The sequence below is a fragment of the Antechinus flavipes genome, chromosome 3, assembly GCF_016432865.1.
Source record: "Antechinus flavipes isolate AdamAnt ecotype Samford, QLD, Australia chromosome 3, AdamAnt_v2, whole genome shotgun sequence".
Lineage (NCBI taxonomy): Eukaryota > Metazoa > Chordata > Mammalia > Dasyuromorphia > Dasyuridae > Antechinus > Antechinus flavipes.
The window spans coordinates 268395549-268467637 of record NC_067400.1 but is presented as its reverse complement, the minus strand read 5'-3'; the positions used below and the strand labels follow the sequence as shown (position 1 = coordinate 268467637).

At 32.3% G+C, this 72089-nt stretch overlaps 1 protein-coding gene across 1 annotated transcript; it reads right to left on the bottom strand.

The window, feature by feature from the left end:
* Window positions 1–14164: 14164 nt before the first annotated feature.
* TMEM47 (transmembrane protein 47) lies at window positions 14165–66302 on the bottom strand. Its single transcript, XM_051991018.1, has 3 exons — window positions 57391–66302; window positions 30265–30405; window positions 14165–17733 (listed from the first exon to the last, which is right to left on the bottom strand). The coding sequence occupies exons 1-3, from the start codon at window positions 57614–57616 to the stop codon at window positions 17555–17557; spliced, it is 546 nt and encodes a 181-aa protein (XP_051846978.1). The 5' UTR covers window positions 57617–66302; the 3' UTR covers window positions 14165–17554.
* Window positions 66303–72089: the final 5787 nt, after the last annotated feature.

Here is a 72089-nt window from a genome sequence, read left to right as displayed (position 1 = left end):
CTCTAAGAATTTGAATGCTACCACTTGGAGTATTTATGTTTATATTAATGGTTACTTGACTATCTATGGTACCTTTTGACAAGACTTAGTTTCCTTCTTTATCTTTTTTAATTAGGATTATTTTGATATATTAGATATCAAATTATTAGGGCTATTTTAATTAGGACTACTGAGATCACTGTTGATACTGCTGTCTTTTTTTAACTTCAGCTTGTTGTGCCACAGTTCTCTTTTATTGTCCTGACTCAGTTTCCCTGAATTGTTCTGCCTCACTTCCTAATTATTCTGCAATACCACTCCTCCCTCCTAATCATGATGATCCAGATAAGGAGAAAGACTTTGTATCTTAGACATCATCAGAATGTTTGGTGCTTCTCCCCATTCCAATTTATCAGAGTGTTGGTGCTTCTCCCCATTCTGTAATCCCAATTTATCAGATGTCTCCCATGTCTCCTCCTGTCCTGTCAGAACTGGATTGTTAGTCCCGTGTTCCTGCTCTCAGTGCTCGAACTCTGCCCCTGCTTTGGTCTACCCCTGTATCCGAGCCACATGTGTGTGTGTGTGTGATTGAGAACTCACATTGTTTGCTGGATTCTTAGAGATGATAGTTTCCTTCAGCCCTAGGACCAAAAACATGGATCCATTTGGTCCTAGTAAATCTCTCCCTTTCAAATAAAAAATTAAATATTCTCTAATCACTATCTTGCCTCAGTTTCTCCAGCAATACAAGTTCAAAAATAAAAAGGTTGTTTTCCAGTCCCTTACCTTTCCTATGGGTGTGACTCTCTCTGCTTCATGTATTTTCCTTGTACTTGATATATTGTAGCTTTCTAATTATTCTTCCACTCTATTAACCACTTCTGTTTTGTGGGAGAATTCATCCTATTCACATTCAGTTATGATTAACCACTGTATATTTCTTTCCATTCTATTTTTCCCATTTATACTTTTTTCCTCTCTTTTCAGTAATCCCTTTTCACCAGTATTTTACTTCTCACAACCACTTATGTTCCCTTCTATCAGCCCACTCTCTTTTCTTTTCCCTTTCCCCCTCTTTCTGCTCTTCATTCTAATTCCCGTACTCCTTTCCCCTCCCTTCACTCCCTACTTCTCTAAAAATTAAGATAAAGCTTTATATGTTTCTGAGTTACTCCTTTTAAGCCAAATTTGATGAGATTAAGGTTCTAACAATATGCATTCCTCTCCCTTTTTTCCCTTTACTATAATAGGTATTTTGTGCCTCTTTAAAGAATGTAGGAATGTAAACAGTTTTACAGAGGAATAACATGTTTTTTGGGTTTTTTTTTTTTCTGTTTGTTTTTTATGCTTCTCTTGAGTCTCATATTTGAAGACTGAATTTTCTCTGTTTTGTTTTCATCAGAAATGATTGAAAGCCCCCAATTTCAATGACTGCTCATCTTTTTCAGTGAAAGATTATCTTCAGTTTTTCTGGATAGTTGATTGTTGGTTGTAATCCAAGTTCCTTTACCCTCTGGAATATCATATTCAATTCTTTAATATAGAAGTAGTTAAATCTTGGGTAATCCTGATTGTGGCTCTTTGATAATTTAATTGCTTCTTTCTGGCTGTTTTACCTGATAATTTTGGAATTTGGAATTTGGCTACAATATTCATTTTGGTGTTTCTTTTAATAGGTGATCAATGGATTTTTTCAATGAGTTTTCTTTTTTCCTTTTTTGTTCTGTGGTTCTAGAATATCAGGGTAGTTTTCCTTGTTGATTTCTTGAAAGATGTTATCCTGGTTCTCTCTCTATGTCCTTCCTGCCTTTCCTCCCCCTCTCCCCATCCCAGCTCTCTCTCTCTGTGTCTCTCTCTGTGTCTCTGTGTCTCTGTGGTTCTCTGTCTCTGTCTCTCTCTGTGTGTGTCTCTCTGTCTCTCTTTTATTATAGCTGTATAGCTATAGGTATTTTGTACCTACTTGAGGAGTTAAAAATTTGTCATAAAGATATGTATTTGTAAACAATTCCACATTTAATGGGGTATAGTTTTTTAAAGATAGAATAATCATAATAACTATAAAAGTAATAATTTACTCTTTAGGGGAAAATGCAGCATAGCTGTTTTAAGATATCCTTATTTCTGAAGTCCCACGAGACTTTGTATACAAGCAAGGTCATAAGATGCTATCAGCTCTATTATCATATATTATAATATTTTAAAGGACTTAAGTTTGAGAATCTAGAATTGAGAAAAGAGAATCTCACCTACCATTCCTTGTCAAAGGGGAAGGGAAATATGGTAAGTTTAGTATAATAAAGAGTGAGTTTTCATTTCAAAAATTTTGGCTGTCACTTATAAAAATTATGAAATGGATAAGGTGGCTTAAATATGTAATTTCAATACAATAAAATGAGGCAACCTTCATGTATTCACTATAGTTATATTTGTAGATTTACAGAATGTGGTCAGTTTTAATTAATAAGATAAATGACATGTAACTTTTAGGAAAACATGAAAAATTAATAATGCACAAAACTTATGCTGTAATTAGTGATTTTTTTTATTTAAAGTAAAAACTTCTGGGACTACAATTTTATATTGTTTTCAGTTTTGCTTATGGGAAGAGTTGCCTTAATGCCATGAAGCCATTCTAAGAAAATGGCATGTGCTTCAGTCAGAGAAATGCTTCAGGAGGATATTTGTTCCTGAGATAGTTTGGGGAGAAAACATTGGTGTGGCTTAAAGTAAGACCACTTGACTCGGTTTTCCCTTGTGTGTGTGTGTGTGTGTGTGTGTGTGTGTGTGTGTATGTTTTTTTCCTTTTTGAACAGGAAATTTTCCCAGTTGGCTTTACCTAAGTCAGACTTTTTAACCTGTGAGTAATGTGAAGCTTTAGTATGTGATTGGCTGTCAGATTTATGCCTGAATCAAATAGAGCTAAGGGAGTTTTTCTTATTATAGTTTATGTCCTGACAATATATCATTGAGGGAATGGTCTTGATATTTTTATAACTATGCCCCTCCTTTTCCTGTCATAGCAAAATTTTTATAACCAGGATAAGTGAACATTAAACATTTTGTAAGTGCAAAATTAAGTCTATTAGTTAATAAATTGGTACTAGAGGAACTCTGAGTTATTATATTAGAATACAAGTCTGAAAAAACATGTTTTCAATTGGTTCTTGTAAGCAAATTATATCATGAGGAGGATAGCCTCCAAAGGGGTGATTAGAAAAAAAAAATTATTGAAGACATAATATAAAATAATGTAGAAGTTTTCCAATTAAATGGAATAGTTAATTATGAAAACAAGATTAGATTATTTTCTAAGAACTACACACACACACACACACACACACACACACACACACACACATATATATATATATATATATATATGATTGACTTCCTAAGGTCTCTAATGTAGACATTCAGGCTTTGAGCATGTTTTAAATGATAAATTCTCAAAAATTGGATTAATGATTTTACATATAAAGTTGCCCTGATCATTGTAAATAAAGTAAAATTATTTTCCCATTTTGAAGTTTCTATCTGATAGTTTTAAAAAACATAAGGGTTGTACAAGTTATATCCTCATAATTTTTTTTAGCTTTTTATATCATATACAACATTTTAGAACAAGATAAAACAGTAATCAAGTTGAAATTCTCTAAAGTACCTAATTTACATGAGTAAATTATATATATATATTTTTAATAGCTTTGTTGTTAATGGAATTATCTCAATAAGGCTTGAATAAGTATTCACTACATGAACTATAGTTATTTGAAAACTAAATATAGTAGTTTATAATAAATTGTTGTCTTGTTTCTGGAAGATTTTATCATAATTGTCTAGGAATCTCTACAAATGACTGTGAGGCAAAGAGACAGAATCTTCATTAGAACTATCCTGAGAATAAGACATGAAAAAGGATATCTGATACTTAAGATAATATGTAATCACTAAATGAATGTTGGTAGTGGGTTATTAGGATACAAGGAGATTTGTTATTATTTAATATTGATTATTATTGTATTACTTTAATCTTATTTTCATCAGTAGTGTGACTTAGATTGACTATAAAATCTACTTAACAAGGTTTATCATCATGATTATTCTTAGACCCTGTGGCTATTGTTTTAAACTATGTCAGAAAGTGTTTCTCAATGGTCTTTTCTTGGTATATAATATTGATGACAACCACATTAAATTTTTGATTTGTAGATAAGAGAGAGAGGGCTGGCCTTCAAGAATCAGAATTGGGATGCGAGATATTAGAATTGTGAAAATTGAGTAAACTAAATTGATTCCATCTTGTCATTCAGTTCAGAATCTAGTTCAGTTCTCTTTCTATTCCCTTATACATCTAGTCCAGTTTCTGTCTTGTGAGAAAATTTTATTTAATTGTGGGAACTGTGAGAAATTTTTATTATATTATCTGAACCTAGCCCTTTATGACTCAGAAGCTAGGCCATCTTTATCAGAAACCCATTAAGATTAATGCAAGTAATTTTATCATAATTATACATCTCAAGTCACCCATAGGTCTCATGAAAATTCATTCCATATTGGTCAATCAGTTGCTGTTTCCTTGTACCTTTTAGTGAATACAGCTATTTAGTGGATGTAGATGTGGGTGTGGAGGTAGGAAAAGCAACTTTTTCTAGCTTCTGAGCATTTCCCCTGTTTGCTCTCCCTATCCTAACTCAGAAAATTTCCTCCAATTAGAAATCAGATTACCTAATCTTGTAACCTGAGTTCTATCCTGTTAATTGCTTTAATGTGTAAAAATCTGTCACCTCTTGCATTTGGAGTCTAGGTCCAAGTCCTGGTCCTGATTTATTATACAATTGGTCTCCATTGTTTAACAAATAGATATACTAAGAAGCTGAAACCTTTATTTTTATCAGTTATTTTAAATTTCACTTATTATATGAGCTGAATGCATTTGAAACATCTTCTGTGGATGATGAAAGTAGTCTTTCTGTGGCCAATTATTCTAACAGGTACTTATAGACATTTCTTACCAGTCAGAATTGCCTTGAGAAACATCAGAACTCTGATAAATTATGTTCTTGTACCTGATTTCACTATATTATTGAGTCACTTCAATGAAAGTCTTTGAAAGGAAACTGGAAAGCAGACAATGCTATTAACATTTTATTTGTGAGAGGCAGAATAAACTGTCCTGAATTTGGAACCAAAAAACTTTAATTCCTGATTCTGCTATAGACTATCTTTATGAACTCGAGCAAGCCACATAAGATCTATTGGTGTGGTAAGGTCAGCAACAGTAAATTCTGAAATTCATTTTGTAGTGTCTGGTTTGTGGCCATAATGAGCATTCCCTTACTGCTTATGTTTCATACGTTTGCTATTTAGTTGTTTTTTAACTGTGCATACCATACTTCCTTTGGAAAAAAAAATATTTTTCAGTAGAAAATGTGAATATTTCTTAATAAAAAAGCCAAGCTCTCAGTTATTATGATAACGAGCCCAAAGTCAACCATTGGGTAATTATAATTCCAACTCCCTCCAACATTTTTTGCTTTTATTTAATCTGTAGACCATTTATCATGGTTAAAGATCTAAATGAATTGCTTTGGGAGCAGAAGTGTTTTTTCACCAATCACTACTTTAGAACACCTGGAAACTAGTCAATAAATAAGAATTTTGTAAACACTCAGTGCCAAAAACTATAGTAATAAGAGGCATAAAAATGAAAGAGCTAATAAGTGCTTGAAGCTTGATTTGCTCTCCCTCTTTCTCACTTCAGACCCAGAAATTATAATAACAGACAAAATAAACAGAGATTAAAGCTACTAACTCCTACCTAAGTAAAAATATTAGGAGGAGGTCAGTGAGGGGATCAGATATCTCTTCATTTGAGCTATAGTATTTTGTTATTGATTAGTTGATTCAGTTGTGAAATTTTTTCTTAGCAAAGACACTGAATGGTTTTCCATTTCCTTCTCCAGCTCATTTTATAGAGAAAACTGAGGCAGATAGAGGAAATGACTTGTACAGGGTCACATACATAGTAAATGCCTGAATTTGTATTAATTAGAATGTGATCTTCCTGACTTCAGGGCCAAAGCCCTACCTAACTGCTTGGATAGCATTTATACTGTATCTTAAAAGAAACAGAGGCTTTCATGAATCAGAGGTGAGGAGAGTGTGCTCTTTAGAAATGATAAATAGTCCTTGCAAAAGCATAAAGGTAAAAGATGGTGTGAATTGTTTAATGGTATAGAGAGAAGTCCAGTTTGATTTGTTCATAGACTATAGAAAAGGAATGAATAAAAACAACATGTTGGATTCATGCTGTGAAAGGATTGCAAAGCTAAATAGATGAACCAGGAAGATGTCACTTTTAGGCATTATAAAAACACAATTAAACTCATTTAAGAAGAATTTCCTATCTTTGGACTTTTAAGTTGTATTCTTCATTCTTACTCTGATTCAAATAATATATTTCAGTGCATTTTTTTTTTTGTTGGCTCCATAATAAATTCAAAATATTATTGACCTTAAATCGGATTAGAAATTTGTATTAACTGATATGTAAATTATCTCAATTGTTTTAATGTAAGCAACTAATCCAACTTATTATAAGTGGTGAATCCAATGTTATATGTCTTTCTTAATGAACAAGAACAAAACTCCAAACCCTTTAAAGAAATAAAATAATTCTGTCAACTAAAGCTAGTGCCATAAGTCTCACCTACTTTCTCCTGTTTTGTACATTTATAGAACATTTATGACTCAGAAATGACATGATATATTTTCTAAAGTCTGGATTGTCATTTTTTGGACCACAATTAAATTTCTCCCAGCTCAAATGTCAGGCTAATGTCCTAATGTTTATTGATTTTCAAAGACAGATGGGCAAAAAAAAGACTAATTTTATCCCCAGTTATAGCTCTAAAGGATAGTAATCCAAGGTATTTCATGACTTAAAAGTTGGCTAAAAACATTGGTAAGGATTTCCTTTTTAGAATTTGCCTGTGGGGACAAAAAGTATTGAACTTTCTATTTTAATAAATTTCATTCCAAACTTTTAAAAATGTGTTTAGTTAAATAGAATTTCAAAGAAGTCATTAAGATCTTCTTGTAATAAATCTAATGATTGCGTGTGAAACCTAAAACCTCCCACTACAATGTTCCCAAATTCAGAATTTGAATTACAAAACTTATAGCCAGGCATGAATCTCTTTTTCAAAGCAGCCATACAATTTTTTTATATAGGTCACCTTTAAATATGTATCTTTCAGAACACAATAGGGCCAAAAAGAAAAAAAAAAAAAAGGCAGGAACTAAAAATCATGCTCTTAATGTTAGAAATTTCCAAAGATGATCACTCTGTGATAATGAATTCAAAGGATTCTAGTACTTTTTTCTTCTTAAAAAAAAAAAAAATATGATGCCACAGAGTCAAAGGATTCTAGTACTTTTTTCTTCTTAAAAAAAAAAAAAAATGATGCCACAGAATTTGAAAGAAACTGACCCTTGAATTGGTGATAGTATTATCTATTTATTTATGAGATATAAAGTATCAATGGCCACTGCAGTATCAACTCATTTCCAGTTAGTTGGTAAGTTACCTCATCTGGCAGCGAGTTGGAAGGTATGGCATTTGATTAGCCAATTAATGCTTTCCAACAGTCAGTTAATTAACATCTATTGAGCATCTACTAAGTGCTAAGTACTGGGGCTTCAAAGAAAGATGAAAATCTCTACTCCTTCGACTTCTCTTTTAGAAATTCTATTTCTGAATTTTAAAAAATGAATGGAAAGTCAGAATGGAAAGAGTTCATAAACATAATATTGGACTTTGGTTCAAAAAGATTTAAGGTCAAATCCTAGCTAAAATATTTATTTGCTTTATGACTATAGAAAACTCGTTTAATTAATCTATATCAGTCTTAATTTCACATTTTAAAATGGGTATAATGATATCACAACTCACATGGTGAGGACTGTTAGATTCTACAAATACACACACATATGGATATGTGTATCTATATGTGTATATTTATGTTTATATGTGTATGTGTATATATGAATATGTGTATCATATATGCATGTGTATATATATGTGTGTGTGTATATATATGTATATATGTGTATATATATATATATATATATCCATTTGCAAACCTTAAAGTGCCATATAAATGCTAAATATTATGGTGATGATGATATGCACCAAAAGGTAGACTTCCATACTTTTTGTCCTAAGTCTATGGTTCTCATTATGAATTGGAATGAACCAAGAATATAATTTACCTTGATGAAGGAAATGTGAGAACATTTTAATATTTCTGTTTATTATATTAATTTCTCAAGACATTTTAGTGCCAAGATAATCATCTGAACCTATAATAGTTCAATGACATTTTATTTCCAAATGTTTTTCTAAGAACCATTTGAAATCACAATTAAAAAATAAAGTCAATTCATTTAACTTGGAAGTACTTGACTGCCAGAAATATAATCTGCTGGGTGGCCATGATGGAACAAAGTGTTCATAAAATTCTGATAAACTTGATCCAAAAAAATAACATATTAGTCTTCTCAGTTAACTAGGTTATGCTATGAAAACTGTTGAGCTATTTTTGCATGTATCAAAAAGTTTTTACTTTCCAAAAAAGTTGGTATGGGAGCTCATATTTTTATACTTCCACTTTCTTCTGTAATTAGGGAAATATAATTTTCCCAGGCCATATCTTGCTGCTTTCAATAGGCAGTATTGGAGTGTAATATTCCTTTTTGTTCCCAACTCTATGCAAACACCTTTTATTTATGTTAGGAAGCAGTTTTCATATGGATTCAGAATTCAAAAAATCTTAGACTTGATTGTCAAAAAGAGTTATTTCCTATTCCAAGGGCAAAGCATGCTTCAGCAAGCCAAAAGAATATTTAGAATCCAAAAATGTAGGAAGATAAATTAATTATTGTATATAGAAATATAAAGTTCTGAAATTAATGGAAAGATTATGCCCATCTAAATAAATTTCTGCTAGATATTGTGGTGAGAGTGAGGAGAAAAAACAAACATTAAAAAAAAAAAAGTCCTGTCTCTGTAACCAAGGACTCTCCCAGATTTAGCTATTTAAAGATTATGACACTTTTTTCTTTTACATATATAATAACATCATTCACTTATCCTTCCCGCTATTATTCATCTACCATTCATTATCACTGTATATAACTTTTTTTTTTTTTTTTTGGCAGGGGAAGAGGAGGCAGGAAACAATTGTTTACATGTTATCTCCTTTAAACTCTGAACTCCTTGAAGGCAGGCACTCTCCTCCTTTTTTTTCTTTTTTTAATAGCATCTGCTTTTACAGTACTGTGCCTGAAACTGTAAATACTGAATAAGTGTTTAGTGTCTGACTTGTGTCTTAGAGAAGTCTTTGTAAAGGAATCATTGTGTGGAATAAAAATATTGCAGTTAGTTTATAGCTTGTAATGATATTAAAACTGATTATCTCTAACAAAATTGGGGGGGGAGGATAAAATTCTGATAAACTTGATCCAAAAAAATAGCATATTAGTCTTCTTGTTATGATTTCTCAGGTTTTCTATAAATAATAAAAAGAAATTAAAGATCAGGATTTTAAAACCAGAAGTTTGGTGTTCAAATTCTACTTCTAGTACTAAACAGTTATGTGATCACAGATAAGTCCCTTAAATTATGAGTTTTAGTTCTTCATCCAAAAAAAAACAGAGACAAATACACCCCCAATACTTCACAGAATTGTTTCAAGGCAAAATTAGATAATGAATAAAATTTGTTTAAAGGCTAAAAATATTGTCCTAAAACTCTTAGTACATTTGTAGCACTAAAATGTTTAGAATAAGTTGTATAAACATGAATGACATGAATGAATGAAAAGAGCTTTATATGTAGAGTCAGGAGACCTGGTTTCAAATCTCACCATATATATGTATATACATATGTGTGTGTGTGTGTGTGTGTGTGTGTAGTTGGATGATCTCTAAAGTCTCCACAACCTCTAAAATTAAAATCCTGTATTAGCTATTATTTTTATATTCATTATGACAAGTCAGCCTTAGAATTAATGACAATATTTCATGAGTGAGTGATGCTGACTTTTGTCATCTTATTGTCAACAAAACTTTGGTGCTCTTTCTATATATTTTTTATTAGATTAAACCTCAATGCAAGTGTTTCTATTGGGCTTATATCCCAAAGAAATACTAAAGAAGGGAAAGGGACTTGTATGTGCCAAAATGTTTGTGGCAGCCCTGTTTGTAGTGGCTAGAAACTGGAAATTGAATGGATGCCCATCAATTGGAGAATGGCTGGGTAAATTGTGGTATATGAATGTTATGGAATATTATTGTTCTGTAAGAAATGACCTGCAGGATGAATACAGAGAGGCTTGGAGAGACTTACATGAACTGATGCTAACTGAAATGAACAGAACCAGAAGATCACTTTACACTTCAACAACGATATTGTATGAGGATGTATTCTGATGGAAGTGGATTTCTTTGACAAAGACTCAATTTCAGTTGATAAATGATGGACAGAAGCAGCTACACCCAAAGAAAAAAACACTGGGAAACGAATGTGAACTATTTGCATTTTTGTTTTTCTTCCCGGGTTATTTTTACCTTCTGAATCCAATTATCCCTGTGCAACAAGAGAACTGCTCAGTTCTGCAAACATATATTGTATCCAGGATATACTGCAACATATCTAACATATATAGGACTGCTTGCCATCTAGGGGAGAGGGTGGAGGGAGGGAGGGGAAAAATCGGAACAGAAGCGAGTGCAAGGGATAATGTTGTAAAAAAAAAAAAAAAATTACCCTGGCATGGATTCTGTCAATATAAAGTTATTATAAAATAAAATATTAATTAAAAAAAGCAAAAAAAAAAAAAACCTCAATGCAAGATCTGTATATTCATACACAGAACATATAAAAAGATGAAAAAATTGAACTAAAACAATGCTTTCTAAAGAGATATTTCAAAACACAATAAAGTGAACTCCAGACATGATCTCATCTCTTTACCCTTCCATCTCAGTTTACATTTTTCAGGTCCCATTTCAACAGAGCTAATAATAGGAAGTCATGAACTTTGGACAAAGGATCAAAGTGAAAAATCTAATCATCCTTTTTTTTTTTTTTTTTTTTTTCCTATATGCTGACAACACATGAAACTAAATACTATCTCAAATTGGGAAGGAATATGTTAAAATACTACTTCTGATATTTAATAACAAATTTATAATAGCCAAATTACTTAATAACTATGAATCTCAAGCAACATCTTATGACTTCTCCATGAAGTCATAGAGTTATTATATCCTTTTTGGAAAAAAATTTCTTAAGCTGATTTTTCCATATTATTATACGGCTATTGGCTTAATTAATTTTCTGGGCTCTGTTGATTCTTTTGAAATGAATTTACCAAATGTTCACATAAAATGTTGTCATGTCTGATGTGAATATATATAATATAAACTGATAACTAGCCCACTATTCCTCTTACACAAAGCATAGCAATAGATTTTCTTAAAGTAATCACATTTTCCATTGCCAACTTATAGAATGATAATTTATTTCTACTGACTTTAGAGAAGAGATATCAAAAACAATTGCCATTGGAAAGGGAGCATTTTTAACATTGAAAATATATTTTGCTTCCATGAAAGAGCATTTCACTCATTAAATTTAAATTATCACTTTTCCCCTGTTTTCCTTTTATTTTCTTCCTTGGGTGCTTTTGAATGCTGTGTGGGTGGATCAATGCAAAGAGCTGTATATTTAGATACAGAAAATATTAGCTCCAATATCACCTCACCATTCACAAGTCATCTGTACTTGGCCAGATTATTTCAACCTAAAGCTCCTCAATTTCCTTCAAAAAGGGGATAAAAATGCCAGTACTACAAACCTCCAAAGATTGTGCTAAGAAAAATAACCCATAAATCTTTAAAAAATATATAGGAATATGATTTCTAAAGAACAAAGTTAAATACCGAGAGTAAGAAAATTTTAGGTCAGATTTCACATTCATCCCTAGTTAGTTAAGTACCTTCATTTAGTATATTTCTCATTAGTGAAATGAAAAGTATAGACTGAAATAAGCCACATCCTGATTGCAGAATCCAATTAACATTATCTCATGAATTTGAATTCATGTTTCTGGATGTTAAAATCATATGAATATGGCAATTGGCTTCAGCCTAATGCAGTGACAATTCAAATAATGTAAGTATTCATGAAATGCATTATTTAAACTAATCAGAATCTAGTTGTATCAGAATACTTCTAATTCTGAGTCCCATTTAACTTAAAAGTAAAACAATAAATAGGTTTTCTTCCCATTTCATAAGGCCTCTGTGAATTTAAATGAAATCACCATATGCCAATTTTCTTTTGTTGAATCCATTTCAGTATAAAAATGTAATATTTCATTTTTGTTAAATCAGAATAGCCAGAAGGGACCTTATAGACAAGTTAGTAGAAAATTTTACTTTTCCAGATGAGGAAAATTAGATCCAAAGATGAGAAATGATCCATTCAAGGTCACACTAGATATTTCAGTAAAAACTTGATTCTAATATAACCCATATTTCAGAATCTTTTACTCAATTACATTTCATCAAAGGGTCAAAATTCCCATTATGATTTAAGTAATTGGAAAATGCAAGATGAAGAAAATATTGAAGTGAAGACATATGTCCTTCAAATTCAGAAATCCAAGGATATGAAATATGACAAAAATAATTTAATGTTTAGAAAGTCATATTTCTATATTTTAGTCAACTTCATTCAACTGTAAAATGATGAGGTCATTCTAGATGATCTAAAAGTACTTTCAGGGATGGTTTCAGTTGCAACCTAGAAAGACTTGTATTTTTAATGTAACAGTAAATATAACAGTAAAATAACAGTATTACAAATAAAAAAAAATGAAAATACATAAGAACTCATCAAAATAAGTAAACATGTTTCCAGATGACTGAGTTCAAAATATTCTACCTATCTTTTAAGAGAGGTGTCATGGAGTCAGAATGCAGAATGAGACTTAATTTTTTGAATAGGAAATGAGGTAATTTGTTTTGCTGACTATGCATTTTTGTTACAAGGTTTTATTTTATTTTCTTTCACCACCACCCTCATGCTGTGTGGAGGATGGTTGAGAAAGAAAACAGATTTTTTTTCATTAAAAGATCCAATTAAACTCAAAACATAAAAGTCCTTACTGGATTTAAATTTTAATTATTAAATAAATTAGTGAAATCAATTTTAATGCATAGATTTCTACTTCATAATAAATACTTATTTTTTAAAAAATTTAATAGAAAGCCTAACTTTTGTTCAAATGAATGTTTATTATAAAAATAATTTTGATTTGATTCCAAGTATGCTCAAAATTTATGGATATTGATTTTTTCTATAGAAATTCTTATTTTAAGTCATTAAAAAAAAACAATTATAAGGCAAAAGTATTTAAATGGTTTCTCATTGCTATAATCCTCCCAAATAAGAATAAGATATAATAAATATCTGCTATTCCTCCTTTTGTTTTGTTATTCCTATATATTTATAATACATACACATATGTACAAACACATGTGTACAAATGATCTATGATTTCAAAGAGAAAAAGGGCAATTGACCTCTCCCTGTCCACCCAATGCAATTCCTGTCCATTTTGTGGAAGCCTAGCAAGAACTATAAGGTAGGACAATGTATACATGTACATATGTGAATATGTATATATGTATATGCATAAACATCTTTATATATTCTGCATGTAAGTTTTGTTTTATGCATGTTGAATTACATACATACATACATAAAAATAAAGAGACATGTACCTATACATATTCATTAATACATGTATACACTTATATGTATATACAAACACCATAAATTATTTTAATGTGAAAGTTCTTTGTCTCCCTGATAAAGTTAAAATTATTTTTAAGACTTTAAATTATTTTTCTATTTTCATTCAAAGACAATAAAGAAAAAATGGAAAATAATTGAAATCAAAGCCAAAAAAAGAATAATTTTGAAGAGAAAAATTAGGACACATTTTTAAAATGTATTTAAGCAAAAATATTAATATAAATAATATATTTTTGTAGTAGCAAATGCACCATGGACATAAAAAACCAGAAATCTGGACAGTGCAGAACACAGTAGGATATCTATGTGATCAATTTTATTTTTATTTTTTCCCATATGGATAAATTCATGTCAGCTACAAAAGTTGTGAAAAGCTTAGTTAGATGTGTATTTTCAAACTAAAACCATAGTATTGATAAACAATTTTCTCATTGATGATTTTTTTAAAAAATGAGTGACCATGAATTCACATTTAAGTAATAAACACACCATATTTTTAAACAAAATAAATATAGAACAATAGAGAAACTAATACTGTTAACAGCATGAAATAGATTTAATTTTTTTTTTAAAGACAGATGAAATCTCTAGGCACAGTTTTAGGCTTTAAAGAGGACACAGAGGCAATAGGTTAGTGTGCACAGTTCTGTACAAAAATACGGTCTGAATAAATTACATCGCTAGTCATAAGATTAGACTTCACTTACCAGTCATTTCATTGCATGTTTAATAATATATAGTTACATGCTAATCCATATATATCATTTATATTTCAAATACATAAGTCTCTCTATATTTATGTCTTTAAAATTTACATGTTGAACTTACAAAAGCTAAAACATAGTTGTGCAAGAAATCCAAGAGAGGTGCCTTGTACAGGTCAGCACCGGACGGAATAGGTTAAGCTTCAGAAATACAAATAACTAGCCCTGCTTAATGTATGAATGTGTGTGTGTGTGTGTGTGTGTGTGTGTGTGTGTGTGTGTACATGTAGCTAGAAGATACAATGGATTTGTGTAAGGAAAATAACTTTACTTGTAAGAGAAAACAAAATAAGAATATAGAAGAGCAGACATGATAAGAATGATGTAGATAAGTATTTTTGTCATATTTATTCTGAAACTAATCATATCATATTGAGTGTATTGAAATCTTTAGGTATACTATTATGCACTGAACTTGTGGGTCAGTATAAAACATTTCCAAATATCAGCATTGGTTGAAATAGAACATGGGGCTCTTCACTGAAAAGATAAAAGAAATCATATTAGAAAAGTACCAGTAATCTGCAACTATGCGTGCTTTAGCCCATAACACATGTTCTCTGTCACTTCTTGCTTGAAATAATGACAGAGAATGAAATCTTGGTAAGATATGTAGATGTGATAGTGGTCTAAGAGCACACTGTATCCTCTTGAATGACTAATTGCCTTACTGATTGATGCCAGCACCACAGATCTGTTCTTTCATTATTTGAGAATAAAAAAGGCATCCTCTCACAATAGAGGGGGGGTTATTGTTTTGAGTAGCTTAAATAGCACTACAAAGTTTGTGTTTTTCATGCTGCTCAATGAGGATATCTAATTAGCTGTAAAATCGTCTATGCCAGAAATAGTAGTATTTCTGAGAAAACAGGTTCAAAAGATTTTTGAGTGCCTTTCATGGAAATCAAACTAAATTTTCTTCCATCTCCTAAAATTTTCCAAAGAATGTCATCCTGAGGCACTTTTAACCAGTTTGGTTGATTTTGCTGAAACAGACTAAGTCTTCTCATTTCTTATTTCATTTGTGTTTCTGCAAGATGCATACTGGAAAATTCAACAAACAGAAGTTCTTTATTTAAACAGGAAAGTAGAGAGTTGTGGTGGGTTGGGCTTTTGTTGTTTGGCAACAGCACTTAAACAATGACAAGCTGGAAGCAGGGGCCCTGTTTTGTGAGCTGTGACCAATGCATTTAATACTAAGATGTAGTCATGCTGTTAATGGATTCTACAGTCCCTCTGTGGAACCAGGAACACAACAGCACACTGGAGCATTTTAAAAGATTTTCCTTGTCTCTTCCGGCAAAAGGGCCAACTAGTACATATCATTTCCATGTCTTTGTTAACAAAAATAAGTATTTTAACTTTTATATTAGAACTGTATATATGATATAAAAATATGTTTATAATTAATTTAAGTACCCAAATTAGAAAGCATTAAACAGAAATAAATATAGTAATTTGCAACATGAACTTTGTTGCAAATCTACTTCTTCTGTTGGCACTTCCCTTAACTTAAACAGTCTATGAAGGATTAAAATTGGGGCACTTTAAATATGTATTAGAATAGTTGAAGGCATGAAATTGTCAGCCAATTGGTTACATTCAGAGGACAATATAATTATCAGATGAACTCCAGTCCTCTAATTTTAGCCTATATATAATTCTCTCTGCTTTTTAAGAAAAAAAAAAAAAAAAGCACCTAGATATTTGAGGTTCCTGAAATGAAAAGAGCAGCTTCTATTTTAAAGGCGTTAAAGAAAAAACTGTAATCCTAATATCTACTCTACTTTGAACTACTTTAGGACTTCATTTTATAATTCACCCCATTTAGGTTTAACATTCTGTTCCTACAACTCAAAGAAAATTCTCCTGATAATGACATCTTGAAGGGAGCATACAGCAAATAACTTAAGCAGATGGATTTTGGCAAATCAGCTAAAAGGGGGGTACCAGTCCAAGATGCTTAACAAGGTGCACTAGGTTAGTGCTCAAACTTCTTTGTTATAGGAAATATTGGGTTTTATGTCATAGAAGTCTTTGTGCAAGGGAGTTGGGATATATATCATTGCAATTTGTACTAAATGATCACCTTCTATAAAAATAATTAGACTTGTTAGATGTGCACATTTCCTTACTGCGATATTTGTAAAATGACTGAGAGCTTATTTAGGACAAATGCAATCCATGCATTTTTTTTTTTCTCCTTTCTGCTTGCCTGTGGGAAAAGGAGAGGCCCTCCATTTTCCCCTTATGCTAGCTATGGCAGAGGCACAACTCTTAACCACATAATTAAAAGCAAATGTCTCCAAGTCTTGACTTCTCTGCTCTGCCACAACTAGCAGAGAGATGGTGATTGCCAATGCATAAACTCCCATCACTAAGAAGATTCTTCAGTGTGGAACTTGAGTCATTAACTGGTCACATTCATTACCCTCGGTAGATACTAAAAGGAAGCTCATTCTTCAAGAAATTATTAAGCTAGTGACTAAAGACTAATGAAGTGATTGGGTAGGATAAGCTTGCAAAAGAAGACTATTAACAGCTAAATGCTTGCTTGTCCTTGTTAGGAAATTCTGAAATGGAGCTTCTGCCAGCTGCTCCCCCACAGGCAAGAGGAGATACTGGCATTTTTCCCCCACTAGTTTTCCTGCAATGGCCTTTCACATAGATCCTTCATTTGTCAAGTAAAATGATGTTAACATATAGGAAGCTTGCAGCATTTGCTTAAGTTTAATCAGTTCTCTTAATTTCTGCAGGTCCCCAAAACATATGTAAAAGCTGTTTATAATGTCAGCAGCCAAAGGGCAGAGGATTGTAAGTCAACAGATCAAACTGCTTTGATGCTTCGCAAATGTTCTAGAAAACCATATTAGAAAAGATGTAATAATCCTTTGTTTATATTTTCTTTGGAGACTTGTTTCTAGTAGTAGTCTTCATAGTTCTTTGGATTCAGGCAATAAAGGATGGCACCCCCAAATGAAAATATAGTTGCACCCCAAGCCAGACCATAACCCCAGTTGAACTCATGGTAAATTTTCAGGCTCACGGTTTCAATGAATTTGATTGGGTAGAGGACAAGGCTGCACACCTGTAGAACAACTGAAAGAAAATCAGTCTTAATTAGGAAAAGGTATTGTAAGTTTCTAAGAAACAAATTCAAAAAACAAATAGAAAAAAAGTTGAAATAATCTACTTTTTTATCCAATAAAACATTTGAATTTATTACATAAATTTATCTGATATTAATGAATAGTAAAATATTTGAGTAAATAAAACTAGTAAGTTATGTGATATTAATCATTTTGTTATGTCATACTTGACAAGAAATTGTTTGAATTCAATAAATATTTGTTGTTATTGTTCAGTTGAGTCAGCTTTTTTGTCACTCCATTTGGAATTCTCTTGGCAGAACAACAGGAATGGTTTGCCATTTCTTTCTCCAACTCATTTTAAAATTGAGAAAATTGAGGAAAAAAAGAGTTAAGTGACTTGCCCAATGCCACACAGCTAATAAGTGACAATGGCCAGATTTGAACTCTGATTTTCTGACTCCTCCAGTATTCTATTCACTGCACATCTAGCTACCTGAAGAAATATTTAATCTTCATCATCATCATCATCATCATGGTAAGCATTAATATAACATTTTGGAGATTGCAAAAATGCTTTTAAAATATTCACTCATTTTCTTCTTAACCCTAGAAATCAGTGTTACTACATTCTCCATTTCATAGATGAAGAAACTGGGATGAAGGTTATAACTTGCCCATGGAAATACAGCTAAAAACCTTCTAAATGAAACTTCCAGGGGGGCAGCTAAATAGTGCAGAAGATAGAGCAATAGCCCTGAAGTCAGAAGGAGCTGTAGTTCATATGTGGTCCCTTTTAATTCTAGTGCCTTCCCCTCATTAATTATTTCATCTTTACTCTTTACATAGATTGTATGTATAAATATTCGTTTACTTACTATCTCTCCCATTAGATTGTAAATTCCTTAAGGGAAAGGGCTATCTTTTGTCTCTTTTTTGTATCCTCAGTGCTCAGTACAGTGCCAAGCACTTCTGATTAATAAATGTTTATTAATTGATAGCATTGACACCACATTTGAACCAGGTTTTTCTGACTGCAGGAAGCCTGTTACTCTATTCACTGTGTTCCCTAGCTGAGACTTCTAACTTACATCTAGGGGAAATTGACAAGAATGATAAGTAAATTATCTTTAATTTATTCAGTTATATATTACTATATATAATCTATTCATATATATGTATGTATGTACACATAAATGTACATGCACATATAGTTAGTTAATTATAGTCATCTATAATTTACAGAGTTAGTGACTTCGAGCTTCAACCCTTATTCATACTATAGCTCTAGCCCACAATTCACTAGGACACAATGGATCCATCTCAAAGAAAGAAAGAAAGATGTAATCAGAGTCACAATTGTCACTTTTGGTTTTGTCTCTTCTCAATGTCTCCAATGTTTCATGGTATATGAAATTTTAAAAACAAAATTAATTTTAAATAGCTTCACATTTTTTAATAAGTGTAAGTTATTCCTAGGAGAAGGAAGTAAATATCTCCATTTTATTTTTTTGTCTTGTCTTATTTTGTTTTGCATTCCACTTCTTCTCAACTATTACATTAGCTCAGTTGGTCTTCAAGCCCCCTTCCCTGGATAAGGGAAACAGCTTCCTTATTGGTTTCCTTATCTTAAATTTCTCACCACTGGAGTACATTTTGGATATTCTACCAGGAGCCTCGTTTTTTGTTTTTCTTGTAACACAGATTTAACTATGTGTCTCTTCTACTGAATAAATGTTTTCCATTTTCTTCTAGGATCAAAGTAGAAGCTCCTCTGTTTACCTTTCAAAGTACTTCAAAATTTACTCTTAACTACTTCTCCAGTCTCAATGGGTATGATACTTTTTCATATATGAAACAATCTTGACAAATGACCTTCCCTCTTCTCCTTATCTTCTCCAGATATTTTTTCACTGTCCATTTTCCAAGCTTGGAATGCATTTCTTTTGTATGTCTACATTTTATCTATATTATAAAATGCCTCTCTTAGTTTATGATATAGCTTATTCACTATCTTTTACACTGAGTCATTCCTCATCTTCTCAAACGCTAGGGCTCTGTATGTGTATGTGTCTGTCAATCTCTCTCTTTCTATCTCATTGTCTCTCTATATAGATGCACATACACATATGTATACATGCATACCCATACATATATTTATTATCTTTTTCATTAGTATATATACTCCTTACTAATAGAGATTCTTTCACTCACTGAATTAATATTCACAGAATCTAAGTGCCATAAATGAAGGAAAGCTTAAGAAATACTGACCTGATTGCTAAGGGATAAAATCTAGCAATAATTCCTGTCATTTTATGCTATTCAGAAATTAAGGAACTCAAATTCACTCTCAGAGAACAAAACCAAACTGCTTAGTCTGTCACATACCTTTCAATTATTATTCATTTAGACCTCTTTTCATATGCTCTTTTGAAGCTATATCTCTGTATTTCAAACCAAGATAATGCATTTAACTAATTTAACTAACATGCATGACTTGCAAAATTCCTGCCTTAATGTCTTTCTCCATGCCCCACCCCATCTTTGAAATGCCTTTTCCTTTTTGAATTACAATTTTTGCCATTTACTTACTTCAAGACCAGGCTCCAAACTCACCTTTTGAGGAAATCTCCTTCATGTCATCCACATTCTTTCTTAGGCTACATATTACTTTGTTCTTGTTGACTTTATTAATTATACTTAAATTTAAAGAACAGATTTCTGCATGGAAAATGAGACCCTCTCCCCAAAGAATTTACTTAAAATAAAAATCAAATATAGTTTGTGCTAATGAAATTCTCTGACACAAATTTTAGATTTCCTATATGTTTACCTATCATTATTTTTAAAATTATTCTAGTAAGAATGTATTAAAATAAAGAACCCAAAAATTAATTCATGGGTTTTGTGCTATCTACTAAAGCTCAAGTTCTTCATAGGCAATATGCTTATATTTTATTTCTTCATTATTCAATTCTATTCAATGCATACTTAAATATGCACATGTTACTATAACCTAGTTTGTGCAAAAAAACAAAAACAAAAACAACAACAACAAAAAAAAAAAAAAAAAATGAAGGAACAGAACTAATACAGTCTCTGTTTCCAAAGAATTATGTTGTTTAAAAAAAAAAAATTCTAGATAATGGCAATGAGTCCCCTGATAGGGAATATCAGGGATAATACTCTGATAGGTATGACCAGAGGCTCAAATATTGTATCATCAACGGTTCCATTCCAATACAAGACCTGCTTCATAAGAGAGTAAGAAGGTTGGAGCAAGAGGAAATGAGAGAACCTTTTTGTTTTTTGTTGGTTTGCCTATGAATGAGGTGAATAAGGACTCTTTTTTGAAGAAACCCTTCTGAAAAACGTTTAAAGATCTGCGATTATCTCACTGTGAAATTTACATCAAATACTACTCTCCATCTAGCCTCATTTTTCACACCAAATAGGTCATCTCTCACAAAAATCATTTCTGTTCTTGAATGCTGACTACATTCTTTTTAACTTCTATGGTATGTAGTCTCTCTAAATCTACAAATAGTTGAAATCTGTCCCTTCGGCTAGGAAGTCATTGTGCACTGATATCACAGCTTCCATCTGTAATATCTGGTATACTTTTGTTATAAAGGGATCCTTGCTCTACATAGGTGGAAGCCAACTTGTTTATGATTCTTAAAGAAACACAAACTTTCTAAAATAAATATACAATGTAAATATTTGGGAAGCCTTGTTAACTGTTTGCTATGAGAGCACATAAATCTCAGGTGAGTAAAAAACAAGAATCCCTTTCAAAGAGAGAAGATCAGAAAAGCAAACTGCAATCTAGCAATGGACACATTTCATTAACCTTCACAAAAGGGACAAGAGTATGAAAATAAACCTGTTTAATCATATAAGAGTACTGAATCTTCTTTTCAATCGAATTGTCTGCAAAAGGTCATTATTCTACTTGTGATTCGTGTTCTTAGAAAGTCTATAATAAGATTTCAGAGTGGATTGTCACCAAAGTGGCAACACTTTTTGTAATCAGCTAGCCATGTTTTTGTGCTGAAAAAAAAAAAAATTCATTTTTTCCCTTGATCACATGGATAGAATATATGAAGTTCTTGAAGAAGGAATACTTAAAATGCATTACTTTCTGACTGATATGAAAAAAAAAAATTCTCTCTAAAAAGGTATATAGAACTTAAAAAAAAAAAAAAAAGATAAACAACTCATGATGCTTCTGAAGAGTTCAACCTAGCCACTCCCATGATATCAAGCTAAAGGAAAATGGGGGAATTTCTTCCTACAACTCAAGATTCTCTCTCCATTCCAAGTAATTATTCAAAGTACAAATGAAGACTTGCAGGGGTGGAGTAAAAATGGCAGAGTGAAACCAGGAAGATGCTCAAGGTCTCTTCCCTGGAAAACCACTGAAAGCCTCTAAAAAGAAGATATGGAAAGAAACCACTTTCTAGTTTAAGATAGATTGGAAAAAAACTTCAAGAAAGGTCAGTCTCACCGGGGTGGAAAAAGTGTCCAGTCCAGTTCAGATAGACTCTGGGAAAGCTCATGAAAGAGTCTTAGTCACAGAAAAACAGCAACAGAGACCTTCAGTCCTGGTTCAGTAGAGGATAAGATCAGTGGGATAACCTCCAGTCTCAGCTCAGAAGGCAAACTCTGGGAAATCAGAATGTCCCTCAAAGAAAGGAGGCAAAACTAACCTCTGTAACACAAGAGGCCCCTGTGTTCAAAGTCTAGGCTAAGAGTTGCACAGGAAATTTGAGATGGCACACCCTTTATCCTAGGAGCACAAATCAAGCACAAAAGTTAAAAAAAAAAAAAAAAAAAAAAAAAGGAAATTCCAAAAGAAAAGGAAAGAAAAAAGAGCAAGAAACAGAAAAGAATCTTGGAATCTTGACCATAGAAGACTACTACGGTGAGAAAGAAAACCAAAACACCAACTCAGTTGAGCACCGAATGTTCAAAAAGAAATCTCAAAGAGCTATATGAATTGGTCTCAAGCCCAAAGAGGCTTCTTTTATGTGCCCATAAGAGACTTTAAAAGGCAAAGCAGAGAGACAGAAGAAAGAAATGATAGATTTGCCAAAGAGAGACAATGGTTTGGGAAAGAAAGCCAATTTCTTAAAAAAATATATGAGGCCACATGTAAAAAGAGATTTTAACACTTTCAAAAGTAAAAATAACCAAATGAAAGAAAAGAGAGAGAGAGAGAGAGAGAGAGAGAGAGAGAGAGATGCAAAACTCATTGAAGAAAATCACAAATTAAAAATGAGAATGGAGCAAATGGAAGCTCCATGAGATATGAAGATTAGTCAAGCAAACCTAAACGAATGAAAACCTAGAAAGAAATAGGAAATACCTCATTAAAAAACAAACAAACAAAAAAACAGATGACCTAGAAAATAGATGAAATTTCTATTTTTAGAGACAATTTAAAAATTATAGACTACCTGAAAGTCATGACCAAAAAAGAGCCTGGATAGAATTCTTCAAGACATTATCAAAGAAAAGTGCCCCAATATTCTAGAAAAATAAGGGGAAATATTCATTGAAAGAATCTTCAGAACAATATCCCACAATGAAAACTCTAAGCACATTATTGCAAAACTCTAGAAAACAATCTCAAGGAAAACATACTAAAAGCTGCCAGGCAAACACAATTCAAATATAAGGGTGCAACAGTCATGATTACCCTGGATCTGGCAGCTTCTACAGTAAAGGTTCAGAGGACCTGGAATACCACATTCTGGAAAGCAAAGGACTTAGGGTTAAAACAAAAATTCAACTGACCAGCGAAACTGAGCATCATCATTCAGGGAAGGCTTTGAATCTTCAATGAAGTAAGAGACTTTCAATCATTTCTATTGAAAAAATCAGTACTAAACAGAAAAATTAATCTACAAACACAGGACTGGAGAAGCATGAAAAGGTAAACAGGAGAAAATATATCTTACTCAAAGATTAAATTATTTATATACCTAAAAGGGAATGATAACTGTAACTCTTGAGAACTATATCTGTTACTGGGGCAGACATAATGCCCCATCACATGCCTGGAAGGTGTGGTTGTGAATGGACTCTGATGTGACTATATCAAAGAAAAGACTTTATAAGGTAGAAAAAGGTCTGTACTAGAAGAAGAGGAAAGGAGAGGGAAAATAGGACAAATTCGATCACACAAAAGACCTATTAAAATTGAGAGAAAAAAGGTAGAGGATAAACATTGTCTGAAGCTTTATCTCATCAGTTTTGTCTCTAAGAGAGAATTACTTAATCATCCAGTTGGCTATAGAAATTTATCTAATCCTATAAAGAAGTAGAAGGAGAAAAAGGAAATAAAAAGGAGGAGCTGGGTAGAAGGGAAACACAAAACAGTAGGGGAAAAAAAAGGTAAGAGTAGGGGAGGAGTGACAGGAGATAAGGTAGTGGATGAGGTGGGTCAAAAAAAAAAAAAAACAACTACTAATGACAGAGTGGAAAGGGAGAACAAAAGTATATATAAGTGAAAAAAAATGGGTTGAAGGGAAATACAGAGCTGGTGATTATAACTGTGAATGTGAATGGGATTAACTTTCCCATAAAACATAAGTGAATAACAGATTGAATTAAAAAACAGAATCCTACAATATGTTGTTTACAAGAAACACATTTGACACAAAGAAACACACACAGAATAAAGGAACAGGATTTATTATGCTTTAGCTGAAGTTAAAAAAAAAAAAAAAAAAACAGAAGCAGCAATTGTGATCTCAGATAAAACAAAAGTAAAAACAGATTTAATTAAGGAGATAAGGAAGGAAAGTATATCTTGATAATGGGTACTGTAAACAATGAAGTGATAAGGATACTAAATGTATATGCTCCAAATGGCAGAGCAGCCAAATTTGTAGAAGATTTTAAACCAGTTACATGAAGAAACATACAATAAAACTATACTAATGGCAGAGCCCAACCTTCGCCACTCAGAATAAGACAAATCTAATCATAAAATAAAAAGAAAAATCCTAGAGAGGTAAATAGGATCCTAGAAAACATATATATGAGAGACCTGTGGAGAAAATTGAATGGGAACAGAAAGGAATACTCCTTTTTCTCAGCAGTACTTGGCACCTGCACAAAAATTGACCATATATTAGGGCATACAAACCTCACAACCAAATGCAGAGGGGCAAAAATTGTAAATGCTTCCTTTTCAGATCACACTGCAATAAAAATTAAATTTAATAAAAGGAAAGGGAAAGACAGACTAAAAACTAAACTAAATGGAAATTAAATAATCTAATTCAAAAAATGAGTAGTTCAAACAACAAATCATAGAGACTATTCATGATTTCATTAAAGAGAACGGCGATAATGAAACAACATACCAAAACCTAGGGGATGCAATCAAAGCATTTTTTTAGAGGAAATTTTATATCTCTAAATAGCTACATGAATAAAATAGAAAAAAGAGTAAATCAATGAATTTAGCATGCAATTACTAAAGTTGGAAAAAGAACAAATTAAAAACCTCCAATTAAATACCGAATTAGAAATTCTCAAACTCAAAGGAGAAGTTAATAAAATTGAAAATAGCAAAACTACTGAAGCAATTATTACACCTAAAAATTGCTTTTATGAAAAAACTAATAAAATATATAAACTTTTGGTTATTTTGATTAGAAAAAAAGATAAAAAAACAAACAAACAAACAAATACCTAGCATCAAAAATGAAAAGGGTGAAATTATAACCAAAGGAAAAAAAAATAAAGCAATAATTAGTGGATATTTTAGTCAACTGTTTGGAAGCAAATCTGATAATCTTGACAAAATGAATGAATATTTACACAAATATAAATTGCCCAGATTAACAGAGGAGAAAATATATTACTTAAGTAGTCCCATTTTAGGAAAATAAATTGCAAAAGCTAGGGTGCCATAATCAACTATGAACAACTTGGTTATTCTCAGTGGTTCAGTGATCCAAAGAAATTTCAATAGACTTTGGACAGAAAATGCCTTTGGCATCCAGAAAAAGAACTATAGAATTTGAATGTAAACCAATACATACTATATTCACTTCTTTTTTCAGTTTTTTTCTTCCTTTCCCATTGTTTTTCCCTTTTGATTTTTCTCTCCCAACATGATTCAGAAAGCAATGTATATTAAAATAAATTTAAAAATACAAATTAAATCTTATTTGTGTTTCTGAAATTCTAACACAAATTTTAGATTTCATAGATGCTGATATGATGACCATTATTTAAACAATCATAGCATAAAAGATATTTTTAAAAAGCAATCTTTATCTTTAAGTTTTCTAATTAGATTTATACCTCAATATGAAAGAAGACACATGTATAGCTCATTGGTCTTAAATTAAAATTGAGTAAATTTTGACTAAATTATAATTATAATTAGAAACATAGTAGTGGGGTGGGGCGGGGAATGCTGGTATTTTACAGGAAGATTTGGACTTGGTGATTTTGACACATATAGATAATCCTAAACAGATTACATGATCTAGTAGTACTACCACAGAAATCTCTTAGATTCATATTTAAATTGTTCATCTAAATCAACGAAGAGATTTTCTCATACCTAGAAAATTCCTCTACCGCATTGAAATCACATAATGCTTAGCATTATTGCAAAACTTAACTTTCTGAAAGAGAAATAGATTCAACTACCTGAAGCTTATACAAAATAGAATTCATATTAGATCGTATGCCTCCTGATTTCCAGCCCAACTCACTTCATCTGACATTTTTAGTCATTTCTTGACACCTGTTGTTAGTGGTCATGAACCAGAGAAGAATTCAGCAAAGCAAAGGATCAGTCTGATACAGGAGAAAAAAATTCCAAAGAAATGTATATCACAGAGAAGAGACTGATAGAGACTAAAGAGAAGTCAAGAAGAGTAAGGATTGAGAAAAAGACCAAGGGAGTATTTGATAGTGAAGAGAACATCAGGTGTTTAGAAGACAACTATTATGGTTAAGTCAAAAACTGGAATGTATGGAGATTAAGAAGAGAATAAAAAAAAGAAAAAGAAAGAAAATAGAGGCACCATTATTCATACTCCTTTCAAAGGGTTTAGCCAAAAGTTGTGAGATCTTCTCTATGATACCTTCCTTCAGTAGCACATGTACGGGAACAAATGTAGTCAATATTGAAAATGATCCAAGCCTGAGGCTTGGTAGAATGCAAATGGTTATATAATAAGGAGACAAGTGACTTTTAAGAGAACAGGTACAGTTGAAGTCATTTACTGAAGAGGCAAGATAGAGAAAAGAGAAGTGAGTGGATCATGAAGAGAAGATGGTTTAGGAGAAAATTAAGGGGTCAAGTGATTAAAGATTACATTCTGTATAATTATGGTTTAATAAGGGAAGAAAGAAAGAGAGGTAGAAAGCCAAGAGATTATGGTCATAGGAGCACTTTTTGGCATTCTTGAGTATGGTCATAGTACATTTTTGGAAGATAGAAATATCAAGGGTATGATCATCTATGTGTATGGCTGAAGTGGTATGGAGGTGAGTAGATTGAAGAATAGAAGGATCATGTTGTTGGAGAGAGAGTTGTCAATATGTTGAAGTCTCCTAGTATGAAGCACAGGGGAAGCAAATGAAAATGCAGGAAGTCAAGAGATGAAAGATAGTTGGAGGATGGAAAACTAACTCAATCATTTCATTATACCATTGAGAAATCAGACTGAGAAAACTAAGTGATATACCCAGTTACACAGCTAGAAGAGTCAGACATGATATTAATGAAGTACTGCAAACTTAATACTTTCCACATTTCATCCAGGTAGGTTACTTTAGTTCCTTTAGGGTAGTACTCTTTTTTTCAAACTTGTCTCATTTTTAGCAAGCAAATTTTCCATTTCTCTCCTTTATTTTGCCCAGAGGAACATGATGGATCTATTTTAATGACTATATTTTCCAGAAATCAACTACAAGTACTTTTAATGATATTCTCCAAACAGAAAGGAAAAGACTGACCTGCTGTGTTACAAATAACCATGAAGATCTACCCTATTAAAATGTATAATGAGCTTGAAGTTAATGATTCTTTCAAGCACTCATATAGTCACAGCATGTCAAAAGAGATTAAGTTAAATGAAGTGACAGCATTATTAAGATACTATATTGATATGGAGTTTTAGTAGTTTAAAAAATCCTAGTATTTTTAAAATGCCAGGATGTAACAATTAAGATTTGTTGCAGCTAGTTATAGTTCTTATTTCCACAAAAGGGATTAAACTATTTTTCAAGAGATTTATTTTCTTATTAGTAGATAAATATCTAGATATTTAGACTGTGACAACACTTCTTCAGGAGAACTTTGTTGAATGAGGAAAATGAAAGTACAAAGAAGGAAAATAATTTATCCATAGTTACAATCTACTAAATATTACAAGGTAGAATTTGAACCCAGGTGTTAAGCCCACAATTAGTACTTTCCATTAGCCATGTGATATGCTGCAGTAATAGCTTTGTTGTAGTTGTTCATTTCAGTCATATCTGATTCTGACCCCATTTGAGATTTTCTTGGCAGAGATACCAGAGTGGCTTGCTATTTTTATTTTCTTTTATACCTCTTTTTATACATGAAAAAAAATGAGGAAAACAAGCATAAGTGACTTACCCAGTATCACATAATTATTAAGTGTCTAAGGGCAGATCTGAACTCATGAAGATGAGCATGATTCTAGACCTTGTCATCATGCATACAATTTAATTACTGCTTAGCATGGGAAACATATGGGTGGGTGTGCATTACATATATACATACATATATATGGTATTATGGCATTAATGGTGTCAATAACTATTCCTCTAAATACTTAAGGAAGTAAGACACAGTTATAAAGATAAGGTCAGTTAAAATGGACTGTCAGGGAAATTCAAATTATTTCATTTTACTCATCAGTGCTAGAGCCAAAATAATTCTCAAAGCCAAAACTAAGCTGCAATTCTTGGGACTTTGAGGGCATATTAACATTCTATTAAATTAGTCATCAGAGAATTTTGTTTCCTGAAACTTAGAAATGTTTCTTTTTTAACTTAGAATTCTGTTGCACTACTATTAGTTTAGTGAAACAGAATCTGCTTTTTGAAAAATAATAATCAAATTATCAAAGTTATCATTAACAATATAATATATAAAAGTAAGTTAGCAATGAACTCCTTTGTTTGAGAGTTGTACACTATAGTCCTTAGTCCACTATATGTCATCTGTGTGACTTTAGTTAAATTACTTAAAGTCCTTAAAATTCAGTTTCTTAACTTCTAATAAGGGAATTAGACTAGGTAATCTTGAGTCCTCTTCTAGATTGAAATCAATGATGTTATAAGTCTATTATTAGGGGTCTTTCATATTTGTGATCTGTAAGTGGTACCTTTACATCTCTGGGCCTCAACTTTCTTTTCTGTAAAATGTGGTGGTTTGATTGATTGTCCAAGAATTTTTCCTGAAACACAAATGATCTCCTTTTTGTCCAGTTGTCTAAGTAAAAACATCAATATGAACAGTAGGGGGCAGCAGAACACTTCATCATTTCTCTCTCTCTTTTTTTTTTTTTTTTTTGAATTTTATATTCTTAATACCCTTCACATTCAATAACCACCTATATATACCAATCATATTAATGACTTTTAAAAATCCATCCAGCAGTTTACATGATTTTATCGTTGTATTCATTATTCTCTATTGGATAGATGATTCTGTGAGCTTTGACAGGGATGTGATTGACAGAATGAAATGAAGTTAGCTCAAGATACAAATATATATTATTTCAGATCAAGTCATAATGTTTAACAAAGTAATTGTTAATGGGAGTTGCTATTCTCATTAAAGAAATGGTTTACTGTCTTCTTAGTCAGTGAGGCATTTTCTGAATATTTCCTTGTGATATTTTAGCATCTATTTCATTGGTGTTTTAATCTGGACAGTTTCATATTTTGATAGCTTTTAAATCAATGAGCACATATTAATTAACATTTCACAACTGACTTATTTGTGGCATAGGGTATAAACAGCAAAATCTAAAACTAATTTGATTTATTTTCATACTGAATTACACATGATGACATAGAATTTGCAATTAATTCCCTGGCTTCAAGTCATGGGGGGGAAAAAAAAAACTAAAAAAAAATAAAACTTGACATTATGATTTCAATAAGACTAAAAAAGCAGGCACAAAAATAAAACCTCCTTTCAGGGTTTTTGGGGGGAAAGGAACTGTTTGTGAACAAATCTGCTACAGTTACTAAGGCAAACAGTACTTTAAAGTGCTATTATTTATTCATATTTTGCTTAAAAGTTTTGTACCTGTAACTTAAAATATTTAACAAACTAAAAAAAAAAATAATAATGATCTGCTGAAGTCTAATCCAATTTATTTTAAGATATAACAACTGTCACCAAATTTGTATGGGATACAATATAGATATACTACTTTACATCTCTGTATAAACAACAGAGATGTAAAAAGCCTCATGATTTATAACACAGAAGGGAAAATGTTAAGCTATTTACCTGCTGCAAAAAGCATCACAGCAACTGGTCTATAGAAACGTCTCCGAGATCCCACGCAGATCGATATCAAACCAACTAAGAAGGCAATGAGAATGATGGCAGCACCACCCAAGAGTAAGGCCAATGTAGCAATCTGCCAATCTAGAAAAGGAAAATAAAGTAAATGATGTCAACATGCAATTCTGAGGAGTATAAAACAGGATAATGCTCCACAATCCACAACCCACTGTAGTTAAATGTTAGCAATTAACCAAAAAGTGAACTGAGAAAAATCCATTATAGCTATTTAGTATGATAGAGTGGAATAAGCACTGACTTTCCTGTTAGAGGATCTGGTTTCAAATTACATCTGAGGATTACTATGTATGTGATCTTCGGTAAATCACTCATCCATGAAATTCAGTGTTCTCTTCTGTACAATTAGAGAGTGAAACGAGTCCTCTAATTTTTCTATCTATAATAATATATCCCTTATTTTGTTTGAATAATTTAACGTACCAGAGTTCCTATAACCCTTAGGACAACATTTTTCCCATTAAAGATGTTTTTTTCAAGGATTCCACTAATATGTTAAATCCATTAAAAGGGTCATGTAAAAGATATAAAGCAGATATAAGCAAGTTACACCCAATTATTAATAACTTGTATATTAAAAGCATCATAAAATATAGAATCATGGAAGTATAGAGGGCTGAAACTCTTGAGTCATTGCACTGAGGTCTGTTCAAGCACTTAGGGCTAATTACTGATTGGACAATACTCTATGAGGATATGCTTGGAAAATGGTCCTTCCCACTATCCTGTGCTGGCTCAATGATTGGTGTATACAGAGGATTGTAGGAGGGACTAGGTGGTGGAGTAAGATGAGCCAGAGTCACACTTTGGCGGTAGAAGAGGGAGAAGGCAGTTCCGGAAATTCTGCTTCCATTCTGTTCATTCCTGTGTTTAAAGACCAAGAATAAAGACTAAGGACTTTCACTTATCCCGACTCTGTCTGATTCTGGGGTGCCCTAAGTGCTAGTGTAGTCATCACAGAAGTTAATCACTGATAAAAAGATGTGAATCAGTCATATAGTGACAATATAAATATTGTAATAAAGTACACATAATATTAAAAGATCAAGAGAAAGCCATCCATTGTGTTAAATCATTCTTTTCTTTTTTTCTTCCAGATTGACAGAAGAACCTGGACAAGAAGCCTTCATGATGAAAAGACATAGAAGGGTTACAATCTGTATTTGTGGAGGTGGTTTCCACCCTAATGATCATAAATCAAAAAACTGTACATCATTGTTGAATCTATTTTTTTTATTCATTCAATGTTTATTAAGTTCTTTTTATGGTCAAAGCACAGTAATTAGATAATTTCAGATTTTTTTTTCAAACTAACTGGGAAGGTTACTGAAAAATTTTCTCTATTTGGTATAAAAGGGAAAAAAACATAGAAATGATATAATAGGACTCTTGTTTCATCCACATTTTCAATTATTTTATAGACAGAATGAATTATTTGAGGAAATGAATAGCCTACTTAAATAACATTTAAAAGTTAAAAGGACAAAGTAAATGTAAGTAATCATTTTTATTATCATTGACATGATTTATTTTTAATCCTGATTTTTATATGCAACACATTTATAAGTTACTTTTCTAACACATTTAGAATATTTGAGTTGCCAAGGACTTCAGACATCATTTTGTCCACCTGAAAGCCAAACAAGGAACATATCTTGTACAAATTTATATAGGTCTACACTATTAAAGAGAGAGAGAGAGAGAGAGAGAGAGAGAGAGAGAGAGAAGCAAAACCCAGGTCACCTGACATCCTCTCTAAGGTTTTTGTTGCACCATAATCCATATAATAAATGAAACCTAATTTAATATATCCTAGAAGTTGAATTCGGAAGAGTTTTGGATAATTACTTGTTATGGATACCTTTGCAAAAGGTTTAATTTTCTAATTTTTAGAAATATTGTCAATATTTTGATGATTCCTTTGTTTAAAACTATTTTTGGAGGATAAAAACCACTGGACTGACAGACTACTGCTTTCAATTAACCTTGATGCTGAGAAAATTTCTTCATTTAAGAAAGTTACTGGGAGTTTATTTTAGGAAAAAAAAAATTAGTCTTGCACTTCTTTAGTCATAACATATTTCTCCTCTTCTGTGTCAAAAATCTCTTTCTTGGTGTATATGTTTATGCAGCATCTTTTTCTTTGAAGTATATACCAATGAGATACTTCAAAATACAGGCCTTTTTTTTTTTTTTTTTTTTTTTTAAGTTACCTTTTTCCTCAAAGAGGAACAAGGTTGTTAACCAGAAATTCAGTTAAAAGTAGGAAACCACTACTCATTTGCTTCAGGAAAAGTGCTTGTTTGACTCAATGGTGATCACTAAAGATAATCAAAGTTGATCTAGAACTGATGTTAGTTCTTTGTATCATTATATGCTGAATGAAAGGCAAATAGCTTGTAAGATACATCCTAGTACATCTTCAGGATGAAAACTAGGCATTTTACAATTTTAATTCTTCAAGTAGCTCCATTTTTATCACCACCTCCAGGTTTTGAGGAAGTTGGAAATCTTTTTTCTTTCTTTCTTTCTTTTTTTTTTTTTTTTTTGCCCTTTCAATTTGGGGTTTAGCTATTTCCTGCTTATATATAGTTTTCCTGGGAAGAAAAAAAAAAAGTTCCCTCTTGAGCAGTCTCGAGTTCTGACTGCGATATTTTTCAGAGTTGAAGTCATTTATTAGTTTCCTCTATGTACTTTTCCCCTTTTTTTTCAACCACCATCTACAGAGAAAGGAAAAAAAAAATAACATCTTGGCTTGTGATCCATAAGTAGGAGCAGGAGGTATTCAGATTACTTCTATTTTTGAGATGCTTGAGAGAAAGAGAGAGAGAATAATAATTTAAAAAAAAAAAACAAAAAAAAAAAACTAGTGCTTAAACTTTCTTTTACTTTAGGTATCTTTCGCCTATTTTTATTATTTATTTATTTTTATTGTTTAATTGAACTATTTGAGAATGGATCTCACTACTTAGCCCAGGCTAGAAATGAGGAAGCTACTCAGCAAGAATCAATTTGTGGAATTTTGACCTCCTTCATTTCCCCCTCTTGGCCAGTTCAACCTTACCTAAAAAACCTCTCCTCCTTGAGGTGTAATTTATAATAGTAACAGTCTAAGAACTAAGCTTAAAAGTAATTTACCATCCTCAGCCTCCCATTTTCAGGAAGGATTAAATTACATTCTATCAGGACTTATCACTACTAAATAAATCAAATAAATAAATAATCTTTAAAACAAAGAAAAATGTATATCTTACAAAGACATATATTTAGTTCACTTTTTTCATTTAATAGCATTTTATGTTTCTTCAATTACAGGTAAAGTTAGTTTTTAATATTTATTTCAGTAAGATTTCCAGTTACAAATTTTTATCCTCTCAATTTCCTCCCCCAATACAAGAAACAATCTGATATAGATTATACATGTAAATCATGCAAATCATGTTAAACATATTTCCATATTAATTATGTTGTGAAAGAAGCAGAACAAAAGTGAAAACTACAAGAAAGAAAAAAAGTGAAAATAATAAGTGACTATCTGCATTAACACTCCAGAATTATGTTTCTGAATGTGGATTGCATTTTACATCATAAGTCTGTTGGAATTGTTTTGGATTGCTGTATTGCAGAGAAGAGTTAAGTCTATCACAGTTGATCATCATACAATGTTGCTGTTAATGTGTACAATGTTCGCCTGCCTCTGTTCACTTCCCTTAGCATCAGTTCAAGTAAATCTTTTTACATTTTTTGAAATTCGTGGGTTCATCATTTCTTATGCAATAATAATATTCCATTATATTTATATACCATATGCCAGTTGACAGGCATTCCCTCAATTTTCAATTGTTTGCCACCACAGAAAGAGCTACTATAACTATTTTTGTAGATATGGATCCTTTTCCCTTTTTTATGATTTTCTTGGGATCCAGACCTACTAGTGGTATTGTTGTATCAAAAGTTGTGCATAGTTTTATAGTCATTTAGACATAGGTACAAATTGCTCTCAAGAATGATTAGTTCAGTTCACAGTTCCACCCACATTGTATCAACTTTCCAATTTTTCCACATCTTCTCCAAAATTTATCATTTTCCATTTCTGTCATATTAGTCAATGTGATAAATGTCAGATTTCTTTTAATTTTTATTCATCTAATCAAATGTGATTGAGAACCATTCTGGAGAGCAATTAGTAACTGCGCCCAAAGGGCTATCAAACTTTGCATACCCTTTGATCCAGTGTTTCTACTGGGTTTGCATATGAAAGAGATCATAAAGGAGAGAAAAGGACTTACATGGGCAAAAATGTTTTAGATAGCCCTTTTTGTAGTGGCAAGAAACTGGAATCTGAATGGATGTCTATCAGTTGGAGAATGGCCAAATAAGTTATGGTATATGAATATTATGAAATGTTACTGTTCTATAAGAAATGATCAGCAGGATGATTTCAGAGAGACTTGGAGAGACTTACATGAACTGATGCTAAATGAAGTGAGAAGAACAACAGCAAGATTAAATGATGATCAGTTCTGATGGACATAGCTCTTTTCAACAAGGAGATGATTCAGGCCAGTTCCAGTGGTTTTGTGATGAAGAGAGACATCTGCACCCAGAAAGAGGACTGTGGGAATTGAGTTTTGTTCATAACATAGCATTTTCACTTTTTTTGTTGTTATTTGCTTGCATTTTGTTTTCTTTCTCATTTTTTCTTTTGGTCTGATTTTTCTTGGGCAGCATGATAACTGTGGAAATATGTATAGAAGAATTACACAAATTTAACATATATTTGATTATTTGCCATGGAGGTGTGGGGGAAGGGAGGGAACAAATTGGAACATAAAGTTTTGAAAGGTTGAATGTTGAAAATTATACTTATGTTTTGAAAATAAAAATGCTTTAATTAAAAAAAGAGAGCATTTTTCATAAGATTATAGCTTTCATTTCTTCATCTGAAAATGGCCTATTAGTATGCTTTGACTATTTTTATATTTAGGGATGACTTACATTCTTATAAACTTGATTCAGTTCCCTATGTTTGAGAAATGAGGTTTTTATCAGAAACATTGGCTGTAAAAACTAAATCCCAGCTTTCTGCTTTTTTATTTGCATTGCTTTTGTTTATTCAAAAATGATTTTTTTTAATTTAATGTAATCAAAATGTTTCATTGTGCATTCATAACGATTGTTCTACATCTCTTGTTTGGTCACATCTTCCTTTCCTCATAAATATGACAAGTAAACTGTTCCTTGTTCTCATAATTTGTTTATGGCATCACCCTTTACAGAATGGGCAAATTAGTGTGTTTTGATTTCTTCATTACAGATGCTCCTTTAACAAAAGTAGCATTCATTACTTTCAAAAGAATGGGTAGAATGTTGTTTAAGTCATCTATGCATTTTGATCCTATCTTGGCATAGGGTGTGAGATATTAGTCTATGCCTAGTTTCTGCCATACTATTTTCCATTTTTCCCAGAAGTTTTTGGTTCTTATTCCAGAAGTTGGAATCTTTGAGTTTACCAAAGAGTGGATTACTACAGTTTACTTGTGTTCTTCCTTCTCCTCCACTTGCTCTTTCTCTTCTTTCTCCTCCTCCCTTTCCTTCTCTACCAAAAGAAATGATGATGTGATGCAAGATTCGTAAAGTCAATAGATTAATTGAATTCCAGTATGCAATATGGATATGGATTCAAAACAGTTGAAACATGTGTAGACATTCTATTAGTAGTTCCACTCAGTAACTATATAGGGAAGAAGAACATTTTTACTTGGTTATGGAGTTACAACTTGGATATATTTGGATGCAGAAGAAAGAACCTCTCCCCCTAGTGGGAAAGGGCCTGAGGCCCTTTTCCTTTTTATTCCAGTATGATACCCACAGAGCACACTTCTCATATTTTTATCTTTGTCATATCTTGGCTATCCTAATTTTAGGTGAAGAAGGAATTGATGAATGGGGAGAAAAGGGAGAAGAGGAGGCAGAGAGAAAGAAAGACAGGCAGACAGACACAAAGTCAGAGAGATAGAGGTAGACACAGAGTCAGAGAGAGATTGGATGATCCCCTCCAGGTAGTTCATAATGGGAATTCAGAGAGTAGTGTATGACCACTGCAGATTTGGCCATTCCCTACTTTACTAAATTAAAAAAAATAATAATAAAGATAGAAAGTGTTGGAACAGACAGTAGCTGGAGACTGTTGTTACTACATGAAATGATTGAAGGAGCAGTGTGGATTTAACTACCATTCTTTGCCTGCAGATGTTAAGAACTCCTATGTGATTTCTCTATGCAACTGAGCTTTTTCTAATTTCTGGTTGTTTTATTAAAAAAAAAAAAAAAAAAAACTGTTCCTAATAATAAATGCTCACTGATTTTTGTCTTTTAATTAATTGTACTCAAACGAATTGTATTTGTTTAAACCCTGGTCTAAATTAGGATCTCATCCTAATTTTCACTTAATTGGTCTATAATCACAAGAGATGGTTATTTTTTTGGTCATTTTCTATAATATTAATATACATATACATGCATATAAACATTTTGTAATATATGGAGATATATACATATATATGCTTGTGTGTGTGTGTGTGTGTATAAAACACATACTGTATATTTAAGTATATCAAATATAGACAGACAAAAGAGATGAAAGAAAGAGAGAAAGAAAGAGAGAGAGTAAATGACCAATACTTATTTGAATCTTGTCAGGAAGTACCATGCTTAAAGTCAAAGTCTTGACTAGGTTTTTTCATACAGTGCCATAGCAACACTCTCTGTAGCTATGGCTTTAACTATAATCCCAGTTCTGACTGACTAAAGGCAACTGAGTATTCTGGATAGTTAGGAAAGTGGCCAAGAGTCAAGTATTCCATGGAAGACAGCAGATAAGAGATGAGAAAATCCATCTCTTTACCTTCACCTCATGGTAGGGTACTTTGGATATGGAATATTGAATATATTATGGGAAATAATCAATGTGTTAGTTATAAAGTTAAGCTATTTTTTCTTCTTAAATTACTGTTATATGGAATGGTTTTCTGGGAAAGGAAGAAAAAAGTATATTTAGAATCAATGTTATAAAATCAAATTAACAAGATAAGATATGCACACATATAAAACACATATAAGAAATGTATATATGCATATATAGAGGATTTATATATGTATAATCTGTACATATATGTGCATTGATATACATCTATACACATGTACATGCACGTATGCACACACAGATGTGTGTGTGTATGGGTATGTGTGTGTATATAATCAAGGTATCCTAGCACACAGAGTTAGGTGGCTTTCTGGTACTAATAATAATTCTTAGGTCCAAAATTTTCTTTAAAATTTCAGTTACTTTTCTGGTTGAGTCTGAAGCATATGTAAAGATGCCATTTCTGTGGCCAATAAGTGATGCAGTGTCTTATCATTTTATTTTCCAATTACAATTTCTATCCCACTCACTTTTAAATGCCTGACAAGAATAGTGTAATACCTAGATAACATTAAAATGAAAACTAGAGAATATTTACCTCATAAATTGAAAAATAAATCTTAAAATGAGAAGTTTATGTACTAAATACAACTTTGCAATTCATTAAAATGCTTTGTGATGCAGCTTTGATATTTATGACAAATGGTCAAAACTTTATTCAGATCTAAAGCAGTTAAAATTTTCAATTAATCTATTGACTTTAAGAATCTTACATCACATAAATATTCAATACTATATAAATATTGTTCACAACAAGAGAATAAATATTACTTCTATTAATTTGAAAATCTTGGATATATATTTAAAATCAGTTTAATTCTGTATAAAATTCAAGTTTCCAATTACTAGTATTGTAGTATGTTTCAATACCTGTAATATGAGTTCTGGAAAACCTATTATTTATACTTAAATGTTTGTATTTACAAACATGCCATTTACAATCATTACACTATAATAAGTAGTAGAGAAATGATCTAGATATGGTAGTTACCAGACTTAATATGTGCAGTGCTCTTAAAACTAGTAGTTGCTCATTTATCAACTTGCCTTATTTGAAATTTGAATTTTGTTGATTTAATTGCAATGAACACATGGTGATCTATTTGAGCAAAGTAATATGAGCTCCTACAGCTATTAAACTATGCAATTAACCTGTTTAGGTTAAGAATGTTGCAGAACCTTTCCTAGCTGAAAATCAAATTTAAAACAAAGCTGTCATTCTTTGCATAAGTATCACAGTAAATAACTTCTTCCAGATAGGTTTAGGTAGAGACATGAATATTATTAAAAAGAGGAGAAATGAAAACCAAATACTGCCCTTCTAGAGTAATGCTATAAAAACCTCTTACTTCATCTCACAGAAAATAAAAGACAAGAAAAATACACAAAAGAACTGAAAGAAGAAATAAATTAATAAATGGCCAATAAGTGAATGAATGAGAAAACAAAACAAACAAAAAAATGAAGATGTGAGAGAATGATTGAATAGTGAATAAATGAATGAGCAAATAGCTAAATAGATGTATAGATACCTAGGTAAGCAGATAGGTAGAGTAGCTAGATGGCATAATGAACAAACTAGAAACTCTGGAATCCATTAAATTCTTTTTATTGAGTTAAATTTCAGCCTGAAACACCTATTAGCTGTGTGACTCTGGACAAGTCTCTTAAACATGTTTGCCTCATTTCCTCATCTATTAAATAGATGGAGAAGGAAATGACAAAGCAGTCCAACACTTTCAGTAAGAAAGTCCTAAAAGGGTCATTAAAGACCTGGACTAAGATGAAAATGGACTGAACAACAAAAGGTAAGTAAATAAAATAGGATCAAAAACAAGCTAGCTGTCCCCTTGATGTGGCTTCATAAGACTCATTAAAAATCTGCCATTAAAGTACAATTCAGTAGCACAAAAATAGACCTCTATCATTGCATATTTTGGATGGGAAAAGAAACTGATATTGATTGATATTTCTGAATCATAATAGAATTTTATCATTGACTTACTTAAACAAATGTAACCTTCTGTGAGGTCCTACCTAAAGACTATAAGTTTGGGGCAACTTCCTGACAGCTCAGTGGAGAATGCATTTGATTATAGAATTCCTGAAGAAAAAGGATTGTGTGTGTGTGTGTGTGTGTGTGTGTGTGTGTGTGTGTGTGTGTATGTGTGTGTGTTTGGCATTTTTAATTAACAATAAGGTCCCAAAATTAATCCTTTCTAGACTTTGAGACCAGAGTCAATGAGTCAATGATGGTTTCTTCAAAGCCATAGATAATTACTCCAAAAATGTTGCTACTTGTCTATTCTTTTTCAATTAAAAAAAAACCCTTTTCATTCATTTCAAAATTACACCTAAAGTTATCACTGTAGTTGAATGTCGAATAGTGAGCTCCTGACTGAGAACTATAATAGACATCAATTAAGAATCAGAATTTTTCTCCAATTATTCTAAATATTTTTTTCTTTTAAAAACTGTTTTAATGGCCGAATCCCAAAGTTGTATATGTTTTTTCCTTATGCATTTTGAATATAACATTGATCCTAAGTGATTTTCTTTGAAATGGAACATTTCCTTTTTTAAAATTGTCAGGTAAAACATCATTTTAAATGGATTTTGCATGGAAAATGCTTTGTTACCCTTAAAGCATTACAGAAATATTAGCTCTCATTTTCATTGTCTAAAAACAATCAAGCATAACACATTAACAAAAATGATGTCCCTAAACTGATCATTCTGCTTTATTTAACAAAATAAAGTTATCTTTTCCTATCTATTTATAATGTCTCCCTTTAGTTATCTATAAATGTAATCATTTGATTTTTTTTTTCTGAAGCTATTTAGATATTAAAGACTGTAATAAGAACAGAAGATTCCTGTACCCAGTAAAGATTTCAAGTTTCCTATATATCTTACTCATTCTTATTACAAAGATTTTATATTTTTAAGTTATTATAAAAATAGATTAATGTTGCTTGGATAATCCCATTTTGTTCATCTAGAATCATAGACAGGAGGTTAAGTATCTTATTAAGGCATAAAGTGAGTTCAACAAGTTTTGAGAATCAACATAAAATTCACTGAAGAAGCATCATTTTCTTCTACTCCATAATTGGATTCTATGAATGCTATCCTCTTTACATGTAACTTAAGATGTGTATAACATATGTGTCTAAAGTGGAATGAAAAGATCTCATTTTCAATCATAACTCTATCATAAAGAAATGAAAATCTTTACAAACCAGAATCAGAACTATTCTATTTCCTTAAAAAAAAAAAAAATTCAAATTAACTATGTAGTTTCCATGTATAAAAATAATTGATATTTTGTTACTCAGAGTTTCAAACATGATATTTAACTTTTAAAATTATCTACACATAGTAAATGAAGTGGATAACTAGTGTGTTAAGAATCATGCCTAAGTGAAGGGGCAGGTTAATTCTCCGAGAGCCACCACAGCTGTGGATCATAACATCTAAAGGATGTTGCAAAACAGCCTTTACTGATACAGGTGTTACTTGTAGACTGGGAATGAAATAAATTGAAGGGAGAGAGAAGAGGAGAAAAGTCAGACAACGCAACTGCCTCTTAGTTTCCTTGTATCACCATCATCATCCTTTCACATGAAGAGATCCATTCTGTATGTGTGAGTTAGACCTCCAGAAGCCACTGGCAAATGGCTCCCATATCACAACACTAATGAAGTTTTCCAAGTATTTCACCAAAAAATAGATTTCTGAACTATATTAGCTAACTTTCTTTCTGTTGGACTGGTAGTTATCAAAATATTTATTGGAACAACAATAACCAAATTCATATTTTATTTTGTGCATAGATACCCACAAGTATAGAACAGGATCAAACTGGTACAATGTAATTGATTGATTTTTTTTTTCATCTCCTTTACAATCCCAATCATTGAGATATCATAGAGATAATCATTGAGACAAATTATAGAGATCACCAAGATAATAAATAATGTAATAATATAAATTGGCTGCTAAATGATCATACAGGTTTGAAAAAAACATACTTTAGTTTTCAAGGAAAATCCAGGTACAATATATTATTCCTCATTTGTCAACATGGGAAGAAACAGAAATAATAATAAATACTGCTTTATATAAAATAATGATCAGGCTGATTTCAGAAAAGACTGGAAAGTCTTACATGAACTGATACAAGGTAAAGTGAGCAGAAGCAGGAGAACATTATATATAGTAACAGCAAGATTATGTGATGATAAGATGTGATGAATTTACCTCGTTTCAGCAATGCAGTGATCCAAAACAATTCCAATAGACTTGAGATAGAAAATGCCTTCCACATCCATAGAGAGATTTATGGAGACTGAATTTGCATCAAAGTATAGTATTTTCACTTTTTTGCTTATTTGCTTCTTCTTTCTTATGTATTTCCCCCCTTTGGTGTGATTTGTTTTGTACAACATGATAAGTAGGGAAATATGTTTAAAAGGATTGCACATATATTAATCTGTATCAGATTGCTTGCTGTCTTGGGGAAGGGAAAATAAAGGAAGGAGGAAGAAAACATTTGGAATAAAATCTTACAAAAATAAATGCTGAAAACTATCTTTGAAATAACAGTTGAAAAAATTTTGAAAAATATTTGAAGTTTGAAAATTTTTTTGAAAAAATTTGTATTTGAAAAATATTTGAATTTTTTTTTGAATTTGAAAAAAATAAAATACTATTGAGAAAAAGGATAACACAGAATTTAAAGATAGTTACTTAAATATAAGAAAGCACACATTTCATCATATGATTCTGCCTCATGAAGAAGGGGTGAAATAGTCATTGGTAATGTGAGTACTCTCTGCTTTGCCATATTTCAGTCCTATAAACTTAAACAAGCCATTAATCTCAGTGCCCTTCAACTTCCTCAGCTATCAAAGGAAAGTTTTGGATTTGATGGCTTCTAAAGTTCTCTAGTTTTATATTTGAAACTTTATAACCATGTGATATTACTACATAATAATTATTTTGCAAGGCACTTAACAAAATGTTAATAAAGCATTACAACAATTTGAAATATCATAATAATTTATTTAGAAGAAATTTATTCAAAATTTTCAAAAAAAATTTCTTTAGAAGGGTACTTCAAAAGTGTGCTTTTTTTTTCAAGGTAACTTTAACAAATATATGAAAATCAATGGTCTGCTTTCTTACAGAGAATTTGAAAAATTTCAAAATTAAACTGGATTCATTGCAGCAAAGCAAGGTTTTTACTGCAATAAACATATAGATGAAAAGTGAAAAATCAAAGTGAATGACCAATTTTAGCAACAATATTTAAGAAAGATTTAGTCATACTAAAATACATATCATCTTTATAAAAATATACATTATATTTGTAATATTATTTGTTTGTTGGTGTGGGATTGAAGAAGGAAGAAAAAAGTTGTAGAGATAAAGAAGTATCTTACAAACCTTCAAATAATTCCTTTTCAGGTATATTTTGAACAGAAGATGTTCCAATTGTCAAAGTCCATTTGTCTAGTTCACACAAATATAGAAGATCAAGACAAATGATATTCAGGAAAGAAATAAAAATCAGTCTCCTTTCTCTTATAAATTCAGGGAAAGAAACTTCAATTTTAAAATTAATCTTTATTGGCCCTGAATCAAATAATTATCTTGTATGGTAATTACAGTATCAGTCAAGTAATTAAGTTAGGCAATCTCACTGATGGAAATATTCCCTCCATCAAGGCAAGCAACAATTCATAACTGCTTTCCCAAACTGTGAAAATCTTATCAATTCCTCCTATAGAAGAGAGACAGACAGACAAACAGACAGAGAAAAACAGAGAGAGACACAGAGAAAGTCAGGGAGACAGACAGACACACACACACACACACACACACACACACACACACATACACACACAGAGACATACAGATCGAGAGAGTGGAGAGACACAAAGAGAGGCAAGCAGAGAGACAGAGAAACCGAGATTTGTTTTTGTTTTGTTTTGTTTTGTTTTCAATCTTTTGATTGACATCAGACTGTAACTATTCCAGAGATTCCATTAACATGATAGAAAGCAAAGAAAAACCAAGTTTCAAGACTATACTACAGGGGAAGAGGAATTTTGTTGATACATTTTCTGTCAGTTTCTGAAAAGCGTTTTTCATAAAGAGGCTGTTCATAATAATTATATTAATGGAGATCAAACATTAGAGACAGATTATCAACAGGCAGATAAAACATCCTAGTATGACCAGAAATATGAATACAGTAACCAAGTTATTTCTGAATGTGTTGGGGAAGGAGGAGAAGAAAAAAGAGGAGCAGGGGGAGGAGGAAGAGGAGGTGGAGAAAGAAGGGGAGAAAGAGGAGGAGAAGGAAGAAGAGGAGGAGGAAAAAGAGAAGGAAGAAGAGGAAGATGAGGAGAAGGAGAAGGAGCAGGAGAAGAATGAGAAGAAAAAAAAGAAGAGGAAGAAGAGAAAGAAGAAGAATGGAAATAGCAAGAATCAATTCTTTATTTAAGCTTTTCAACTGTTCAGTAAAACAAGATAACATTCATAATTAAAATCTAGTCACAGGGACTGCAAGGAACTATTGACAAATATTTTGGGGAATAACCTATTTTGGGAGCACTTGGCAGTAACAATAATTACTTCAACAATAGATTATTCTTTCTTAGTTGACTCTTTCAGAAAGATAATGTTGCAGAGTAATGGAAAGAAAATTAAATTGGGAATCGGGAAATTTAGGATCCAATCCAAACAGTTATAACTCTTCCTGTGACCCTGGATCAAATGTTTGCTTTTAATGGGTTTCAGTTTCCACTCTGTAAAATAAGAAAGTTGGACTCCTTTGTTCAAAATAGTTTGTGAAGACTGAGAGACTATTGTGAGAATTTCACAAGATTCATTGAAAATATTTTATTGACTTGGCCATTTAAGCAATCAATCAACAAATATTAATTAAGTAGCCATTATGCAAGAGTCATTGTCCTTGGTGATAGGAATACAATAACCAAAAATGAAGCAAATCATTTCAGGTCTAGAATTCTCCTCTTCTATCACCATTAATACTTTTTAATTCCTCAGAATCCCACAGCTTCTGACTTTCAATGTCTACTGAACTGAAATAACTCTAGAAAGAATAAGAAGCTGGGGATGGAGGTGGAGCAAAGATGGAGGAGAAGCCTGGAAGTTACCTGAGATCTCTTCAGTATTCCTCAGCAATAATATTAAGTCAAGCCTCTAAAAGAATTCCCATTAGAGAGAGAGAGAAAGAGAGAGAGAGAGAGAGAGAGAGAGAGAGAGAGAGAGAGAGAGATTGATTTAAAAAGTCATCAATTAACTTCCTTAGAAAAAACTCTATAGGGCTAGATGGATTTGCACATAAATTCTACCAAACATTTAAAGAACAAATATTTCCAGTTCTATATATGCTATTTTGAAAAAGAGGAGGAGTCCTACCAAATTCCTTTTATAACACAAATATGGTGCTAATAGCTAAGCCAGGAAGAGCCAAAAGAGAGAAAGAAAATTATAGAGCAATTTTCCAAAGAATATTGATGTAAACTTTTTTAAATCAATAAGAGAAGTTTTTGACAAAATGTAACATCTATTTCTATAAAACAAAACAAACAGTAGAGAGCATAGAAAAAATGGAACATTTCTTAAAATTATAACTATTATTTCAAACCATCAACAAGCATTATATTTAATGGAGATGAACTTGAAGAAACTTTCTGATGCAATGAACAACTTTAGCAAAGTCATAGGATACAAAATTAGACCCATGTAAATCATCAGGATTTCAATATATTACCAACAAAAATCAGCAACAAGTTGCAGAAAGAGAGATTCAATTTTTAAAATGTAGATGACATAAAATATTTGGGAGTCTACATGCCAAGAAAAATTCTGAATTTATATGAACATAATTAAGAACACTTTTCATACAAAAAAAAGTCATATCTAAATAACTGCAAGAAAAATCATGGGTAGGCTGAATAAATATAATAAAAAATAACAATTATACTTAAACTAATTTATTGACTACCATAACAATCAAACTACAGAAATTTTATTTTATAGATATAGAAAAATAATAGTAATATAAATTGGGAAGGACAAAAGACCAAAAATATTAGGAGAGTTAATTTTTTAAAAAATGAAAGTGGCCTAGCCATATAAAATATAAAGTTATATTACAAAACAGCAATCATAAAAACTGGTACTGACCAAAAAATAGAGTAATGGATCAATAGAATACATTTGATCCATAAGACAAAGTAGTACGTGATCATAGCAATTTGCCGTTTGATAAACACAAAGACTACAGTTTCTGGGATAAAAGCTCACTATTTGACCAAAAACTGCTTGGAAAATTGGAAAACAGTAAGGCACAAACTAGGAATAGACCAACACCACACACTGCATAACAAAATGAGGTCAAAATGAGTACATGATTTAGACATAAAGGGTGATACCATAAGCAAATTAAGAGAACAAGGAAGAGTTGACCTGTCAGATCTATGGAGAAAGGAAGAATTTATGACCAAACAAGAGACAAGGAATGTTATGAAATACAATATGGATAATTTTTATTACATTAATGTAAAAAAGGTTTTGCACAAACAAAAGCAATAAAAGCAAGATTAGAATAAAGTAGAAAGATGGGAAATGATTTTTATAGCCAGTTTTTCTGATAACGACTTCACTTCCTCATATAGAGAAAACTGAATCAAATTTATGACTACAAATCATTCCCCAATTGATAAATAGTCAAGAATATAAGCAGACCACTTTTAAATGAAGAAATTTAAGGTTATCTATAGTCATAGGAATAAACTGCTCTAAATCACTATTGATTGGAAAAATATAAATTAAACAATACCACCTCACACCTATCATATAGACTAATATGAGAGAAAAATAAAATAATAACGATTGAACAATAAATAGGAAATTGGGACACTAATGTATTGCTGGTGGAAAGCAATTTTGAACTATGCCCTAAAGGACTATAAAGTTATATATACCATTTGAGTCAGCAATACCACTATTAGGTTTATGTCCCAAAGAGATCATAAAAATGGGAAAATAATGTACGTGTACAATAATATTTTTAGCATTTCTCTTTTTGTGCAAAGAATTGGGAATTGGGGATGGGGAACAGTTGAATGAATTGTGATAAACAAATATAATGGAATGATATTGTTCTATAAGAAATGATGAGAAGGCTGATTTCAGAAAATCCTGGAAAGATTTACATGAGTTGAGGTTGAGTGAAGTGAACAGAACCAGAAGAATGTACATAATAACAAGACAATAATCAACTATAATAGATTTATCTATTCTCAGCAAAACAAAATATCCAAGACAATTCCAAAAGACTCAGGAGGGAAAATGTTATCCACATTCAGAGAAAAAAATGTAGTCTGAATGCAAATTGAACCATGTTATTTTCACTTTTGTTTTGTGTGGCTTTTTCATTTTGCTTTTTTTCTTTTTTCACAATGTGCCTAATGTGGAAATATATTTCCATGATAGCAAATGCATAACCTATGTTAGACTGCTTGTGATCTTGGGGATGGGAGACAAATGAAGAGAGAGAGAAAAAAAAAAAAACTGGAACTCAAAATCTTATAAAAAGGGATGTTGAAAACTAGTATTACATGTAATTGAGAAAAATAAAATGCTATTTCCAACAAAGATGTTGCTAAAAATTTTCAAAATTTACATTTAAAAATGCTTTGTTTCATTAAGTTGTATTATATTTTCAAATTAATATTCACTCTCTCTCTCTTCTTCCTCCACTGAAAAAAATCAAGGGGAAAAACTCTTATGGATACCATATTCCTTCCCTCTTCTCTTTGTCTGAGAATTTACATAGTTCTATAAGTTTTAATATGAAAGAATTCCACAGAAATATGCATAACCCTGAGGAACACTGGCTAAAGCACTTTTAAATAATGGACTCATACTTTTTTTGAACTATAAAACATTTCACTTGGGTCATTGTATTTTTCTTAGTCTAAGTAAGTTGGGTCTGCCACAAAAGAAAAATTGGTCATCTTTATAAACATCAGCCCAGAGACTGATTCTCCCTGCTTTTATCTTCTGGCCAACATGAGGAAAGCAGCTGTTTCCTTAGAACAGTAGTCTACCATTAATCAATAAAGTAGCAAGCATGTATCCTATTCTGAAGTGGGGGTTAAACTGGGGTGAGGTATTTAAAAATCAGGTTGGTTAAGTTAATATTCCTGAATATTGAATTTCTGTGAAAAATATTTTAATGACTACTAAAACAGCACTTCAACTGTTTTTGATGATAGTTGTTTCTTTTCAAAATTTTTTTTTTTTTTTAAGTTGTTATTTGGCTATCTATCTATATCATCACTAGTGGAACCTCCCATAAATTGCTTTATTTACAACAGCAATAAGAATAGTGCTTGAAAAGAAAAATTTTCAAGTGTATGGATACTTTTTAGTTCTGAATATATGCAAATAAATCTATTTATATGACTAATTTTTTTAGAAAATTGCTTTCTAAAAACTTTAACAGAATTATTATTATTATAAATCGTTTAGAGCTTTTTGAATAATACACATATTACACTGTAATAATTTAGCTCTTTCTAAAATAGAAATAGATATATTCTTTCAGAAATTTGCTGTTCCCTGGTTTTCCCCATTTTTTGTCCTCATTCACACAGGCACAAACATTTATTGTTATCTTATAGCTTTCCATTTCCCTAAAACAATCTCCTTAGAGGCAGCTTGTGGTTAGTGAATAGAATGCTGGCCTTAGAGTCAGGATTAGTTGAGTTCAATTCTATCCTCAGACACTTGGTAGAGAATTCAACCTCTGGTTGCCTCACTCTTTTCCACTGTAAAATGGGGCACATTATTAAACCAACCTTGTAGGATTTTGTGAAAATTAAGGGAAATATCTATAAAATCACTTAGTACAATGTCTGATACATAGTAGGCCCTATGTAAATAATCATTCCCTTCTTTTCCCTTCCCCTACCAAATTCAATTTGGTTGACAAATACTATTAATTGTGCCTCCCATATATATGTCTTCCTTTCCATTTCCATGTGACTGCCTTACTTCAACCTTTTGTTCTTTCTTTCCTAGATCTCATTAACATTGTGTTGAATTTATTTGAGTGCAATCATTACATTTTCTAATCTACATAGTCCTGCAGAATTGATTTTTTAATGAATAATTGCAGTCATGGGTGCTTCAACACCTTTAGTGTCTCCTCAATGTCTACTAAATTGTAAACATATTTCTTAGCATAGTATTCAATACTCTCCAAGTTCTAATATTAATTTACCTTTGTGTGGAAAAAAAAAAGTCTAAAATAAAGCTGCAATCTATCATCTTGCACCATTCATTAACCCCATTACTTTGCCAAACTGGACTATTCATTGTTTTCCTCTATTTGCTCCTTATTTTCCTATATTTAAGTCATAGCATTTCTTCTAAATAGAATTTCTTGATAAATGAGATCTGTGATAATGTTTAAGTGTTATGGAAAATTCTTGGGAAGCCCCCCAAAAGAGCAAAATAAACGAATAAAAACATCAAACATATTCCATATATCTACTAAAATGACAACTCAAATTTCAACTCTTCCTTGAAACTTTTCCTCATTTTTCTAGTTTTAAGTGATCTCTCTTTCCTTTGAAGTCCTGTAGCATTTGATTTATTTCTCATGTTATATTTATCATTTTATAGCTTTCTATTTATATAAGGATGGAGTTGACTGGGTAAATCAATCAAATCACTTTACCACAGAAAATAGATCATAAAATGGAATACTCTGGTACCTTAATCAGGTGGGGATACATCTCTTATCAACATCTTCATAATTCTACAAATATGCTATACCATTCGTATGTGGAATTTCTTGAGCACCCTTCATAGGAGAGAAAAGAACAGTGGGGAAAACCGCTTGTTAAGGTGCATGAACTGTAAGACTTTTAAATGAGACCATTCTAATCACCCAAGGCTACTGTAGAGCCTTGAGGGGTCAATAAGACCCTGATGTCATTTCAGAGAGTTGTTTGAGAGCATGTGTTACAGTTATAATTATTTATATTTCATATCTCTTGAGATTCTAATTTACTTGAGGTTGGGATCGTGATCTCTTCATCTTTTTATGACTCACTGAACCCATGTCAATGGTTTGAACATAAATAGTATTCAAGAAATGTTTGTTAGATTAAGTGATATTAAAAGTCCTTTTATTGGTGATGAAAAAGGACCATTTGATTTAAGTATGTTTATAAGTATGCTAAGAGAGAATGCAATAGGTCTAACATGAATTCCCTGTATTCTCTGTCTCTAAATCTGACTGTGTTTATTTGTGTCCCTCTTGTGAATGACTTTCCTTTATCTGAAGATTTCTCACTTTATAAGAAAAAAAAAATTGTCAAACCTTCCTATGATAGAAAGAAGTAAAAGAAATAAGGAATTCTTTTTTATACATAAGTACACACATTCTGTTTATACAGTATTACCAAATTACACTTTGGCAGCTTTCAATAAAGACAGTCAAAATGAATAATTAACCTGTATAACTAAAGATAATCTTTTATAAAACAGATTTTGTTTAATTTATTGAGCAAGCAGTTTAAAATTCATATGGAATTTTATTTGAAGGATGAGAGGATATTTTTCTTACAAAAGGAATACTTGTTATGTAATGTTGAACTTTCCTATTAAAGAGAATATGTCACACTATCCATATGCCATATTATCTAAACAAGATATAAGAGTTATCAGTAGTAGCATCAGTATCCACAAATATAGACAAAAAAGAAAACAAAATGAAGCTTTGTGGAGCACTAGTGAGTAATTAGCCTTGTTTTGGCATTCATATAAAATATAAAAAAAGGCAAGTGACCTACCCTCTGTTCAAAGTTGAGGTGATCAGATCTCATTTGATTAAAAATACTGTGTATTTCAAGTTTTGTCATATGATGCTTAGAAAATGCCTAGAAACATTTTTTAAAATCATTTATCAGATATATTCCACTTAATGCAACTACAATTTCAACTATTTGTAGACATTATTATCTGTGTGATTTGCTTATTTTTTCATATGAACAAACTAGGGCCTACCAATGCTTTTCACAGAATAAGAATAATGCTTATTTGTAGAATGAATGAATAAAAACTACTCCACAAAGACATTTTCACTCCTATCCTCATATTTTTGCAGTTATAAGTTGCCATTACTCTTCAATTTGTAATCACAGAATGCCTTAGTTTCTGCCAAAAATGCCCCTTCCTATTTGAAATACTTCTTGATACCCCATGTAATTAGTACTCTCTTTTGAAATTCCTCTCTTCTTTTATATTTATTTAAATGGGTACATTTTATATCCTCTTCACTCCAGGAAAATATAAGGTACTGGGGAGCATAAATCATTATATTTGTAGGTCAGGATAATGCCTAACATTTAATAAGTGCTCAATAAATGTTTTGTAAGTTGTCTTTTTATTTTAAAAGTTTTTGATGTCCCAAGAACATGTTTCCATAAATAGAATGTTATTATTCTGTTATTTTGGAAAATGAAGAGAACAAACTATGTATATCCAATATCACAATTTTCTTTTTATTTAAATTGTTTTGAGCATTTTAAGCCACAAATTGGTAGATGACCTAAAATTGTAGTTTTATTGGTTCTTTGTAGAAAATTTTGCATTAAAAATAATGATTAATATTATCAGAATAAGATAAATTGTAAACATTTTATCCTACTACTTAAATTCATTCACAACATGATGTCCATCCTACTTTCCCATTATTTCCACCTATATGTTATATATTACAAAAAAATAATTTTAATCTGCAATTTCCACTCCTAGTATATGTAGTCAATCCCCACAGCTAAACTAATAGAATCATAGGACCATAACTCTGGAAGGGACCTAGAAGTCATGGAGAAGATCAATCACTTGCCTAAATTCCTTTAGATGCAGGTTTCAAACCCAGGTCTTCCAACTTCACATTCAACTCTTTTCATTGAACTGTGCTCCTTCCTCATTTTCTCCAGCTCAAGTGTTTTTTGTTTGTTTGTTTGTTTGTTTTCCTTGCTAACATTTAGTTTAAGATGTATTTACTCTAGAGAGTATGCCCTAATCCTTATAATCAGAAGTGTTCTCTTCCTCCCCAAACTTTTCCAAGGCAACTTTTCTATATTTCTCCTGTACATCATATATACTACAATTGTTGTAAATGTTGTATGTTCCCTAAATAACTGTAATTCCTCCTCATGAAAAGAAAATTCCTCATTCATCTTTGTTACCCTACTGCCTTAATGGCATGTAATATTCCCTTGATATGTGCTTGTTAAATTGTAGATATTACATTGCCAAGGACTGTAATATTCAGATGTAATTGTGTAGCTTAAAAAGCACCACAGAGTTTAAGATAAAGAAATTCTTTTTATTGCACTCTCAAAAATCTGCTATTTAAGAAAGGAGACTTAAATGACTTGTCCCAAAGATTTACCTTTCATTTGATGTATATTACAGAAAACACAATGAAATTTTCATAAGCTACTATTAGAAAACAAAACTAAAGCCCACTTTATAAGTGCAATATGCTATACAAGAATCTATGGTTTTTATTAGAGATGTGATAGGAAAACAATATCATAATATTAATTCATGTGTGTGTGCATATACATACATATATGCTATGAATGTTGTGAAATATATTGTGTGTGGAATTATACTAAACTAAACATGATTTTTATCTGATACATACACTTTCTAAAATAAGCAACAACCATAAATTGTTGGGAAAAAAATGACAAAACAGACTTCTTTCTAATAGCATGCCTTTGAATATGGATGTTTTTGTGAACTCCCCATTGTTCATGTTCATTCAATTTTAACTTGTAGCTAACTACTGAAGTATATTTGTATAGGTGGATGAAATTCATATTTTAAAGTAAGGGTTTTTTTACAGGAATAATAACAAGTAGCATTTGTATCTAACTTTGAAATCTGCAAAGTTTTTTTTACAAATATCGACATGTTATCTTCATAATTCTGGGAGGTAGTGCTCTTATTATCCCCATTTTACAAATATATTTTTAAAAAAACTGATGAAAAAAGAAGTTAAATGATTTTCCCAGGACCACACAACTAATAGGTATCTGATATGAAGTGAGGTCTTCCTAACATTAGGTTCAGGATGCTATAAATTATACCATTTAGTTGTCTCCAATTGATTAATAAAATTTTGCAAAAGCCTTGATGGAGCTAGAAATGAAGGTTTCTAAAGAACCCCCCCCCAAAAAAAAAAAAAAAAAGTATCCATCTCTTTGCTCGATAAAGTACAGGAGATGACTCAACATGCTAAAGAGAAGAAAACACTAGATTCAAAGGACATAAATTCAAGTAACTATTTTCCTTTTAGTACTTGTATGATATTGTACAAGTTAACTTCTCTAAGTCTCAGATTTTCTACTGATATGAAGTTTGAACTGGGATACTAATGCCCTTTAGAAACTCTAAATTCAATCCTGGAATAAATTAAGATATATGGATATTTGGAAGTCTGAGAGATTATGGTAAAAAAAGGTTCTGATGAAGTTGAAATGAACTATTTATTTTTTTTATCCATATTGTACTTTTTGAAGAATTGTTTTTAGATATATAATTAATTTCAAAGTATTTGATACTAAGTGAAATTGTTTATCAATTTTTTTTATATTTGTTTTTGGACTTAACAAAATTTCATTTCTTCTGCTTATGCTGTTTTCAAGTAGGAGAGAACATTGTCCTACCCATCTTGCTGAGCTATTTGTAAACACTAGTCAATATCAACTCATTTAAAGCAATGAGCCACATCTTCCCTGGAGGAAGACACCTTCTGAGCTGGCAATTTTGTTTCACAAGGATGCTTAGTATCAAAGTCTGCATGGATGTTGCATTTGTGGACATGAGGCCATCAAATCTCAGGAATTTAGAAATGTTCAGATACTCTGGTAAGTACTGTGTCACTGAAAGTAGATTTTTATTGCTATGTGTTGAAAAAAAAAGATTATTGGGCAAAATGATATCTCAAACTACGGTTTAAAATGATTTTTTTAAAGTCTTGTTTTATGATTGGGAAAAAAAATTTGGCCTATAATTAACATAAACTTTATGAAACTTCCAAAACTATGTTAATGATTTACATTTTTAAAAAGTGGCTATATTTAGGATTTCTCATAAATGGCTATAACATATTCCTTAGGTGAGGGGGAAGGGGACTGTGTATTAAAATCAATCCATAGTCTGAATAGATTATAGCTAAATGGACTCCATGTATCACAATAGGCACTACAAAGGTTAACCATGGTGATCTGATCTTTTGTTGATTTTTGCTTACTCAATAGGTCACTCTGACCTCAGAAGAATAGTCTGGGTTTATTTTTTAAAAGCTATTTAAAATATCACATGCACAATATACACTTTTGCCAAAAAGTCACAATGTAATACTTTTATGACTTAATAAGCTACTAGGCTACAATTTTAGGAATACTCTGTGTGTGTATACACATAGAATATATAGTTAGTTGGTATATCTGATCTCTTCTCACTTCAAGATTGTGATAAACCTTAATTATGCAATACTAATAAAAAGATCAAAACAAAATAATCAAGTAAAAGAGTTATTGTCATTGTTATTCTCAATAAATTCATATTAAAATGTTTTACAAAAGACTACCTAAAAAGTGGTCTGCCTCATTATACTTCTGAAGAAATCCAATGAGTCATATTCTTCTGAATATAATATCTTGTACTCTCATGAGCATAAATGTGAGTTGTCCCAAGTTTGTAGACTTGAAATGTTTTTCTTCCTCTCCACATTGAATCTCATGCTAAATCTATTTTTCTAATCTAATCTTTGGAACACTTATGGAAATATTGCATTTGAACTGATCAACCGACAATCTGAATTCCTACATCAGAACAGGAGAAGGTATGGTTGGGAGACCTTATGGTTGGGAGAGCATATGGTTTTGGAACATTATGGCTGATTAACCCACTCCCAGGATGAGTATAGTTCATACTACAAGTGCTGAAGCTGGCTTCAACAGGCCCATGCAAGCAGGGGCATTGCTATATCTGTTAAAACTGCAAAATGGGTTACAAACAGCAAAGGATGCACCATTTTTATCAAAATTAAAATACTGCATTGAAATAGAAGGGATATGCAAACAAGGGATGAACAGAAACAGAGCATGTTGCTTCAGTAGAAATATTGTTGAAAATTTCCTGTTACAAAAACAAAAACAAAAAACAACACGAACTTGTCATTTCATGGCAGTTCTAATTCTAATTAAGACAAAGCTTTTTAATTAAGCCTTGAAGATGCTGTTAAGGGACATTAGGAAAATTGTCCTTGATAGTGCCTCCTGAAGTAATCCACTTCAAGGGACAATGAAGTCCATCTCTTCAAAGCACCAGAAAAGATGTTTTATCACTGCTTTCTGCAGTTTCTCACAACCAACCAGCTAAAACTCAGCTTGTTATAGAACACAAACAGCAGAGCAAAAGACTGCCAGCTTCTGTGCTGGCTCTCACTACCTCTTTTATATAGTTAAAAATATTATTTTTTCATACTCAGAAGTTCCCTTGAAATAAAACACACACTCTCACCCACATATTGTAATAATTTGAGGAAGAGAAAGGGACAGAGTGGTTTTCTTATATGCCTCCTTTCCTAAACTAGTAAAGAATGAACAGCAGACTACCAGCATAAAGAGCTGTTCAGGTCTCCTTAAAATAAAGCAATTACCACTTCTTTTCCAGAAGCTTGTTAAGTGTAGCTCTTCTGGGATTTTTTTTTTTTTTTAACTAAAATAAAGCCAAATTGATACTTAGGAATTTTAACAGAAATGAAATCAAAAGTAAGAATTTTGGGGGGAGCCAGTAGAATTAAAAAGGACAAAAGTGTCTTCCTTGGATTTTTACCTTGAAGTGTGAGACTTACCTACATTTACATTATGCTTATGTCTCCCTATCCCCTATCCTCTTTTCAAATTTATTATTATTATTTAATTAAGCTATAGATGTCTGTTGAGGCAATTAAGGAAAGATTAACCAACACTGCTTACTGTTCAACAAGCCCAATCTGGCTGTTCTCCATTCCCCACATTCTTTGGAAGTATAAAGAGGGAAGAATGTGAAAATAAAGAAGGGATTTAAGCCGTTATTTTTTTAACCTCTCTGGAAAATGTCTTTATGCAATCAGGGGGTATTATTTCAGGAGACAGTGAGAAAGGGGCAAACGATTCCCGTTGCTAAGGAAACATGTTGAAGCTGACATTCCTACATAAATTTCCATTTATATTGAAGAGTAGAAAGAAAAGGTATTTTCTTCCAAAGTTTGTTGTTACTTAAAGAAGATCCTTTAAAAAACTAGTCTGGGTCTTCAGTTGCAAACTACTCTCATGGAAAAAGAGGCTACATAATGTCCTCTTGCCAGTTCCCTAGATGGTGAATTAAAACAACCATCACCAAAAAAAATTGTTAGTTTATTTTGAGTTGATGTTTTCTGGGTCCCCAGTGAAAAATAAAGAGTAAGTCAAAAAAGTCGACCAATTAAAATTACTTTCTTCAATGTCAAGGAAACAAGACAAAGACAAATCCCAGGGAGTCGGTTTTTGTGCTGGTGTGAGTTTGGGCATAACTTGCCAACATGTCTAGTGAAGCTTCGCAAGTTTTCTCAACAGAGCCTAAACTAAACCATATATAATGAAAACTAACTTAGTCCATCCCATCTCAGTGCTTAGTGCCCAACATTTTATTTCCTTAATAGTAAAATCATTTTTGACTGTAATTTCATACGGCTTAAAACCAACAGTGAAAGAAACCAGAATGGTAACAATAGTATAGCAACAAGAAAGTAGGAGGCGGCTAAAGAGGCCGGTAGCCCATGACAGAGAGAAATGCACATTAGGCCAAGGATAGGGGGGCTAGTAGGGTCGCGTGGTGGAGGTAGTGCGAAGCAAGGGAAGGAGTGGGTGGAGGAAGAGTGTATATAGAAGCGTGGAAGCTAAACATCCCTAGGAAGAGGGGTTTACTTGTTTGTACCAGAGAAGAGGGTGAGTCACTGACTCTTGCTCTCCTTTCTCTCACCTCCTACCCTGTAAAAGAAGGTTAATCGTTGCAGCCTACATAAACAACCAGCAGTGGAAGTCACAACTTTCTAGTTCACCCCGAAGAAAGAAAAGATTTTTTTGGAGATGATGGCCGAAGAGGAGAAAAGAAGGGGAAAATCCAGAAAAATCATTTACTGTGCTACCAAAAAAGGAAACAAACCATTCACTCTTACAGCTACTCTGTTATTCTTCCAAATCTACAGAGGCATAAAATCCCAAACAAAATCTGAGTTAGGAAAATCCAAGATAACGTAAAGGTGGACATCAAGAGAGGGAAAGAAAATAAACTCAGAAAAATGACTCTCAGAGTAAGAAAGGATGTAGAGTGAAACATAGAATTTACGGAGACCACGGGTCTTTTTTTGAGGGGGGGAGGGGGTGTTTTATTTTGCTTTTCCACGTTCAAAAAATGGGAGTGGGGAAGGCGTATTGTTTTTAAAACCTCCACATGGTCCTTACCACAAATTATACCAATTAACAAAATAAGGTGCTACTTGTGAGTTAGAGAAATGGCTAAATGAACATAGCAGTAGTGATGGGGGGTGGAGGGAGGCATTGGAAAGAGAGTTTAGTATGAAGAAATTTGGCCCAAGGCCTGGGGTGGAATTTGGGATTTGGGATGTGCGATGGGAAAAAGCCTGAGACAAGGATTAGAGTTGGGAAAGGGGTTGCAGACACTACTTGGAAGAATCACCCACACGGGTGCCTGCAGGGGTTAGCCTGTGAGAAACCAGATACCATATGGGAAAAAGCGGGGTTAGGCGGGGGCAGCACTTCGTGGGTAACAGAAGTATGGGAGGGAACTGAGGCTCTTTAGGATGGGGACAGATAGGAGCAAAGGGAGGAGCGCGGGGCGGGCGGGGAGGAGGAGGTACATTACAGAAGAGCTCTCACCGCTGCTCAGAGTGGACTCGCAGTGCCAGATGTCTACGTTGGCGGGTTTCCGGCAGCACTCCCACAGGGACAGGTAATATTGTTGATCCGCTGTGACCCAGGCCGGGCTCAGTACCGCTCCCAGATCCAGACACAGAGCCAGGAAGATGCATACCAGCCCCACTAGCTTCAGCGGGGTCAGCACCGATACACGCACCTCCTCCATCCCGCTGCCAGCTGAAGCCATGCCCAGGGGAGCCGCTACCAAATCTGGCCCCCAGCAACTCTGGCCCCCTCTGGGATTAGGAGAAAATGAAATACCGCTTCCGGGAGATGTAGGGCGAAAACACGCACAAAATTAAATTAAATTAAACTCCACTAAATAATCATAAAAATAACAAGCCAATCCTGTTAAGAGTTACACTTTCCTTCCTGCTTCCCTTACCCCACCCCCCAAATCTAGCAGCTTGGATTGGAAGAATGGTCAGGAATGCTGCAGCTGCGAAAGGTAATAGAGGGTGGAGAAGTGTCCTTTTGCTTCTATTCCAGGTGATGCAGCCACTGAAGGAAACCGCGGCATCGGCACCTCGAAGCTTTGGTTGCCCAGTTCTCCAGCGCTTAGCTCTCTAGCTTTCTCACTGTGTGCAGTGCCCAGTTTCCAGCTCTGCCCAGCTCGCTTACTCCTCCCATCTCCCCTCCTCCTGTCTGCAGGGAGGCGGGGAGGAGAAAAGGAGGGAGAGAGGGAGGAAAGGGCGGCCGCGTCACTGTCCGGGCTTTGCCAAGGATAGATTAGAGAAAGGTTTATAACTCTGTAGTCCCCCAAGCCTGACAAGGCAAGCAACAGCCGGTGGGGTGGGGTCTCGGACACAAACTCTTTCTCTCTCATTTACTAGGCTCCTTACTGAGCTGTTACTGGACAATTCCTAGAAGATTCATTGCCCATCCCCCACCAAGCCTTTACTTTCTCTGTCACCTCGCCCTCCCCCAAACCATGTCATGTGGTTTTTCTTTTTATAGCAGGGAAGGAGGGGTCCTTTTCTAGAAGGCGTCAGATTTTTAACTCCTCCTAGGTTTCCTATCCGCAGCTGTTGCTGGCAAAAGATTTATCAGCTGCACTGTCAGGTTCAGTCATCCCGCTTGCCCTCTGGTATGATGGAGAGGTGTTTGTATGTAAAAGAAAAGTTGGTAGCATTTTTTTTTCCACTTTTCCAACCCAGGACTCGATCTTGTTTTCCTAAACCCCATCCCTCTGTTCCCCACAGCATATGTCTTTCCCCTTTTGATCTGATGCTCTTTCTTTTGATTTGCTTTTTCTTAGGCACCTAACTATAACAGATGTCCCAGTTGCTTTTGAAAAGAAACAAAGGAGGGTATCCTTATTCAACATAAAGTTCCATATGTGAGCTAGTCTGTGAAGTTCATTTACTCCACACAATTTACTAAATTCAACGAGTAAAGGAAATTGGGGGTGGGGTGAGGATGGAAACTAGATATAAAGAGTGCTCTGCCCTCAGGGAATTGAAAAAGTGACAGAATATTTGCAAATTAACTATAATACAAGTTAGTTTATAAATACTTGCCCACGCCTACAGAGAAAGATTATTCTTTAAAGTGCATCAGTTAAGGCTTTGGAGAAGATAACATTTAAGGTAGGTTTGGGATTATTGCTTAGAATACTAATAGGTTAAGTGGGAGGAGAGCATTTGGGGTATTGGAAATGAGTTAAATAAACCAAACTGCAAGTATTTGGGATTAGGGAGGAGCCCCAGATGACTAGATTTAAGCTATTTGAGAAATGAGATAAAGTTTTGAGCCTGTGGAGAATAATGAAGGCTAGATGAGTTTGAACTTTATGTAATAGGTAATGGGGAGCCCCTGCAAGCATTTAAGTAATGGAATGTGTCCTTTTCTATTATGCACTATCTTCTGCTTTAAAGATCATAGTGACAAATTAAAAAAAAAAAAAAAAAAAAGGAAAGAAAGAAAATGTATCTGTTACCCCTTCTATTCTGACTGACCCTATTCCACTAGATACTCTTGTGTCTTAAACTCTAACCTCACTCCTTTCCTGATTGATCTCCATCTGTCATCTGTCTGGTTTCCAAGTTTAGGTAGTTGTGGGTGGGAGTAGGGGTGAGTACCATACCAATGGGATCCTTCACATCTCAGAAGGTAATAATACTAGGGAACTTCAACATAGACACTCCCTCAACTACTCTAATTTTTCAATTGTTTCGCATGCTCTTTTTTCATGACTTAATTTTCTACCCCTCTTTAGCCAGACGGAAAGATGTCCTTTTAACTTGGTATCACCTCTAAATGCACTACCTCCGTGTTCATAATTTTAAAAATTCCTTTACCTGAAAAAATCTAAAGGCTTTAAATCACTTCTAATTTCTTCCAAATTCGCACCTTTCTTTTCATCTATAAAGTGATTTCCAATTTCTTGACTTCGAAATTTTCTCCCAGGCCATCAATCCTGCTCTAAAAACACTCTCCTTTTCCCAACTTAACTCTTGGTGAACCACTCCAATGATGTCCTCTTGAGTCCTCTGCCACCTTAGCATATTATGCATTTTGTCTTGTCAAGCCTCTGCCTTATATCACTACCATCCATCATTGCCTTCACCTACACACTTGCTTACTGAATGAAGGTGGAAAAAAAAAATCATACAACTTTTGAATTCCATACAAATTTGTTACAAAACTTCAGCTGGGGCCTCTCTGCTACTAGACAATTTTAAAAATGTCCCTAATTAACTCATATACTGAACACAAACTCTCTCAAAACATGTTATCCCCTCTCAAACCTTTCATCTCTTCCCCTTGATCTCAGTTAAGAACTTTATCTCATATTTTACTGGAGGGAAAAATGAAGTCATGAGCAGGATTAGGGGCAGAACCAAGATAGCAGATTAGGGGCAACCACCCTCTCTCTCCTGACATTTCCCAGGAAACATCTTTAAAATAATGTCTCAAATAAAATTTTGTAGTGACAGAACTACCAAAAGCTTAGAGAGAGGCATTTTTCCAGCCTGGGAAAATTTAAGAAATAACTAGGAGAAGTCTCTGACATGGGAGTGGAGGCCTGTCCAGAGTTCACACAACTGGAGGTAGCAGCAGCAGTTGATACTGCTGTTTCAGGAACTCTCAGCCCAGAAACAGTAATAGGGTAAAATAACTAGTCAGCAAGTGATGACAGGGGATACTTTGCTGGAATTGGGTATAATTGGTGATGATTGGCAACTCAGTTTTCCATACACAGTTCTGGGTCACAACTCCAGACTAGAGAGGAGCACTGGTGATTGTTCTGCAGGGAGAATGGTCCCTGATCATAGTTCCAAAGCAAAGAGGAGTACTAACAATTTTAGTTTGAGAGGAACAGCAGAGCTTTCCAGGTAAAGATTAGAGTGAAGACCAGAAGAGCAGTGACCATGCCTGTCCCAGGATCATAATGATGAGATTAGATTCAGGAAACCAAAAATTAAGAGATTAGAGTTTCTGGTGGTCAGGGAGTTAAATGATGAGGTTAGTGGCAAGTTCAGGGTCCAGGGAACCAAATGAAGAGGTTTGGCTCCCCTAAATCCCCTTGGGATTCAGCACATGAGTAGGAAGTTTTGGGAACCCCCCTTCTGGCTGTGAAGAAATCCTTTGTAAAGGAATTTACAAACCCTAAAAGCTAGACTGATAAAAAGAAGTTTATTATAGGCATTGGGAAGTCAGCTATGCATGAATAGAAAGGCTGAATTCCTTTGTGGCAAGGTCCCAACAGGAGAGTAAAGTAGTGGAGGAGTCCTGGCAGAGAAATAGGTGAGGGAGATAAAGAGAGTGTAATGCTGAAAGAGAATATTATTCTACCGGGCAGAGACTGCTATGCCAGGAACAGAGAGAGTTTCCTTGGCATGGCATATTAGGTCCTCTGCAAGGATTGAGCCTCAAGTTATTATTTTGATAAGGAAATCTGAGACAGAAGGTTCAATTGAATGAGATTCCCTCAATGCTGTCACTGCCCCCAGGCCTATATGAGAACACTTCCTGGGAGTGGTTTTGAGCCAACAATAGGGTAAAAAATATCTTGGCATTGAATACTTCAACTAGTTCTACCAAGATAAACTACTTTATCTTAGTTCCTTGGGGGGGTTGTCTCAAAGAGGAGTATTCAAGGAAAATTTCTCCTTGAAGGAGTTTTCAGAGAGTTTTGGAGTCCCTTCATCAATACTGCTCTGGAAGCACCAAAAATTTACAGATCCCCAAAACAAGCTCTGAAAATAGAAGGACAAAAATGCCTGAAGGTTAGGACAATGCTTCCCCATCCTTAAGTAAACAGAATGCAGCTTTGAACAAAAAGTTCAAAGTTAAGAAGTAGACTGGAACAAATGAGCAAAAAAAAAAAAAAAAAAAAAAAAAAAATGACCATTATAAACCCAAAAGAAGAAAAAGGTCTCAAAAATGCTGATTAGACAAAAACCCACCAAGAATTCCTGGCATAGTAAAAGAAAAAGATGAGAGTTTTAGAGAGGAAAATGGGAAAAGAAATGAAAGTGATAAAGGAAATTTATGCAAAGAGAATTAACAACTTGGCAAGAGAAGCACACACATAAAGGCTGAAGAAAATAACCCCCCAACAACTCCTCTTCCCCTAAAACTCTCAGAATTGAACAAATGGAAATAGAGATACAAAAATTCACTGAAGAATTTTTTAAAAGACAAAATTGACTAAATGGGGAAAAAAAGGTACAAAAGCTCAGTGAATAAAATGATTCCTCAGAAATTAAAATTGGATAAGTGAACATAAATAACTCCATGAGACACAGAGAAATAATAAAATGAAGTCAAAAGAATGAAAAAAAATAGGAAAAATGGAAAAACAAATGCCTTGGAAAATAGAATGAAGAGAAATAATTTAGCATTATTAGATTATCTGAAAGTCATGTTCAAAGAAATAACCTGCACATAATATTTCAAAAAAGTTTCAAGGAAAACTGTTCTAATATCGTAGAACCAGAGGATTAAGTAGAACTTGAAAGAATTCTTCTATCATCTCCTGATGATAATGGAATAATGGAAGGGGCAGTGGTTAGAAGCAAAATATATTTCTGATGGGAGACAGATAAAAACAAAAGAAGAGAGAGAGGGAAAAAAGGAGGAGCAAGAAGAGGAGGAGGACAGAATGAAGGAAGGAAGACAAGAAAGAAGCAAAGAGGAAAGAAAAAAAAAAAAAACAGTACCTAGTGAAATTGACAATTAGTAATCACAAATGTTACGACTAATAGGATGATCTTATCCAAAATATGAAAGCATACAGCAGAAGAGATTAGAAATCAGAATCCAACAATACTCCATTTACAAGAGACACACATGAAACAGAAAGAGGCAAAATAAAAAGCTGAAACAGAATCCAGTATTCATCAGCTAAAATTAAAAAAAAATCATGATTTCAAACAAAACAAAAGCAAAAATAAGCCTACTTAAAAGAGATAATCAAGTAATCTATATTGTTCTAAAATGTACCATAGAAAATGATAAATAAAAATTTATTTAAGCAAATTTTTCTTGTAAAGACCTAATTTCTCATTAGCCATTCCCCAATTAGTATATTATTAAAAGATATTCACAAAAAAATCATCAGAAAAAGAAACCAAATCTATCTATAATCATATATAATGCTACAATCAAGATAGTCGATGGATTAAAAATGGAGATTCATAGTTTCATGTAGAAGAATTCTTTTCATTTTCTTGTTTGTGCTGAAATATTATGTCTAATGGTTAAATTCAGAATAAAAGAATAGTATTTAAAAATTAAATTAATTTTTAAAAGTTCCATTGAACTATTAAAGCCATAAACAATATCAATTTTATACAAGAATTAATTCTGACATGATGAAAATATTCTGTTTTTGATGACATTTCTCTATCTAAGGAGTACCTGAACTACAGACATTGGATGTTGATAGCCTGCCAATCTCAAGTTAAATTAATTATATCATTTTCAAGACACAGATATTCTTAAATGGAAGAAAGTAAAACAAAAGAAAACAAAATACTTCATGAGAGCAAACAAACAAAGCTTGTTCTTTATGCTTTCTATATTTGCTTGAAGTAGCTAGCAATGTCAGTCAAAGAAACATTTATTAGGCAACCACATATGAATTAATCATTTTGCCAATGGCTGCAAATACAAAAAGCAAACAAACAAACAAAAATCAGTACCTAACTTTGAAGAGCTCACAATCTATTGGGAGAGACAACCATTAAAAAAAACTATGGATAAAAAAGTTTATGTATACAAAATATTCACAAGATAAATCTTTAAAATTAAGAGGGATTATTAAGAACTTTGAATAGAAAGTGTTATTTTTAGCAGACACTGAAAGGAAATTAAGAGGTAAAAAATAGAAGAGAGAGCGTTAGAGGAATGCAAGATAACCACTGAAACTTCCTGGCATTAGGAGATGGAGGATCTTGTTTGAAAAACAACAATAACAACAAGAAAAATACCAACATGGAAGAAAATAAGGAAATGAGGATGACTAAACTAAAGAGTACATATGGGGATATGAATTATAAGAAGACTGTTAGGGATGAGGGAGAGACAGACTAGATTATGAATGTATTTGAATGCCAAGTCAAAGGTTTTAGAAGTGATAGGGGATCATGTGACTTTATTGAGCAGGAGAATAATATAATAAAGTATGTGTGTTAGGAAAAAAAAAAAAAACTTTTACATTTGAGTGAAGGACCAACTGGATTGTGGAAAGATTTGTGGCACAAAATCGAATCATTATATTGTTGCAATAATCTAGAAATGAGATGATTAGATCCTACATCAAGATAGTGATTGTATCAGAGGAGATACAAGGAGAGATATCATAAGATGAAATTGGCAAACCCTGGTAATAGTTTGAATACCCACGGTAAGAGACAAGAGAGGATGACTACAAGATTTTGACCCTGGGAAAATGGGAGGATGGAAATGTCCTTGATAATGAAGTTTGAAAGTGGGATGGTTTGGGGAGAGGTAACAGGGAAAGCTAACGAATTAAATTTTGGACAAGTAGTTTAACATAGCTATAGAACATTCAATTGTTATGTGTAATAGAAATACCAGACAGGAAACCTGCAGAGAGATTAGGAGTGAATAATTAGATTTAAAATCATCAGCATACCCCATATGATAATTGAATCTATAAGAGCTGATAAGAGCATCAATGAAAATAGGATAAATAGAGAAGAGAACAAAATCTAGGACTGAGAACTTTGGGGAAATGCATTATTTGCTAGCATGATCTGCAAAATGAAGGAGAATGAGAATAAGCTGTTGGATGTGTTGAAGAGTAATCAGAAGAGAGTAGAGTAGTAAAAACCTAGAGAGAAGAAAGTACCAAGGAGAAGAAGGTGATAAACATTGTCCAAAATTGCTAAAAAAAAAAAAAAAAAAAAAAATCAATAATAATATGGAATCTGAAAAGTTGTTTAGATTTGGCAATTAAGAATTCATTGCTAATTTTGGAGAGAATGATTTTGTTTGAATGATAAATTAGATTATACATATCTATATTAAGAATAATGAGAAGAAAGAAAGTGAAGATGTTTTGGATATTGGCTTCTCCAGTCTAGACACAAGCAAGAAAGATGTGATATGTGGGATAATAGAAGTAATGAATATATTAAGGGAGAAATGTGTGTATATGTTTGTGTGTGTTTGTGTGTATGTGTGAATTTGTATATGAGAGTGAGAGAGCGAGAGAGAGTGACAGAAAGACAAACTGAGTGAGAGAGACAAAGGATAAGGAGGGAAAAGGGGAGCAGGAGGGAGTGGGAGAGGGAGAAGGAGAGAGAGAAAGAGTGGAGGGGACATGGGCATATCTATAGACAGTAGAGAAGCAGCCAATGTACATCAAGAAATTACAGGTAAGAGGGAATGTGGTCATAGAGATGAAAATTATCTATAGAAGACAGAGTGGAATAGGATCACTTGTTCATATAATGATGTTTGCCTTGTCAATAAGAAGTACCACTTCATAACATGAGACAAAAGTCAAGAAAGAGATGGTGGCAGAAGTTATCTAGGTAATGTGAGATGAGAAGAGAAAAAGAGAGAGTTCTCAGCAAATGTTCTCATTAAAAAAAAAAAAAAATAGTGTATTCTTTATTTTTAACATTGTATTATTTTTAAATTGTAAGTTTCAAATGCTCTACTTTTTTTCCTTTATCCTATACCCACTAAGAAGGCAGGCATTGTATTTGTTTTCTTCTGACAATTCTTTGCTTATTTTCTTTGCTTTCAAAAAAGTTTCAATAATCTAAGTTTTTTGTTAATTACTATTGATAATTTATTTGGCATACCATGAATCACCTACTTCAATGAACAGAATGAAGGACAAAAACAAAAACAAAAACAAAAAACAACTTTTATAACCAGCATAGTGATTCAAATTTAATCCCAATGGTGAGAGTGTTCAAAAACATTTTTAATCTTATGTCCATTACCTCTCTGTCAGATGGTAGGTGACATGCTCCAACATTTGTCCTTTAGAGATGTAATTGGTCATTATTAGAATCTTAAAATCTCACATTTTAATTTATTAGAACATTAAAATCTCAAAAATTACTGGGGAAATTTGAAATTTGTCAAGCAGAAACTAGGCCTGACCTGCAACTAACACCATATGATAAGATAAGATTAAAATGGTTTCATGATCTAGACATAAAGATTGATATTATAAATAAATTAGAAGAACAGAACAGTTTAACTCTCAGACCTATGGAAGAGGAAGGAATTTGTGACCAAAGAAGAATTGGAGATCATTATTGATCACAAAATAGATAATTTTGATTATATTAAGTTAAAAAGGTTTTGTACAAACAAAACTAATGCAGACAAGATTAGAAGGGAAGCAATAAATCAAGAAAATATTTTTACATTCAAAGGTTCAGATAAAGGCCTCATTTCTAAAATATTTAGAGAATTGATTCAAATTTATAAGAATTCAAGCCAATCTCCAATTGATAAATGGTCAAAGATGTGAATTGTCTGTTCATATTCTTTGACCATTTATCAATTGGGAATGACTTTTATTCTTATAAATTTGACACAGTTCTTTACATATGTTAGAAATGAGACCTTTATCAGAAAAACTGTAAAGATTTTTTCCCAGTTTTGTACTTACCTTTTAATCTTCCTTCTGTTGGTGTGTGTGTGTCTGAGTGTTTGTGCACAAAACCTTTTTAATTTAATGTAATCAAAGTTGTCTATTTTACTTTTCATAATGTTCTGTATATTTTCTTTAGTTATAAATTCCTCCCTTCTCCAAAGATTTGATAGGCAAATTATCCCTTGTTCTCCTAATTTGTTTATGGTATCATTTTTTAATGCCCAAATCATGTATCCATTTTGATCTTTTGGTATGAAGTATGAGAGGTTTATGTAAAGTTTCTGACATATTATTTTCTAGTTTTCCTATCAATTTTTGTCAAATAGTGAGTTCTTATTGCAGAAGGTGAAGTTTGGGGATTTAACAAATACTAGATTACTATAGGCCTTGATTATTATATTACATGTATCTAATCAATTCCACTGATCTACCACTTATTTTTTAGCTATTACCAAATGCTTTTGATGACTTGCTTTATAAAATAATTTTAAGTTTGGTACTATTAAGCCACCACATTTTACATATTTTTTTCATTATTGTCTTGATATTCTTGACTTTTTATTCTTCCAGATGAATTTTGTTATTATTTTTCTAATTCGTTAAAATATATATTTTTTGGCAGTTTGATTGGCATGGTACTGAAAAAGTAGACCAGTTTAGGCAGAATTGTCATTTTTTGTTATGTTATCTTGATTTACCTATGAGTAATTGATATTTTTCCAAATGTTTAGATCTGACTTTATTTATGAGAAGTATTCTGTAACTGTTCTTGGTTTATCTTGGCAGGTAGACATCCAGATATTTTATTTTGTTTACAATAATTTTAAATGGAATTTCTCTTTTAGTCTCTTGTTGATGGTCCTTGTCAGTAATATATAGAAATGATGATGATTTCTGTGGGTTTTTTATATTCTGCAACTTTGCTAAAGATGCTAATTGTTTGCAGTAGAACCTTTTTTTCCCCCCCTTTGGGATGAAAAGCAACAGACAATAGCTCTTTTACATTGTGATGAAGAGATGGTTTATAGGATAGCACTACTAGCATTTAGTGAGTATCTACTGTGTTCCAGGTATTGTATTAATTGAAGCCCGACATAAAAAATGAAGAAACATTATTTTGTTGTTGATAGGGAGAGCATTTCAAATTTTTTCTGGACACTCAAATTTTCATCTTGAGCAACCGTTAGATGCTCAAGATAATGGGCATTACTGCACCAACTTTTCAAAATATGATAGAACACAGTTTGACAATTCTTTAGCAATGACATTCACACAAAGAAAAATAAAAATTTCTCTTGACCTCTATTTTTTTATTGGACAAATAGGATTAATAATATTTTAATCAATTCATTCACATGGACATGGTAGGCACTAAATAAAATGAAATAAAAAATTCCATTGTATTTTAAATTTTCTTCTTCTCTGTTTTTTTTCACTAAATCAGTGTTCTTAAAGGAGCCATTTATTGTGATTGTAACCACATGTGCAAAATGAGGGGGATAGAATAGATGATCTCTAATGGAAGATTCCTTTTAGCTCTAACATTCTGATTCAAAAGATGTAGCAAGTTGTGACTCAGAAAGTTTTTTAAGTTAGTGGAAATTTTTATATTAAGCATGAAGCAACTAATTCCATTAACTTTAATTTTATATCCCTGTAATTTTTCAGTATTTGTTACTTTATACTTTGAAACTATAGTGAATACATAAATATGGATATATTTTAATAATTCTATGCATTTTCAGTTTTTTTATTCTTATCCAATTTTCTCGTAATTCCTCCACAAGGATTTACTCAATGTCTTGGAGGACTTCTTTTAATTCTTTTCATATCTTTCAGATGTTGATGTAATCCTCAGATGCCTCATACTATATCTCAATTTTGCTATATGACTGACCCATGTCTTTTTCTAGCCACACATGTCTTAAAACATGTTTTTGTGTTACTTTTTCCTGCATAAGAATAGAATTTGTGGTATTTAGAGTTGAAAGAAACCTTCAATCAAACCCCTTCTATTTCAAATTAAGCAAATGAACCTCACATTTTAAGTGACTTACAAGGCATATAAAAAACCTAGGCCTCAAACTTTGGCTCTTCAATTCCAAGATCATGTTTATCATAGAAAATGTCTTTTAGCTTGTTCTTGTCTGCAAAATATTGACATTGACCTTTGGTATTATATGTAAATAACTAGTAATGATTTTGTGGCCTTGAGCAACAGCCAATAGGGATGTCCTCCATCACCCCCCACTACCACCACTATCACAACAACCACACCAACTAGTCTTTGTCCATTTCTAACCTGTACCTATTGGCAGTGGGTGAGTTTGTGGATAGATTTCCAGGATTTTTGTCCATGACCTTGCATACTAACAATTTTAGTTTCTCATTTTGTGAAAAGACCAGAAAATGAATATAGCAACAGTCATCTTTTATTTATTTATCTTTACTCATGACTCTCCTGTCCCTTTGAAACAATGTCTTACAAATATTATAAACAGTACTGTATATTCCAAATCTGTTGCTATTATTTTATAATAAATTATAAATCTATGTGCTTTCAGGAAAGAGGAAAGTTGGTAAAGAAGCAGCTAAATTGTTGAAAGATAAATAGTGAGCTAGTCATTAAATAGTTATGAACCCTTTCTTCCAATTTAACATCTAATTACTTTTGCAAAAGCAAAAATTGAAACATAAACATAATTAAAATTAAGTGTTTTAAATATTATAATGCTATCTTCTTGAGTCTTCTTGGCAGAAAACTGTGTTGGGCGGGGAAATAGATATGTATTATAATGAGATCTTCCTGATAATTAACAGATCCAAGTAATATCCAGATTTTTATTTAATTTATATTGGGACCAAAGGTTAAGTTATACCAAGGTTCTAGAATCTAGGAATTCCCCTTAAACAAATCTAAATTTAGGATATGTTTCTAATATATAACAAGATTCTCATAATTTTATAGAACTTCACAGATTCTTTGTATTTCTGAATTTTCTAACTCAACTAAATATCATTTGAATTTAAGTAGCTAATGTTGCATTTGCTGTTCCGATAAAGTATTGGTTTTGGATAAGCAGTTAATGATTACTTCAGAGTGCTATCTGTTGTGTTAGTTCATTTACCCACAAGAAAAGGGAATCAATCATAAAAGTGAAAACATTAGGGAATCTTGGTGCTGGAAGAGAAGGAGTATTTGTTTCAAACTAGATACCTTGATAGTAACAAAAGAAAGTCAGATGCCTGGAAGGTAACCATATAGGGAAATAAAAATCTTCTTAATGGTATTAATTCTATATGTTTTACTCAACTTTATTTAAAATTTAAATTTCTTCAAAAGCACTCCTCTAAAGGCAAAAAAACTTCTCTAATATGTACACTTTTGCAGTATTTACTTCTAGTAGTAGGTAGAAAAATCTTCAGTTATTAGTGATCAAAGTACTTTGTAATTGAAATTCTCCATTATTTTCATATCATTTTTCACTTGCAAATGTCATCCTTACTTTTAAGGAAGACTTTTAGTTAATTGGAAAATTGAATGGCTTTTTTAGGAAATAAGGGAGTAGTCTTGCTATATATTCTAGTTGTTAACATTTCCATGAAAAGTTCAATTCACAACTAAATGAATTGAAAATAAATTAGTTGTCAGGGTGAATGACTGATAATGTGGCAGCTTATTTTAGGGTGGAGAGCATTAGCATAAGAGTGGTCAGTTGTTTGGAACTGACAATGCAAGTACTTTGACTCAGCCACAATCTCAGAAGGAAATAGAGAAGTATAAATTTCTATGAAAATGGAGAAAATGGTTATGGGATGTTTTCAAGAATGTGCTCATCCAACTTCATTCACCATTTAGATTGGGTGAGTGTGGTATATTTAGTGTTAGTTTTCTTGGCTTGAATTTGGAGATCAAAAATTATTATTTAAGCCATCTCTTCCCTATGTTACTAGACAGAGCCAGGAATAGGGTTATGCAAAAGCCAGTGTAATATCATAACTTTTAGATATCCAATCATCAATATAATTTTTATGTAAAACCATGTTCATAGAGCAAATAGAAATTAAAATAGTAGATCCATCATAGTTGACATTTATAAAACACTTTCTAATGATATCTTCACATTTGTTATCTCATATATTTCTCAAACATCCTCATGACTTAAATATTGCAAGTATTATCCTACTCATTTATTTTTTAAATTTTATTGATTTTTAATTTCTTAAATAAAACAATCATTCCTATAACATAATAATAAAAGATGATTGCACATGAAACTGCAAAACTATTATGTCAAATTTGCTATTCCTTTTAAATGCATAATAAAGTTATCACGTAACTTTCTTTTTAAGTCTTTTTTTTCCACCTCTTAGATGGTTACCATTAGACAAAAAAATGTGTGTATATGTGTGTGTAAGCATGTGCATGTACACACTCAGGCATAAATATTAATTATTTTATAGTTACTTCTACTTATTAATTCGTTATCTGGATGTGACTATCTTCCTTCATAAGTTCTTCATAATTAACTGGTTATTAAAATAGACAGTGACTTAGTAAGCAAAATTTGTTCTTAAACAATATTGCTATTACTGTATACAGTTTTCTTGGTTCTACTCATTTCAGTCTTCATTATTTCATGCAAGTTACCCCATGTTTGTTTGTTTGTTTTCCCTAAATCAATGAGTTCATCATTTCTAATAAAAGAGTGGTAATCCATCATAATTATACACCACAATTTATTCATCCATTACACAATTAATTGTAATTTTCACAAATTCCAGTTCTTTGGCCCCACAAAAAGAGCCGCTATATGTAATTCAGAACATGTAGGTTCTTTTCCTTTTTCTTTAATCATCTTTGGAAATATAGCAAACAATAGTATAGCTGGGTAAAAGAATACAGGTATTTTAATAATTCCTTGGACATAATTTCAGATTGCTCTTCAAAATAGTTGGATCAGTTCACAATTACACAAATAGTGAATTAGTGTCTCAACTTTTTTTTCCGTATCCCCTCCAATATGTCACTTTTCCCTTCAATTTTTTAGCCAATCTGATGAGCTAAATTGTTATTTCAAGATTGTTTTGATTTGCATTTGCATTTATCTAAATGTAAATGATTTAAAGCATTTTTTCATATGAGTACCTTGTTTTGATTTCTTCATCAGAAAACTATCTGTTCGTAACCTTTGCCCATTTATCAACTAGGAAATGGCAAAGTTCTTTATATATTTGAGTCAAAAGACTTTTATCTAAGAAATTATCTACAAAAATTGATTTCCCAATTTTCTGTTTTCCATATAATCTTGGCTACATCTGTTTTTCATTTAATATGAACAAAATTATTTGTTTTACACCTAATATTGCTCTTCATTTCTTATTTATTCATAAATCATTTGCCTATTTATAAGTCTGATAGGTAGTATGTTCCATGTTCTTTAATTTTTTTGGCAATCTCTCTTTTTATACCTAGGTCATGTATCCATTTTCACTTCAGTTTGGTAAATGGTGTAAAGTACTGATCTATGCCTAACATCTGCCAGACTGTTTTCTAATTTTC

Bases quoted from the DNA above. Each gene is read 5' to 3' on its own strand.
- TMEM47 (XM_051991018.1), bottom strand. From the start codon at position 57,616: ATGGCTTCAGCTGGCAGCGGGATGGAGGAGGTGCGTGTATCGGTGCTG. The intron at 30,406-57,390 runs GTGAGAGCTCTT...TTCCTTTTCTAG, and splicing joins CGAGTCCACTCTGAGCAGCG to ATTGGCAGATTGCTACATTG. The intron at 17,734-30,264 runs GTAAATAGCTTA...ATTTTCTTTCAG, and splicing joins TGTGATGCTTTTTGCAGCAG to TTGTTCTACAGGTGTGCAGC.